At 43.2% G+C, this 72,089-nt stretch overlaps 3 protein-coding genes and 2 pseudogenes across 5 annotated transcripts in view; 3 read left to right on the forward strand and 2 right to left on the reverse strand.

Annotated features, from left to right (window-relative positions):
- LOC136529954 (uncharacterized) overlaps positions 1 to 4,085 on the forward strand; it is a 4,655-nt gene extending 570 nt beyond the window's left edge. Inside the window, exons 3-5 of the mRNA XM_066523002.1 lie at positions 10 to 133; positions 3,038 to 3,313; positions 3,398 to 4,085. Coding sequence (XP_066379099.1) covers positions 10 to 133; positions 3,038 to 3,313; positions 3,398 to 3,667 — 670 coding nt within the window. The 3' untranslated portion in view covers positions 3,668 to 4,085. The remainder of the gene's footprint in view (positions 1 to 9; positions 134 to 3,037; positions 3,314 to 3,397) is intronic.
- Positions 4,086 to 6,230: 2,145 nt separating this feature from the next.
- LOC136539674 (uncharacterized) lies at positions 6,231 to 8,820 on the forward strand. The gene is made up of 5 exons (XM_066531639.1): positions 6,231 to 6,390; positions 6,501 to 6,577; positions 6,734 to 6,839; positions 7,911 to 8,174; positions 8,260 to 8,820. The coding sequence occupies exons 1-5, from the start codon at positions 6,283 to 6,285 to the stop codon at positions 8,533 to 8,535; spliced, it is 831 nt and encodes a 276-aa protein (XP_066387736.1). The 5' UTR covers positions 6,231 to 6,282; the 3' UTR covers positions 8,536 to 8,820.
- Positions 8,821 to 9,755: 935 nt separating this feature from the next.
- Positions 9,756 to 10,998, reverse strand: LOC136539675 (protein ALP1-like; annotated as a pseudogene).
- A 122-nt stretch (positions 10,999 to 11,120) lies between these two features.
- On the reverse strand, positions 11,121 to 12,428 carry LOC136537062 (glutathione S-transferase T3-like; annotated as a pseudogene).
- A 1,913-nt stretch (positions 12,429 to 14,341) lies between these two features.
- On the forward strand, positions 14,342 to 22,565 carry LOC136529963 (protein LNK1-like). Of its 3 annotated transcripts, none has more exons than XM_066523018.1 (11): positions 14,342 to 14,626; positions 15,000 to 15,029; positions 15,314 to 15,427; positions 18,743 to 19,212; positions 19,314 to 19,593; positions 19,687 to 19,758; positions 20,286 to 20,496; positions 20,614 to 20,879; positions 21,186 to 21,334; positions 21,861 to 21,996; positions 22,083 to 22,565. In XM_066523018.1, exons 3-11 carry the CDS (start codon positions 15,404 to 15,406, stop codon positions 22,194 to 22,196), a joined length of 1,722 nt encoding a protein of 573 aa, XP_066379115.1. In that variant the 5' UTR covers positions 14,342 to 14,626; positions 15,000 to 15,029; positions 15,314 to 15,403; the 3' UTR covers positions 22,197 to 22,565. The 3 variants fall into 3 exon arrangements, with proteins under 3 accessions (XP_066379115.1, XP_066379122.1, XP_066379111.1); XM_066523014.1 differs by having other exon boundaries at positions 14,343 to 14,626; positions 20,280 to 20,496; XM_066523025.1 differs by lacking the exons at positions 21,186 to 21,334; positions 22,083 to 22,565 and having other exon boundaries at positions 20,280 to 20,496.
- The last annotated feature ends 49,524 nt before the right edge of the window (positions 22,566 to 72,089 follow it).

Raw genomic sequence — 72,089 nt, forward strand, 5'->3', positions numbered from 1 at the left:
CTCCTCAAGGAAGCCGTGCTCCGCGCCCAAGTGGAAGGAGATGACGGGGAGCGGCATATTCGCTGCCGGGAGCAATGGCGACGCTGGGGAGGCAGCTGCTGCCGCGAAGCCCGCCCGAACCGCCTCGCGCCAGGTGCCGAAATCTGTGCAAACATTTTGTTTGGATCGACATTTCTGCTTGATTGTGTGTGGTTGCGTGCTACATTGTTGTTTGGATGCGCTTGGATTCACATGCCATACTGGGTGGCTATGTACGTGGTACTTGTTCTACATATGCTGGCCATATACCCCCTTGTTTCATGCGCCATTTCACGACGAAATTAATGAAGCATATCTGTCACATTGGGTGAACATTTGTTGGGTTCAGTACGCACTTTTCGTCCATGTGCAATAATTCTATAGATCTTAGGTGCATGGTACTAGAACTGCAGTTGTGGGACACTCTTTGCAATGTGCGAATGTTTAATGACTACGACTGCTCTGAGAATGTTTTAACTTTGCTACCATGTTACTGGATTTTCCATGAAACAAATTAGAAATTGAAGTTTAATTGGTGGATGGAGTCTAGAAATTTTAGTGACCCACTGCATAAATATTTGTTTCAATAGGTAATGGGTTTTGCTTCGCTACACCTCTTTTGCAGTAGTAACAAATCTGAAACCATAGTTACCAGGAATTAAGGAAAGTATTCTTGTACCAAAAATTTAAGTTAACTAACTCTGGCTGATACTAACTGAAATGGCTAGATTGCAGATTAAAGTATTTCAGAACATGAATCTCTTTTTAGTCTAAAAATCTATTTTGATCTACTTGATTCATCCATGCAGAATTTGGACAGGAGATGCATGCCATGGCTCCTTACCTATCTCATCTCTGACAAAGTTTGGATCACAAAATGATGCCCATAATAGCAATTTAGTACTCCCTCTATTCCAAATTATAAGACATTTTGCCTTTTCTAATTACATAGATTTTACTATGCACTTAGATATACACTATGTCTAGATACATAGTAAAAGCAATGTATTTAAAAAGGCAAAAGCGTCTTATAGTTTGGAATGGAGGGAGTATATATGTGCAGAAATAAGTCTAGAGGAAAGCAACCAAAACCTATCCTGCCATCTACTGAATATAAATTAATATGGAACAATTGGTTGAGTATAAGAGGTCTGCATTCTTTTATGCTATATATGCATGGCTGAATGGCTCACACATGGGGTGTTCTTCATCTATGACTTTATCAAATCTCACCAAACTTGAATAAGCTGTTTACTGATTTTCCCCAGCATATGTGTGGTGCCAGCAACTTATCACATGGGGGATTCTTTCATCTTTGACCAGATCAAGTCTCACCTAGATTGAATCAAAACTGATTATTTTTTCAACAAATTGAGCAGCAACTTACAGTTCCAAATTTGTAGCAACCATAGTTAACCTATATTTTTTCAATTTGCCCCTGCTCGCAGTGATGGTGGTGTTGTTTTTTTCTTATAAGGTTGTCCAAAGCAAAATCCAAGTTGAAATAGTCATGATTGTGAATCAAAATGCATAAAGCAGAGGTAATGGTTCCAATGATCGTACCATAATTATTTGGCAATCAAATCAATAATAAGCCTTTTCTTTATATTAACAGACCATAGTTCCAAAATCATGGTTCGTCAAGTTAGTGGTAGGGGTTCATGGTTCACCACTTTCAAGAAGTTGCATTCACCAAACGGTTCAACCCAAAAGTTTAAGGTGAGGGGGAGAGTCGGGCAATTCACTTATACTTTGGCACTCCCTCCTCACGTATAGGCTTACTCAGGCCACAAATGTGGAAATATGAGTTAGCTGTAATATATTTTATTTAATTATGCCCGTCAGGATTTGAACTCGAGACCTTTGGCTCTAAATCTCTGATACCATATTAAGTTGCATGCACCGACTAGTTCACCCAAAAGCTTAAGTGATGGGGAAGGTGGGAAATTCAATTGAGGCTTTCTCAGGTCTCAAATGTGGAATAGGAGCAAACAACAATTATTTGCAACTCAAGCTTAAACTAATGGGGAGAGGTGAGCAATTCACTTCTATACTTTAATAAGGGGTATACCTCTTCGGTCTGTGAATCAAAACATGTGTTTGTGAATCACAAGCGGGTTCACGGATTGGATGAAATGTAGTGTCAGTCAGATTGATGAGAATATGGCACAAACCAATAGCTGCAGAATATATGTTTAGAGGAGCCAGAGAAGAAAAGTGAATAAAGAAAAAAATAAATAAAAGAGAAGGAAACATAGATTGTGTTGCCATGTGCTGGCCCATCTAGCCAAATGTCCATCTAAAGGAACCCTTATTCTTGTCTTTTCTCTCAAGTCTCCATTGCATGAGGAGCTGCTGCTTTCTTGTTTCCTCATCCACTTGTCTCTCTGTTACCGAAAAAACCAGAACTGCCACACAGAAATTGATCACTGCCGACCAGCATCGTGCACCAGAGGCTAGCAAAACCTGACGCCCATGGCCTCCTCTCGCTCTCCATTTCTCAGTTTCATTGGAGATGGCCTGAGCTGTGTTCATTGCTGCTTCTCCCCAAGTCATGTGGTGTCTGCTGATTGCGGGTAGCCCTCTTCAATGTGAGATCTGATGAAGAGTGATGGCTGCTCTTGCGTCATGGTTAGGCCACTGCTCTATGCGGAGTGACGGCTTCAGTGCTTGTTTGCTGCCATCAGGACTTTGGTTTGGCCAAGCCCCTGTGAACCACTGCCCTTAGCAATTCAGATTGGGCTCGCGTCTTCTGTATCGTGGTGTGTCCTACATGCACTATTCTGGTAACTATGTAGTCTGTAACAGACTACTGTTATTTAGTGATTCTCTTTTGGCTAATTTTGGTGTAGTGATTCAGTAATTAGCTGTGTGACTTCTTTTCTTTCTTTTGGGGGTGGGGGGGGGGGGGGGGGGGGTCATGACCTAGAGTTTTCTGTCTTGTACTTGAAATGAATCAAGAAAATGAATTGTAAAGCATGATTTACTGGTGACTGATTCAGTTTCATATTGCCTGCAGGCGATCAGTACTGTAAGCCACATCTCGTTCGCTGAGGATGGAACTGATCCTCCCAAAAAGCCCACTTCAGTAGCTGAGGTGGCAAAGCAGCGTGAGCTTAGTGGTACTCTTCAAAGTGAGGCAGATAGTAAGATGAAGAAGCAGATATCAAATGCAAAATCCAAGGAGCTCAGCGGCCACGACATCTTTGCTGATACTCCGGATTCCAGATCTAACAGGGCAAGGAACTCATCAAATGGCAGCACAGCCTCATACACACCTGTCAAAAATACAAACGTATTGCAGCTGCAACATATCTGGTACTCCATTTGCCTTTTGCTGTTCAGAATGTTATTCAACTAATGTTGTCTTAAACAACAGGCGAGCACCTTCTCGTTTGGAGAGGCCAACACTGACAGCGTGACGAAGACAGCAAAGAAGATAACTGGCAAGAAGGTCAACGACCTCACCGGCAATGACATCTTCAAGGGAGATGCGCCACCAGCTTCTTCAGAGAAGCATCTGAGCACCGCAAAGCTGAAGGAGATTACTGGAAGCAACATTTTTGCAGATGGGAAGGAACCAACCCGTGAGCGTGTAGGTGGAAACCGCAAGCCTCCTGGCGGTGAGAGCAGCATCGCGCTGATTTAGCATATCCTGGAATGGTGATGGACCCTGTCTTAGTCCGGGACTCCGTGTCAACCCCTATAGGAGGATTTCGACCAGGCAGGCTGTTGGATCGATCGTCAGTTTGGTGTCTTGTTCTTGATCATGACTCGGCAGTGAAGAGCCCCGTTTTAGTCCTCATGATGATCTAGTTTAACTGTTGGTGTGTGCATGTTTGGTTTGGTTGTGAGATACCCATGGCATTCTCATGTCAGTGTGTAGTGTGTACGGTTGATATGTTTTTACAAATAATAACTTGAGTCTGAACCGAGCTCACGTCTTGCACCATCAAATTACTAGCAACAGTGTATCTACCAAGCGATTGGCTATTTTGCAACCTGAAAAGATGCACGATACACCTTGCGTGCAATCAATTTACAATCGACGGATATATGTTATACATTACCCGATAAATGTTCATATCATCAAGATTATTATTATTATTCTATTTTATGATGTTTTGCTGTAGTTAAATTTACTGAAAAAGCATGACAGTCTTAGTGCTCCATTCTATCAAGGACATAAATTTGTTTCCCAATGACAACAATGAAAGTTTCAGTAGCGAAGTAATGTAACGTTCAAAAGAGAGACCATTTGTCGAAGTGGCTATTTTTAAAGTATTAATTAAACGTTTGTACAATTCAATAGTCCGAGAACTAGTGTTGACATCTAACATTTTCAAAAAGAAGGCGATCCTAGACTGGCTTGCAGAAACCGGGCCTAGCCGGTGTTCTAACTTTGTTAAATGTGGATATTTTTAACCTTTTTTTAAAACAAATTTTAAATCTAACACCATTGCTTTTTTATTTTCGAATCTAACCCGTTTGACCACGCTTAAGTCTCTGGTGCTGCCAAAACATGCTGCCGCGCCACATGCATCGGCATGACACGATCTGCCACCTTGGACAAGGATTTCCACGTGGAAATCCTTGCCATGCCAACCAAACTGGCGCGGCAAGTGCAAACTTAGAAAAATTATATATTTTTTCATATGATCTCGGATGAAGATGATATTTATATAAAAATTGTAGCCCTTACTGAGATCTACAACTTTCTAGTTTTGGGTTTTTTTATTTGAAGTCGCTAAGATACTCAAAAAAATTAAATAAATTTTCAGCAGTATATTAATCGCGTACAAGAGCTTATCGCCTTGGAAAAAATCGATACTTTCTATACTAAAGTTGTAGGTCTCGATGGGATCTACAAACTTTATAGTTTCGAGTTTTTCTATTTGAGGTCATTAAGATGCCCAAAGAAAATAATATAAAGTTTCAACAACATATTAATTGCGTACAAGCTCTTGTCGCCTTAGAAAAATCATATCTTTTTTATACGATGCCAAATAAATATACTTTATATATATATTTATATATATATATATATATATATATATATAATTTGTAGCCCTTGATGAGATATATAACTTTATAGTTTTAAGTTTTTTTTTTCATTTGAGGTCGTTAAGATGTTAAACAATAATAAAAGGTTTCTGCAGAATATTAACGAGAAGAAAATCCCTGCGCGTTGCTACGAGATTCTGCATGTAGCGCGGCAGTGTGTTTTGGCCGCGTCAGGGACTTAGGCACGGCCAAACAGGTTAGGTTCAAAAATAAAAAAGCAACGATGTTAGATTTAAAATTTGTTTTAAAAAAAGTTAAAAATAAAAAAAATGTGTAACAGGCTCTACCACTATATACGTGTATACGTGATATCAGTCAAAAACAATATATAACACTCAATACTGTGGTGATATGATTTTCAATCGAACCATATCGGTTCATCTAATGCCATCCTAACTCTTAAATTTACACAATCCTGCCATGCATGGAAATAATAGTTTTGTACTGGCCTATATGAACCAACTCCGCTCGTTAAGAAAACGGGCTAAAATTCTACATCCACTCGGCTTGTTTAGCTTGCGAGCCAACTCGGCTCTCATTAATAGCTACAACCAATGATCATGCAAGAGCTACTAATTAGTTCCATGTAAAAAAAGAGAGATCAATGCAAGCATTAAGCCCAAAAAATAAATACAATGCTTATCGTATATCAGTTTCTAGACATCAATTCATGCATATAACATACTCAAGTTCCATTATTGGCGGTTTAAGGTGTTGGACTACAAAGTACTTAGCCCTTTTTACCAAGCTAGCTTGTGAACCAATTCAGACTAATCCATAAACTTAATGAACTAAAATGCAGTTGCTTATAGAGAATGTCCAATGTTCTACATAACCTCTACGATCCTAGTGGGAATGCATGTGCCATTTTCTACCGGTTCCTGGATTCTAAATTGTGTCGTGTTGGTTTGTATAAATATATATAGTTTTTATTATTATCAATCTAAAAAATATATATCTAGATACACAACAAAGACTATATATCGATAAAAAATAAACCGAATTATAATATGTAACAGATGGAGTACTAATTATTATCATATAATATTAAGAAGATGATGCTGAGTTAGGCGAGATATTTGCAATGCCAGCATGATTTACCTGGGACCCACTTCTTCAATTTGATGAGAGAGCTTACCGACATTCCGCCCCCACTTCCTTTGGAGAGAGAGAGAGAGAAGGAAGGAGAGGGGCAGGGAGATGGAGAGGGCGGCCCCCGTGAGGAGTTCCCACACCTCGACGGCCGGCCTGCTCGCGTGGCCTCACCCCGATGGCGCCGGGTCGCTGCCAGCACGCCGGCCTAACCAGGTGACCCCGCTCTTCTGTTCTCCTTCTCCCTGTTCCTCCACCATTCTCCCCGCGCGGCGCGCTGCTTGTGATCGGCGTTGATCTCTTATTGTTCCTCGCTCGCCCTGCAGCCGACGGAGGAATTCAGGAAGGTGGTGTTTGGGGGTCAGGTCACCGAGGAGGCCGACGGCCACAACAAGACCAAGATGTGAGATAGCTTCCGCGCCTTCATGGCCGGATTCCTCTCTCCGCTCCTGTGATTCGGATCTCAAGTCGTTCAATGCGATTGGTATCCGCATGCATGATCCCGACCCCAAGTGTGCCTGCTTACTAATTTCGGCTGCTCCTGCTCTGATTATTACAGGAGGACGACGGGCTCCGCGCCCAAGTCGAAGGAGATAACAGGGATCGGCATATTCAAGGCCGAGAGCGCCGCCGCCGCCGTCGCAACTGCCTCCCGTGATCGTCAGGTGCACAACTTTGGATCTGCATTCTATGTGGGGTGGGACATTGTTTGGCATTGATCTTCTGCACAGAGTACTCGTTGTGTATGCTGGGGATAGTTCCTTTTGTTTCACGTGGCATGTCGACAGGATCAATGAAGAATGCCTATGAGATTTTTTTTTGAAGGTTAATGCCTATCAGATTTGTTGCATAAAGTGCCGGGATTGATTTCTGGTTTTGTCAATGTTCAATAATGCTATAGATCTTAGCCTCATGTTACTAGAAGTAGAGTTTTCAGTGTTCTCAAGCCTTGTTGGCAGATTTTTATTCAACAAAGTGGAAGTGCAAATCTGATCGATTAAAAAAAGATCTAGAGATTCTGCATTGTCACGACATTACTGATCTGATTGATTGAGATTCAGTTAACCTCTTATGCTGTTCTGTGTTGTTCTTAATTACTCTTCGTGAACCAAAATTGGCGTAAAGCAGAAGTCTTATGTTGTTCTTAATTCTTATAATAAATAGTAGAAGGGCGGGCTTGGTGCAAGCGGTAGAGTCTTACCGCCTGTGACCGGAAGGTCCCGGGTTCGAGTCGCGGTCTCCTCACATTGCATAGGCGGGGGTAAGGCTTGCCACTGGCACCCTTCCCCAGACCCCGCACAGAGCGGGAGCTCTCTGCACTGGGTACGCCCTTATAATAAATAGTACAGTAAAAAATATCTATGTATCGTGATTGAGGGGGGAAACGTAGGTCTGATCGTGATTGCAGTTCCAACCATCATATTATCGTGATCAACTACGGTTATTGTTTTTCATTAAAGGATGATCAACTTTATAATTAGCCACTTCATGTAACAGACTACAAACTCTTTGTCAGCACTTCACATCTGGATATCTTTTGTTACCTATATGCCATAATTTGGTGGATCCATATAGTTAATTATGCATTTTATATTGTCTGCTGATGAGAGAACAGGAAAATGAACAAACGTTTCCCTTCTAAATGGCATACATATTACTTGAAAGAGATGAAGAAAAATTGATCATACCATTCCGTGTGATATTGTGAGACAATCAGCTTTTATAATAATCTGCAGGCTAGCCAGATCACCTTTTCTCAGGACGGGACCATTCCTCCCAGGAAGCCAACTTCAGTTGCAGGGGTGGCGAGACAGCGTGAGCTTAGCCATACCTTTGAGAGTGAGGGGGACAGTAAGATGAAGTGGCAGGTGTCCAGTGCGAAATCCAAGGAGCTCAGTGGTCATGACATCTTTGCTGATCATGAAGATCCCAAGCCCAACAGGTCAAGGAGATCAGACTATGGCAGCTCTGCTGCTCTGTCACCTGTAAAAAATGCAAATGTACTGCCCGAGCCATTTTGGTAGCTTATTCACCTTGTGGTGGTTCCAAACTCTACTGAACAGCTGTCGTTATCTTTGTTAACAGGTGAGCTCCTTCTCGTTTGGAGAGGCCGACACGGACAGCACAGTGAAAACAGCAAAGAAGAAAGGGACCAGCAACAAGTCTACTGATCTGAATGGCAAGGCCATCTCCGAGAGGGATTCAGCGCCTGCAGAGAAACAGCCTCTGAACCGCGCGAAGCCGAAAGGAATGAGCGGTAGCAGCATTTTTGCAGACGGGAAGGCCCCAACAACCGGAGATCATGCAGGCCGTCGGACCCGGCAGCCTCCTGGCGGCGACAGCAGCATCTTGCTGGGCTAGCGTGCATTGTCCTATGCCGCCGCACGGGTGGTTGGTCCGTCAGTCTGCGGCCTTGTTTTCGTGATCAGGCGATAGAGTCCCATCTCCAGTCCTTCAGATGATCTGGTTCACTTCTGGCTGGCGAGTGTATGGGTTTGGTCTGTGTTGGTTGTGACATGCCCGATGGAACAACCCTCTATCCCTACGGCGTTTGGTGCCGTTTTGTTGTGTACAATGGATGGCGTGTGGTGCCGTTTTGTTGTGGATATGCGTTTGTTTGGTTAAATAAGGAATTGGTGTATGGTACCAGTAGTCCGATCGAGCTCACGTGCAAAGTGGGCGAAGTCGCAAACCCATTGCGCTGACCTCATCGAAGGTTGCATGAGAGCATGGTTAATAACCCAGCCAGCAGCGGGCGGTATGCCACTGCCATGTCATATACAGCCAGCTATATAGCCAACTTATATAGTAGATGAGCTCTTTAGCTAGCTGCTGCTCAGATTGTAATCATTTATTGCTCAAATGTGCAAACAAGCTACAAACCATCAGCTGTGATCACATCTTTGTGGCTGTATATATGTGCTCATTCAACTAGAAAACAAATATGCTCATCCATACGATTTTACCAAACAAAATCTGAGATGAACCATTTTACCAAACAACATAATAAAATGGAAGGCCATTGGCAGATAGATGGCAAATTTCAAGCAACAATACAAATTTCAAGCAACAATACCAGATAGATGACAAATTTCAAGCAACAGTTCGCTGGCACATAGACCATTAACTAAAAACAATACTAAATAAGTTCGTTGGCACACAAGCCATTAACTAAAAACAGTACTAAACAAGTTCACTGGCACACAAGCCATTATTTATTGATCTAGACGACGGTGCTAGAAGCATGAAGCCATAGTTGATAGCTGAACTTCGGTAGAATGCAGCAGCCAGCCCATTTGCATCAAAAGTGAAAACACCGCAAGCATAATAATGCGAAAGTCAAACATATGGGTCCTGAAAATTAGCTAGAAAAGTTTCTGTTTGTGGATAAGTGTGGATCAAATATGTTGAAGAGAACATGTTCAGAATTTTAGAGTGGATACCTGCAAGTAGCATCTGTAGCATTCAGCACGTCATGCTCAGTCCTGATTCATGAAAAGATACATGTAAGACATCATGTTAGTTCTCACTGTGAAGGGAAAAAATAACAGAAACATGTAGATTTCATAATTCTACCATGACTAGTTCTGATGGCTATTTCCAAACCTACGCCAAATGTGCTCGACCAAATCATTTTTAAGCTGGGTATGCTGTGGACGAGCACGGATAGCAGCTTTTCTACGCAACACATCAGCGAAGCACAGATTACCACCAGTGTTCACTTCAGGAGGTAGAGCAATGGATGCCCCTGGATTCTCATTCAAATCAATATGAATAGTAGCATCCTCTCTCTCATCTTCCACTTTCATATTGTGGAGAATCACACAAGCTAGCATGATCCTTCCAACACTCTTCCTCTTCCATAGGCGTGCAAGACGGCGAACAATGGAAAAACGGGACTGCAGTACCCCAAAAGCACGCTCCACATCTTTCCTTGCCCCTTCCTGGTGCTTGGCAAACAACTTATGCTTCTCTATTTGAGGAAGTGTAATAGTCTTCATGAAGGCTGCCCATTCTAGGTATATACCATCAGCAAGGTAATAACCTATGTTATACTCATTCCCATTAACTGAAAACTGAATTTGAGTGGCTTCTCCTTTTAAAGCATCAAAAAATAGTGGGGACTAGTTGAGCACGTTAAGGTCATTGTTTGACCCAGCAACTCCAAAGAAAGCATGCCAAATATGAAGGTCCTGAGAAGCAACAGCTTCTAGGACTATAGTTGGAACTCCATAATCACCACGGGTGAATTGACCCCTCCATGCTAAAGGACACTTCTCCCAACGCCAGTGCATGCAATCTATGCTACCTAGCATTCCAGGGAAACCACGAGACTCATTAACCTGGAGTAAACGCTCAACATCCTCACGTGTGGGGCGTCGCATGTACTCCCCACCAAACACCTCAATCACCCCTCGTGCAAACTTGTCCAAGCACTGTAATGCAGTGCACTTTCCAATCTTCAAGTACTCATCAAGAGCATCTGCAGGAGTGCCATAAAGCCAGCATGCGCATGGCTGCTGTACACTTCTGCAGTGGTGACAGCCCTATTCGACCAGCACAATCTGCCCTATAAGTGAAATAGGGAGACCACTGACCAAGGGCATCCACAATGCGTAAGAATAAACGCCTATTCATACGGAATCTAGTACGGAACATACTCTCGGGGTAGAGTGGTTCTGCAGCAACGTAGTCCTCTACAAGACGCTCATGAGCACCTCCATGATCCCTCCGGATGCTCTTTCTAGGACCATATTGTCGCTGAGAAACCCCACCCGAGAAGGCAGCCTTGATCTTCATTGTGAGCGTGCTAGCAAAGGAGTCGAGGATGAGCAAGCCTCCGAGATTCAAGCTTCTCACTGGATACACGCCTTTGTGTTTCTAACATCTCTGCACGCCCTTCATTTGCTGCTTTTTGAGCATCTAAAAAGTTGTTAAGCTCATCTTCAAGATCTATTATACAAGGCTGCTCTTTTTTTTTTCTTCATCTGCTCCTTAGCTTTCTTGCCCCCTATGAGCCGTTCATCATCATCTAGAGAGAAATGTTGCCCCACATCCTCCTCAACAAACTTTCTCTTGCCTGGTTCAAGATCCTCGAGGCGTTCCAGATAGGCGTCCCATTTTGGCTCCTTGCTAAGAACTTCCCAACAATGCCTAAACATGAATGGCCCATCTTTTTTGTGGTCTTCTTCGTAACTTTGTAGTGCCTTGTTCATTACATCCTCATCAGATTCACCACTAGCCCACATAGCATTGGCCTCCTTCCAGTTACCACCAAACCAAGCAACCCTTTTCTTAATTCTTCCAAAGTGATCCTTTATTTGCTTGGCTGTCCTAACTCGGTCTTTTGGGGTGGTGCTATTAAATACATCAGCAACACCTTTCCAGTACTGATCATTCTTCTTAAAATTGGCTTGGATTGGATCATTTGAATTATTCACCCAAGCAGCGACCTAAAACATTGTCAAATTGTCAAAAGATGTTAACTGATGTGCTAACAATGTAACACATGGAGCCCATTAACCAAAAAAAGAAGATCTTACCAATCTAAGATCCTCCTTTTTTGTCCATGTCAAGCGTTTTTCAGTCCTAGTATTGTTGTCAACATCAATATGTATTGCTTGTGATGAACTCCCATTGCTCGCAGCTTGTGGTGTGCTCTTCAAAATATTTAGGAAACCACTAGGAGGGTGAGAATCTAATCCCCTGGCAAAAAAAATGTACCCTAAATCAAAATTTGCATTAAAGAACTAGACATAAATAAATAGCAGCTTAGAACTAGAGATCTACAGTTAAAAAAATTCATGTCTAACTAGATAAGAAGCATTACAAAAACTGCAGAAGTCTCTCGCATACAAGACATCTAATTTCATAGCTACAGAGATGAAATACTTGCACATAAATATTAATCGTCATCGGTACAGAGATAACATACCATTCTTGCACATCGGACTCCTCAAGATTAGGCCCAGACCAAGGATATGCTGAAGCACCAACGCAGGAGGTGCCCACCAAGGGCCTTGAGCCAATGAGCTTGCCATGCCCGGTTGCTGTACGCCGGTTAGCCAGCATGGTGCGGAGGAGGGAGGCATGGACTGTGGCGGGCGAGGCGGGCACCAGACACCAGGTCCAAACATGGAAGGGATGGACGGCGGGGGAGCGGGCTGAGTCGTCGCGGGCTGACCAGACTGAGCCACCGGCGGCGGAATCTCTATGGGCGTTGGCGCAGATGTTCTCTTGTACTTCCGACTCATCTCGCCCAAGTGATGGCTGCTGGGTATGGCAGCTAGGGTTTGGGAGAGGTGGCGATTGGGGAAGATTTGGGGCTTAAATCCTTGGATTTGGCACGCGAGGAATCGATTTGGCGCGCGAGGAATCGATTTGGCGGGAAGAGCATGATCTATTTGGCACTGGGGAAGGGGAAGCGGAGCACGGGATCGAGAAGGAGAGAGACGGGAGGATGAGGCGCCAGCTTCTTGCTCGCATCAGGCTGAAAGACGACGTTTTTTTCTCGTACGCTGCGCTACAGCCGGGCGAAGAGAATAACGCTCGCTGCGTGATCTCTCTCTTCCGTGGCTGTTTTTGTGATGGCGTGGACTCCTCTCCGTCGGCTTGCAGTCGATTATAATACTTGCTCTGATAGCGCCACATAACCAATGTGTCTTTTCATTGTTTTTTTTATTTCTTGATTGACATAGAGCAATATATCATCCACCAAGTGTCAGAAAATTAGGAATATTAGTTCATTTACCATGGTCTACTAAAAGTTTGAAACAAGACGCGGAAAATAAACTTTTTACCACTAATAGTAATTCTATCAGAATCTAAATTCATTAACAAAGTGGATTTAACTTTAGCATGCCCTCTCCTTTTCGCTTTGTAAGAAGTCAACAAATTTTCGATCTAACCAAATCTGTAGAAAAACACTAACATTTATGATACCGAATAATGATCATTAGCTTAATCATGTGATAAATTTTCATAGTGCATCTATTTGGAGAGATAAATGTTTTTTAAAAACTTAGTCAGGGTTTATATTGGTTGACCCCTTAGAAATGACAAAATGCACTCGTTTCGTGTTGGAGGGAGTATTTTGAGAAACAGAGACATATATGGTTTCTGAGTTCGTAGTGGACATCTGGATGAGTGAAAAAACAAAATCAAAATGTATACAGTACTTGTTTTCCCATCACAATGCAAACCTCAGCACTGCTTGTATCAGCATTTATACAGGTTGGTTTATCCATATATAATATTAAATGAAAATGAAAACATGTTAAAATCGCTCTGACTGTGAGACTGAGGCCCTGTTTGGCAGGGTTTCTCCACCGGCTTCAGGAGTCGTTTGGAGCCGTTTTTTGCCAAACAGGGTAAAGTAAAATAGCTTCACTGGTGAAGCCCCTAAAAACATGCTCTCACAGTGATTTGAGGTGGGATGGAGCTAAAAAAATGGCTTCTCCCGACTTCTCCTCCAGGCCTCCAAAACATGCTCTCACAGGGAAGCCATTTTGCCAAATGGTTTACCAAAACCGCTTCAGCGCTCCACTGGTGAAGCTGTTCGTGGAGCTTGGAAAAAAAAATAGCTTCACTGGTAAAGGAAAGCTCTGCCAAACAGGGTCTGAGTGTAAACAGAGCGGAGCGGATATGCTCTCTCTGGGCCTCTGACCTTCCACGCGGCCTTTTGGCCCAAACAATAACAAACCAGGCCGGGCTGCCACTTGCCAGATACGACGGCGCCACCCAAACCGCGGCGCAGGTCCGGCCGTCCGGGAAACCCGCTCGGTTTGCACGGTTTCCCACGTCGGCCATCCGAATCCGAACCGAAAAGCCAAGCGGCGTCGCTGTTGCTTCGGCTGGGAAGTGGGAATGGGAATGGATGAGTGCAAGCGGAGCACGGCAAGTCGGCAGGCAACTTGCCCCGCGAGTCAGTCACGTGCCGAGCGCCACCTCCACCCTCCGGAGTCCAGAAGCCTCTGCCGCCCTCCCACTGGCCGGCGGGCCCCGCGGATGCGGACGGGTCCAGCCAATGGGGCGTCGGCAACTGATCGGATCGCACCGGCGCGTCGTGTCCACTACCTCCGCGCCGCCCCGGGGCCCACCACGCCCGCTCCCAGCCGCTAGTTAGTAACCAACCCCGCCGCGGATACGCGCCAAAGCCAAACAATTTCTTTCCTTTTTTTTTTCTCCTCCTTCTTCTCTGAAAAAAATTCCTTCTGGTAATTTCGGTGCTCAAGACGCCCATCTCTCCTCTCATCGTCTCTCTCATCCATCCTGTGCCAAAACAAAACGAAAAAATACTCCTCCTCCTGCTGCTGCTAGAGCGATAAGAAAACAAAGAAAAGAAAAAGAAAGGAGGGTAATCTCAGGAACCATCTAGAGACAGCGAGCGGCCCGTGGAGCGGAGCGAGCAAGCCTACTGCGCCGGCGGCGGCGTCCTCCCGAAGCAGAAGCGGTTAAGATCCATCCATCCCGTTCTTGAGTTCTTCTCTCCCCCTTTATTTGCTCGTTTCCTGGACGCGAATTCGGGCGTCGGCTTTGAGGTGGCCCCCGGTGCTGTTCTTGCGCCTTTTGTGTGGTGGGGCTGCGAGTTTTTGAGTTCCCCTCTGTTCTTGGGTCTTAAGAGGCGTTTTCTTTTTTTCCCCTTTCTTTTCTGGTGGTTCTGTGTTCGCTACCTTCTGTTTGATTGGTGTTTGGTGTCCTTGTGGCGATTCTTCATTCTCTCTGTGTCTGAAGGGTGGGGGGGGGGGGGGGGATTGGATCTTTGGTGAAGTTGCTACTACTGTCTGCTGACTTTTTCCTACTGGTGATTTTCTTTGCTTTTGCAGGTTCTGATCCACAGCTCTCGATTCCGGAAGGTGAGAACATGTCCATTCAACTCCCCTGTTTCTTTGTTCTTTCTTGTATAGTTCTACTAGGTCCTTTTGGTGAGATGTATGCATCACTAGTTTTCCATCTTTTCTTGCACTGTTTGATCTGACCCCAAGGCAGGCAGGCAGGCAACTGAACATGGCTGTAGTAGTTTTGTTTAGAATAATTACTGTTGTAGCGACCTGTCTCGGAATATGATTGTTTGTTTAGTTTACAGTTTCTTTCATTTTTTCGGGTAATTCATCTCATTTTCTCTCCTTCTGGTTTGTAGGAGTTGGTCAAGAACTGGGGATCCTGAGTTGAATATGATATCAAATCCGGTGGACTGGTATAGTTTCGGACCCGGATAGAATTTGCAGGGATGCCAGATTGGAGGGTGCGTGAGGTAATCTCTGTTTCATGAATTCCTCCTCTTTTTCTGCCAAAAGTTTCATGAATTTCTTGTTGGACAATTGGACATAGCATCTGCATTTGATACAAGAGATTCTTGACGGACAACTGGACATAGCAATCTCACTACTTTTTTTAGCCACTGCATTTGATACATTAGGTTATAACCAATGATGTGGAATGTATTTGTTTGCAACTTAGGAAAAAAAGAAACAATTTAGAAATACCAGTGTCCTTAGATTTAGTGGATGATACCCAAGTTTTTCTAGGCGCTAGGTGAAATCTAGGCGATGACCCCTAGCCTAGCGACTAGTCCAGCCTAGGCTAGCCTAGGCGTTTTGCTAGGCGTTTTGCCAATTTAGTATAATATATAATATATATAGCATAATATATATATTTATATAGCAGAAATCATGAATAATTTAGATAGACATACCTTAGGTCCTTAGTCCTCACTTGTAGTTGATACAGAATAACAGAAGTGATGTTCCTTACTTGTAGTTGATGCAACAATCAACAAATTACAAACATACACATGCAATCAAAGCAATCAGCCAATCAGTATATGCAATCAGATTTCAGATTTCAGAAATCAAAGCAATCAGTATGCCTGTAGGCTGTAGCAATAAACCACGTTTTCCTAGACGGTAAACGGTAAACGGGCGGTGACCCTCCGTTTAGCGTTTAGACTGTGTAGACGCCGTTTAGACGGCGTCTAAACGGATTAAACGGTTTTGTTACTGTAGCAAGGTTTCAACAGTTTTGTATATATAATTATATATAGATGTCAATTTTACATGTAAGATACCTTGCATAATTCCATAAGTCACAGAACATGTACAAAACATGAGAAGGGAAAAGAACATGAGTCACAGAACTGCACATACCTTGCATAATTTGAGTTTCTGAACTTGCATAACTCCATGTCCACTCCTTTGACTCGATATAATCTATGCACATATAGGAGAAAATAAGTACTGTGACATGCAAACTAATTCGAAGTAAATGGAATCAGAGCAAGATTGATGCAATTCATGGTGCTAATTCGAAGTAAATGGAATCAGAGCAAGATTGATGCAATTCATGGTGCTAATTCGAAGTAAATGGAATCAGAGCAAGATTGAATCATAACAGAGCAAGATTGATGCATAACAGAGCATAACAGAGCATAACAGAGCAAGATTGATGCATAACAGGGAATCAGAGCATAAGCATAACAGAGCAAGATTGAGAGCAAGATTGAAGTACTTAATCGAGCTAATCAGGAACAACAAGTAAATGGAAGAACGGACAGAGCAGTACCTGGGATTGGGAGGCAGTTCGGTCGGAGGAGGCGTCAAGGCTGGAGCTGCTGCTGCTCGGAGGCGGCGTCAAGGCTGGAGCTGTTGCTGCTCTGAGGAGGCGTCACGGCTGGAGGAGCTGCTGCTCGGAGGCGGCGTCACGTGCGCAGGACGGAGGCGCGACGCGCGCAGGACGGAGCCGCGACGCCCGCGCAGCTGGAAGTTGGCCTCGTCGCCGGGCGCTGGTCGACGCGCGTGCAGAGGAGGGAGCCGCGACGCGAGCGCAGCTGCAGGTCGGCCTCGTCGCCGGCGCGCTGGGACGCGCGTGCGCGAGAGCTGGCGGCGGCGTGCGTACGAGCTGAGCAGAACGGGGAAATTTCCTCTCAACCCTAGCCTCCGGTACTTGTACCCGGTCCAAAACTTGTCGAGGAGCCCGCCAAGGCGCCAACTCTTCCCGCCTGCTGCTCCCGCCCCGTTCCTCTTCCCGCCTCCCGCTGCTGCTCCCGCGCATCGATTTGGGCCGCGGCCATCACCTAAATGCCCGTTTATTCCCGTTCCAGGCGTCCATTCCCGTTTCCCTGCCGTCCGTTTAGCCCGTCTTCAACGTTTATTCCTGTTTTTGACCGTCTAAACGGGAAAGCCGTTTAACTGTCCGCCCAGGCCCTAAACTTCACGGCACCCTGTCGTTTACCATCTAAACGCGTTTAGACGGCCGTTTAAAACCGTTTAGGAAAACGTGGGCAATAAACCAATCTGAGTTTCAGAACATGCAATCAGATTTCAGAACAAGCAATCAGATATAATGATATATACATGCACTACTACAGCAATTCACAGATTCATACTTCAGATTTCAGAAACAGAGGAGAGGAGAGCAGCAGGGAAACAGAGCAGAGCAGTTCAAGGGAGCAGAGCAGAGCAGGGGAGGACATACCTTCGGCTTCGGGCGTCGGCCTTGGGGGCTGGGGTCCGCCTGAGGGAGATGACCGCCGGGGAGGGTACTGGGCGGCGGGGAGTTGGCCGGCGGGGAGGCCCTTCGAGGCTTCGATGCGGGGAGGAGGACGAGCTGGGCGGAGACCGGGGAGGAGTGGAGGAGGACGAGGTCGGAGCGGACTGGCGGGCGGGGAGGAGCGTCGGCGCCGGCGGAAGCTGCTTCCCGGCGGAGAGGAGCGTCGCCTGGCAGCGGATTAGCGTCGCGCGCGGCTTCGGTACCCATACGCGGCCTTATCCGTCGCGCGCGCGCAGCAATTTCCCCCCGGCGCCAACCTTTCCCGCGCGCGCGCTCGCCGGCCGCCGCGTAATATTTTGCGCGCGCTGGGAAACCCGGGCCGACTCGAGTCGATTCCGCGCCGCCTAGGGCTTCTGGGCGCCGCCGAGTCGCGCGGAGGCACCGCCTAGGCGCTCCCGTCGACTTGAGGGGCGACTACCCCCCTAGTCCAGGCGCCGGGCTGTAGCCTAGCGACTAGGCGCGACTAGGCGCGTCGTAGTCGTCGACTTTCAAAACTTGGGATGATACGATGTGGAAAAATCTGGAAGAACAATAGGTCAGTGTGTGTGAGGATAATTTTATTCAATTCCATATAACCTGCATAGGTGTACAGGTTAATAAATCAGCCCGCCAGGATTTGGGACTCTGTATATAAGGTTCTTGGTACAATATACATGTTTATTCTCATTGATGAATTGCGCTTGCCACCCATAATAGATCCACAATTGTTTTTGCTCCGGATATATGAGTGGGGGTTTAGTGGGCTAGCCCCTCATACGTGAAAGTGCCTAGTGTCTGCTTTGGTGAAGTTGACCAGTGTTTTAAATTTCAATGTTTGATTGACACGCTACAACTGTAGCATTAAATAACTTGATGTTGAACTCTGTAATGGATCATACCCTGGTCACAGTCAGCTGTTGTGTTGGACCTTGTCCACTAACAGTGCTTTGTTATGTTCTCTGGACCCTCGTTTATCTTGGCATTCCATTAGAGATGGCTAAATTTTTCTGCTCTAGGCCTATGGCTAATAATGCTTTTACAGTTTGAAGGTAAATTCACTGATGAGTTTGCCCACAGTAATAGCAACGAACATGAAGGTGGAGTTGAGGCTCCTGGTGTCACTAGTAGTAAGAAGTTGAAGCATGCAGTTGCCAGTGAGAAAGTCCAAGGTCCCATCCCCAGAACAAATAGCTCAGATTCACCGAGATTTAATTCAGAGGACATCCAACGTGAGAACAGGATAGTATCCCAGAATATAAACAGTGCCGGTGACTGCATAGGAGACAGCAAAAATGGTTCCAATGCCTTTCCTTCAAGAGAAGAAAATACAGTCGCTGAAACCAGATGTCCAACAGATAACTGGAACTTCTGTCAGTTTGCACTGAGCAATGGTTCTTCCATTCTCAATAACCACAGTGCTCCGCAGGATAGCCTCACTTATGGAGATAATGATCTAAACTACATCGATTGGCCTGGCATTGATAATTTTGAGGATGTCGACACATTATTCAGGTATTCAGAACTTCTAGCTTACTCGTTAAGATCTTAATTTGTATAAACAGGTGATAACTCTATTTATTTTTTCCCTCTCTCTTTTTTTTTTAAAAAAAAAGGTCGTCTGATTCCACATATGATCAGCAGCAGCTGGAGAATGCAGATGGGTTGTCTTGGATTCCTTCTTCAGATGCTGTTTACTCTTCTGATGTTGCTATGCAGCAAGGGTTTGACTCGTCTTATTCAGATTATGGTATTCTGGATGATCTCTCAGCATTCCAATGCGCAGAAGATAAATCACTACTCTCAGTTGATCCTTCATCAGCTTTATGTGATAATCAATTCAATGATACCTACCTGTTCAATGAGCAAAAGAATGTGAATGGATATGGCGAACAGGCAAGTCAACTGTTCCATTTTCCTTCTGTATTAGTTGACTCAGTATTTATCTTCTACCTTCTTTAATTCTTGTATCTCTTTTGTCCACAATAGATATACCAAGGGGATGTGATGGAGTTGTTGCCCACTGACCAGATATGCAGTGGACATGAAAACATTGATATGGTAATTTCCTAGGGCTATTTAATCATTGAAACAACACTGAATCATTGTAATCGATGCCTCAGGGGCTTTTTATTAGTTTGGGTTTAGTTTATGGTCTAAGCCCCTTAAATGGACATATAGTTGATTTAATGTTCTATTACAACTGACTGTGATGTGAAAACAGAAATGAAAAGGTAGTTAAGTACAATCACGCTACTTGCTTTGCTATTGCTGTTACTCCCTCCGTTCCAAATTCTAAGTCATTTTAGCTTTTCTGGATGCAGCTATGCACCTAGATATATGCCATGTCTAGATATATAGTAAAAACTATTATCTGGAAAATCTGAAACGACTTATAATTTGGAATGGAGTGAGTATATTTCTATATTTTTGTGCTCCAAGGCCTTTGCTTGTGTAGTTTTGTATTGGGTTTATCACTGGAATGCTTGTTTTTGAGGATGGTTAGTGCATAAGAGGTAGTGCCATAAGGATGGTAGATCATTATGCACATGTTCTTCATTGATTTAATGTCATGGTCCCAGTTGCAGGATGGAAACCAGTATTCATCTGAAAATGCAATTCAAGGTATTGAAGACAAGAAATTCTCTATAGTGTCAACTTCTCAGCTGAGCTCCTCTCAGAATTTACTGAATCAAAGGCACCACTTAGATTCCAGTTCACCAAGCAACATTACTTCTGAGTCCTATCCAGAAAAGTTCGGTCCACCTAGTGGTTCTTTTGCACAAAGGAATTCAAAAGGTAATGTTACAAGCGAAACGTCAGATGGGGTATTTTCTAGTTGTTCTGAACATGTTTGTTTATCTTGTACTCTTCTGGTGTGATTAGCTGATGTGACATTTAACTCTACAAATGCAGCGCAGAAGAAAACTGTGAACATGCAACCAAGACAGCCAACAAATGATAATGTCATGAACAGACATCCTCAAACATTGACAAGAAGAGCTTATCCTTGTGAGAACTATGAAACTGAAAGAAGAGGATTAGGGAAAAGAACTCTGGGGGATCCTCAAGTTACAATGGGTACTTCAATGGTAGTTGATGGCTCATTTGTATCATCTATATCCTCTGATAACTCAGTTGAAGAAAGCAGCTTTCGACAACTGCAGGATGCTGTTAGTCAGGTATCATGGGTTACTAGCTTCCTTTTCTTTTCTTTTAATGTCCCATGAATCAGAAACTCCAGCCTACAGCAGTACAGCCCCTTCATTTTGTTACTGCAAATTCATGCTGCGTTTGCAGTTTTTTTTTTAACTTTTTTTGGCCTTGCCTTTCTGATTTCTCTAAATGACCATAAATTTGATCAAAGGAGGGACCTTGGTTTTGGTAGAACCAAAGTTCCTGTTTTCATCCTTCCTCTTAGAGGAACTAAACTAGTTCTAATAAACTATGTACCGCAGTATTAAAGTTACTTTGCATGTCTGCTTCAGCTGGATGTGCAAACCAAATTGTGCATTAGAGATGGTTTATACCGATTGGCACGAAGTGTGCAACATAGGCAAGTTTTTCCAAATATGATGAACAGCAATGGAGATAGCCAGGATGTAAAGGATTTGCAGAATGCAGAAACTTCGCGCAAGTATGTCGTTTCTAACAAAGATCTTATCTATACTTACACAAGCATGAATCAGTATCTATGGCTTTGAAAACTGTAATCGTTGGCATTCTCCTTATTGTTTAATTAGAAACTTCACAGTGTTGTCTAAAGGCTCCTAATGCAATGTCTTTCGCACAGCCTGTTATCTCTAAAATATCATTTTGAGATGTCGAACCATGTACCAGAAGAACAATTCCTGACATCTTGGTCCCTAAGATGCTAGTTGATTGAGGTTTAAATATAGCTCTTAATTTGAGTCATGGATTAACCCGTTTGTTGACTGTTTACATGTGTTATTTGTGATGCTATAGTATCTAGTCCGTTATATGTAGTTGCCTGCTTTAAAACAGTAAGTAAGAAATATAAGAAAGGAGGCAGTTGATTATCCTTCCATGGCATGGCACAATGTCTGAAGTTGATACTCATTACAGTACTCACAATGCAAAGGAGGCGAGAAAATGGCTTTGCCTAAGTGTAGCCTTTCCTTTTTGATGTTTCTGTTTGGCAGGTTCGTCGATCCTCGGAGCATCGAGACGCAGACAAACCCGATCGATCGGTCTATAGCTCTGCTACTTTTCCACCAGTCATCGGACCATGCGGCTGTGGCTGTTGACGATGCCTCATCACTAAAATCCCCTGCTGGTGTATGATTTCCTCCCTTCTGCATTGTATAAATCCATCTGCGGCTATAGCCCTTCGTAAGTATGACGAGGCTTTTTCCACCTTGCAGAACAAACAACACCAGGGCCTTGCTGCTAACCAAGCCCTTATGCCAACTTCATCGGTGTATTCCTTAGGAGGTCAGGGGATCCCCAAGGATGTACAATCCCTGGACAAGTACTGAATTTATGGCGCTGCCCTCCATGACCTTGTTAAAGCGCCATGATGTGGAGCTTTCAACGTCCGTGATTTTTCAATGCAATATTGTTACAGACGTATGGGTTCTAGGCTTATATGTAAAAACAAGCATATTGTGTACCCAGTAGTCTGTAGTCGGTTCCAATCACATTGGTTTTGACATGCTTGTACCCTATTGTTAGACGGCCGCTGTGCTCCCTAGTGAGTGTTGACTCACATTTCTTGTGTAATCTTAAAAAAAATCCTTCTTTCCGTGCATCTCTAGCTGTACCTTTGAACTGATGCACAGGAGTGGATGGATTCGCCCAACAATCATTATACATTTGTTCCATGTTGCTAAGAAATGATTGCATGAGCTAGCAGGCCCTCACTACACCTCGTGTAGTGGTACCTTCTTTTTTCCGTTGCTGCAAGCCTGTGATCCATCAGCGTGGGTGATGGAGACAGGTGGCCCTGAGCAAACCTTTGCTTGATTATGAGCAAGCAGACTGTGGGTCCAACAAACCATTAGCGTTTGACATTTGCTTGATTAGATGGTAGACTGTGGGCCTAACAATGCATTAGCGGTTGACATTTGCTTGATTAGCTAGTTAGCAGAAGATGGCAGGTATCTCAATCCGATGACTACTGATACCTCGATCCGTGCCATTAATCGCTGGATTGCTTATTCAAAACGTAAATACATTGCTCATTCAAAAGGAAAATACAAAACGATGCTTCCTTCCAGAGTTACAAGGGAAACGAGCTGATTTTTCTTTAATCATCAAATCAACTGGAAGCAAGCATAAACAGACAAGTGGGCTAGGTAGACAACAACTTTATTAGACAACAACTTCATTAGATAACAACACAACGGATTACAAATCAGGAAGCGAGCACGTGGCCAGTGGCGGACGCACTAGGAAATTTAATTTAGGAGACTCGTCTTCAACCTACAATAAAGAGGAACGCCTCTAGTTCTCTAGTCTGTTCTTTCTCTTCATTTCTCAAAGTTTGATTTAGGCTCACGGGAACTTGAATGAACTACCAGACTTTAGGAAGAATTGAGCACTTGAACCCGTTGTGCTGCCACGTTAAATCTAACCCTACGCTTGGGATCTTTTTTAACTTTTAAATTTTTAATCAATATTTTGAAAATAATCTACTTCATTTATTTTAGATCTAACTTTTTTGGTTGCACTATTCCATGCGATGAAAAAATAACATCGTGTGATAATCTGCCACGTTAGTGAATCATAGGGCCGCGACCACCTCTTCAAGTTACATTTTATCTCCTCAAAAGAAAAGTAAATGGATTAAAATATCACAGAGCTTGACATGTGCGCTACATATATTGCAAACATTCCATTTATGGGCTGTTTGTTTAGTGGAATGATGCGATCCATCACCATCTCACTCTCTAGTTTTTTTTTTGTTTGGTTTGGATGGCTCCACGATTCTTCTGGGATGGCCTTTTGGAGAAGGTCAGGGGGTCCTTTTATAGGAGAAGATGGAGTAGGGGATAAGACATTGCAAGTCATCAATCCGCGTCAACTCCCTCAACTACCGTTGGATGAAACGACCTTAAACCGCCTTAAAATCAATGGTGTAGATGTTAGAAATGTGCACGAGGCGACTGACACCGTGGGGGCCACCAGAGCAGGTCGACCGACCTACACATGGGGTCGGCCGACCCCCTCTCATGTCGTGTGGGCCTCCCATTCTATCATGTAGGTCTATACTCTGTCCTGGGTGAGTTTTCGCGTGATTGCACATTTGTTGACGTCGGTTCGTTTGCTTGATGTGTATGATGATGGGCCCTTTGACATGTTTTCTGGATAAATCAACCTGCATACAAATATTCAACACGTGGGGAGTTAGGTAGTTTAAACCTCTACACCTATGTTTGATGTTTGATTTCAAGGATAAATGCAGGTGAAGTTGAGGACTTATTCTTGTGGTAGACACCATCAAAAGCGGGCACCAGCTCCCGCGGCACGGTAGCGGTACTTCGCGGGGTACCCTGGCACGGTCGCGAGCTACTTGGACAGAGGCGGGAAGGGATAAGGAGAGTTAGAAGAAAAGGGAAAAAAAATAAAAAAACGGACAAGTGGACCCCACCTATCAGTGGTCCCACTTTTGATGTTCCTAGACCAAACAGAAAATGGACTGGTTCTATCCCTTTTCAACCAAATAGAAATTTCCCATCCCCTCCCCAAAATCAGAGATGGAGTGACTTAGCTTTAAAAAAATTAGAAACATTTTCAAACCAATAAACAAATTAGAAAAACCACTCAAATCTGGCAAAAAGAAAAAAAAACATACAAACACAGACACACCTGATCGATCGGCCTTCGGTCACAGTACCTCTTATATTAACCATAAGACTGCATGAATGTGAAAAGCTAACTGAAATATGTCACTAAAATACATATATCATAAAGTCTAAGCAAGATATAATCAGGTCGTACTTCTAAAATCCAGTTTCCAGTGTACAAGTAAAAACAGATATGGCTTTTACTCCCTAACTTCCTATTTTTTATTCTAGGTAATGTGGTGATAGGCAAACATCACAAGTAAACTAGCACAAAACAACATCACAGGGGTTTGACAGATTGGATATTAGCACACAAGTGCAGAATATTTCTGAACATTTCCATTCACATTGGATATTGGCACACAAGTGCAGAATATTTCTGCACATTTCCATTATAAATAGAACAATATTCTCCGGCATAAGAAGATCATCAAGACAAGCATAGGCAGAACCAAAGACAGTAGTAGCTCTCCAACATAACCAAAACCAAATAGTAGACTCAGCATAAGAAAAATGGAGACAACATCATAGTACCCTGTCCAGCATAGTAGCTAAACTACCTAGTTGAACACAAACATATCTCCCATAGTGACTGGGTCATCTTACGAGACATCTCTCTCATCGCCTTCTTCTCAGAGGAGTGTGGGGATGAACAAGAGGAATGGGGGAGTCGGGACGCTAGGGGGAGCGGGGGGAGTCTGGACGCGAGGGGAGTAGGAGGAGTTGGGACGTCGGGGCAGTAGGGAGAGCCAGGGGACTTGGGGCTCATCCTCTTGCTTGTGCCCTTCTTAGAGAAGTTGCAGAGGAAGTGAACAGGCTTAGTGCATATAAAGAAACAGAAGCCATGCATCATGTCAGCAATTAGTGGTTGATTACATTACAAATAACAAGAAACCTGCAATATTCATCAACTAAAATAGTATGATGTACTGCATGTTACTAGTATAGATACAAATAAAGGACTATGCCTAAACAACACATTGAGCAATCCTGCTTTCTGATTTATACAACACATGTCATGAAGATGATTTGGAAATCAGCAAAAAAACAATATTTTTTAGTCAAATTTGTCTAATTTGTAAGCTCAATCCAATTACCTTGAAGTTGGGGTGGTGGTGGATGTCTTTGGGGCTGGATGTCTTGGGGCACTGAGAAGAGGTCCTCAATTCCGCATGACTCATCATTAGATTGGATACTACACACATTTACACATTATTGCTAAAGGATCTAAAGGGCGACAAAGAGAACCATGCAACAGACATCGAAGGTTAGGTTTAATAACTCAAAGCGACGAAGGTTAAGTATAGAGATTTGAGGACACCATACCTAGAGAAAGATCCCGTCTTCTTCGATTCGGTTGGAGGGGTGGCCATCGCGTTGCAGAAAGGAAGGTTAGGTTTAAGAACTCAAAGCGGCAAAGGTTAGGTCTACCTTTTGGAAATATCTATGTCAAATCATTAAGGCTATTCAGTTCCTTAATTACATATTGCAATATCAATGAATTGCAAAAATGCAATGTTCAATATGACTTTTCTCGTTCATGGTTTGATATTCTGGTGTTCTAGGCTCCTAATTAAAGAGGATTGGTTGATAAATATCAACTAATTAATAGACACTTACCAAATTTATGTAACTATTTAATACAAAACTATTTTCTTTAGTCCTCTAAAAATTAATTACATTTTAGTACAATTCTTTAACGCTAGAATACACAATATTACAGGACGGAGGGAGTACATAACATAAAACATCACCAAACAGAGAGGAAGGGAGACGGGAGAGGGAGGCATGGAGAGAGAGCAAGTGACTTATGTCCCCTTCACCTAGCCCTTCCCCTTCTTTTATGGGGGAGGCGGGAGGTGGAGCACCCCTTCCATCTAGTGCTTTCCACACTTTTTAGGGAGGGAGGTGGTCGATTTCACATATTCCCTCAATGGGGCTTAAATTATAAATAAGCTCCTATATTTTATAGGCATGCCCCTACATGATTACAATGATGCCCTTGGGCTAGTGGTCGATTTCGCATAGTTGGGCTTAAATTACAAACAAACTCCTATTTTACAAATAGGTCTATATGATTACAGTGTTGCCCTTGGGTTGGTTCTATTTATACACTACGGGCACCCTCGATGGTATTAGCTAGTTACTAGATCTAAGATAACATCTCCAATGCCATTAACTTTTAACACATATCTCATAATATGAGTATCCCTCACATGATCATGAAGTGTTTGTATGAGACTAGCCCTTGATCAAGAGATGGTTTTCTCTCTCTTCTATTAAAATCACTACTACAGCAGACATATATCACAGTCAGCTTAGAACCCCCCATTGCAGTAGTTTTTGGCCTCGACAGTAAACACTCGATGGTGATAGTTGAAGTCATCACGGTCTATTCAGAACGGACTATGATGGCTCATCGACACCGCTGCATTAGTCAATGATCTAACTATAATCGTGATAATTGTCGTCGCCTTGCACCATGACCTGATTGTGTGCAGTGCAGGTTTACCCTCGCCTTCACGTCCGATACATCTGTGACGAGGTGAAAAGCACCATCGTTTGGGCATCCGAACTGCTTGGGTAATGGTCATGGTCACCATCACATTGCATGACCCGACTATGTTTAGTGCACATTCACCATCGCTTTGACGTCCGACACGTCTATGTCGAGGTGAACATCACCATCGCTTGGTTGTATGAACCATCTGTTCAAAGGTCATGATCACTTGTCGCCTTGTAGTATGATTTGGCTAGGATGATTGTCTAGTCCGTGTCGGGTTACTAAACGATTCAACAGTGATTCACTTTTCACCAACGGGTATGCAGCGACGGTGATGACAAAACAGCCAACGACGCTTACAACCGACAGTGACAAAAAATGTATTTGTTAATTCAGCTAGGCCTTAATAGCTTACTGAACACAGATATAATCATTACATCCATACATCATGTCCACAAACAAGAACACTTTCTACAATAATAATCCATACTAACATAACAATTGTGTGAACTGATGTACTAACACAAGTGGTACATAGATTGCAGAATAGAGGGACTGCTCCCTATAACTTGTAATTTTCTTTTCTTGTTTTGAACTCTCTTTTGTTTTTTGTTTGTAACTCTTGGCTAACATCTTGTTAGTCCTTGAACTCTTTTTTGGGTTCTTCCTTTCTTTAATATAATGCCGTCGGAGGGTTAATACCCCATGGTTCCTATTCAAAAAACCACTATTTGTTAGTCACTGGATTGCCGACAACATAGCAAAACCCAACGCACCAGCAGAGGATGAGACTGCAGCAGCAATATGAGATCACAACATCCTAAATGGGGAAGGGCAAGAAGGACGAGGAGGGGTATTCATCGGTGACGCTGGTGAAGTTGTGTTTGCCTTTCTAGCTACTATAGAAGAATCTGACAATAATCTGGGGTAGCTTCTTATGGTACTCAGATTCCAAGATGAGGCAGTTCTAGGAGCGATAGACACACTTGCAGCTGCACATGGACCGGGCGGTGAGGTGGAGGAGGATGAGAACCAAGACATGGTCTATGAGGACAGCCACTTCATTCCTCTTGTTGGGGGCCTTCTCCATCTCAACAAGGATCTACTGGTATCGACACAGAATTTCATCCCGTGCTGAGGACACCGCAGCAAGCTGGAAGGGTCCGCTCGATGGAGTAGATCTGCCTAGCTTTAGCGTAGGGGTGGTCGATCCTGCGCAATCCTCCCAAGGCGTGCCAGTTAATTTGACTCTATAATTGACAAGGAGAGAAAGTTCATTAGTAATTAAGGGTGGAACTTGCCGGTGCTGCCAGACAGTCCCGAATGTACGGATGTGAGAGCCAATATGAAAGGAAATTAGCTAAATAGCCGATTCTAGTATATTCATGAGAATAAGTCAGTTAGAGCTCATGGGGTCGTGTGAAGAGAATCAGTTATCATTCAGGATAAACATCATTTAAATGAATATTAGTCAATAGTAATAAGATATTAATGATGATCGATCCATACTGAGCCAATGATTATGAGTAACCGAACTCCTTTTTGTATAAAGAAACAATTCAACATCACTTAATCATTTAATAAAGATAAATCTAATGAACATATTAGATCTCATCTATCGCCATGACTAGTGGGGCATAAGGCAGAATCATGTAGGCCGTAGAAACAACAATAGACTCGACGACCCTAACTTATTACTAATATCAATGGGGCATGAGGCAGAATCATGCATGCCATAATACAATAACAAGATCATGGGGCTAACACAACTTTCAACTTATCTCTACTTCAACGATCTCGTGATGTGAACTATTTGTGAAAGCATTCAATATTGGCTAAACAGCCGATTCATGCATAGCGCACAGTTAAGGTCATGTCTTCTTAGGAACGGATCTATCAACTAGCGATCCCCACTCCACGGTGCCAACAGTGGGGTGAAAGGTAGAATCCCATAGGCCATGATGACGGGCCATAAAACGGTTCTCGGTAACCGATAGATCTACTCAAGATCGAACATGCCTTAATCGCACGCTATGCACGATTAAGATTGATGCAAAACAGCCGATAAAAACATAACTGATCGCTTAATGAATCTACCAAAGACTGCCACTCTAAGATAGAGCCGATAACTTGACCCTGATCTAATTCAAGCAGTGGGGTGTGAGGCAGAATCACACAGGCCATACTTGAATTAGGCAAGAGTCGATAACTAGCTTATACCAGAGCCGCAGTGGTGGTCGACCAGATCGATGCAGCCATACGAACAGAGGTATAAACCATGACGGTACTTACAACAAGCAGTGGACGTTGACAGGATCGATGCAGCTGTACTTGCCGAAGAACTCGCCAAGATCTACTCTACTCCTACTCCTAAGGGGTGGCCAGAGCCAAAAAAAAGTAATTGACTTGTATTTGATTGATTGATTCTCTACAATAGCCTGGGTTTGGTATTTATACCCGGAGCCTAAAACAAACCCTACTCGAGTACGACTTAATATAATCTTTAGCATAATGAAAACATTCCTAATTTAAGATAACTTGGACTCTAATCTTTCCCTTTTTATAGAGTCCAACACGTTTTCATCCTGGCGTCGAGCGTAGCCTCCATCGTTATCTGCTGGTGCTGTCCGAAGAAAGCCGATTCCTAGATTTTGCATCTGAATCAACTGTTTCTGATCCACCCACAACTGATCCCTTGATTATATGATCCTGGGAGCTTCTGGGTCCCTGTGACTCTCCTTCCAAATTTTGGTGTAAACACATGCCCCCTAATTTTGGGACAAAAGAAATTTTGTCCCAAAATTACCATGTCCGTGCTCCTGATAGGCCTGTAGTCACGGGTAAGGAATCTTGATCTGGGGTCTACTATTCATCACCATCCATATCAACTCATGAGCCCATGCTTCAAAACTTTTTCAGAGCATTATTGCTTCACTGGTGTTTTGGATTCATCCTTCCAAGCCGGCTATAAAAATGGCTATCCGACCTTGGTGAGAGCAAACTCAATGATTCAGCCATGTTCTACTTCTATCTGTCTCCTCGGGTGTTTCCGATCCCACTGGATCCTTCGTGGTTTATCATTTTGCTATGTAGATCTTGAGCAGTTAGGAGAATTCTTGTGCATAGGGTGATTGTGTCGCTCATTCTAGCGCCTTATCGAGCAAGAGAATCAGCTACTACGGCTAGAAGAAGTCTTGTGATATCACATGTGTCTTCTCACCATGCTCGTAGAGCTGTTCTAGTGTTTACAAGGGCTAAAATACGTGGACACCTTTCCCTTGTCCGTTCCGCTAAACGCCCATCGAGAAAGCTACCGGCTTCTTCCCCATAGTTTCCCGATTTACCAAGAAATCGGCTGATCACATGCTAGGCGAGCGGTTTTCCCTCTTCTTGGGTACAACGGGTCGATGTCGATTCATGTCATGATGACCTTCAGCCTGACAGGGTTTAGGCTCCCTTTAATCCAAAGAAGCCTTGATAGGTTGATCTCTGGTCAATCTTTGAATCTATTTCTGATATTTCACAATTTTGGGGGAGCAATGGGCCTGAGTCTGCTATCTCTTCGTCATCCGTCCCCTGAATTCCTGGGGGTGCCATTCCGCTTTTGTCTCCGATTTCCATTCCACAACTTCGGTGAGAGCTATCCCCTCACCTTCCTGGGCCATATATATACGTGCCATGATTATAGATCTAACAACAACCCACTTCGCCTCAAATCTTTGGTATCCCTTAGTATAGCTCCTGCTTTTCCATAGATTCGAGATCATGGAGAACATTAAGAGATCTACTGAGGAGGCTCTTAATGAGCCCGCATCATCACGCCAGCGCCTTCATCGCCAAGAAAGTGCATCTTGCAATGCTTCCGTAGTTCCATAGCAGACGATGACTCTGCCTAGCCCCTAGGGTCGTCCTTAGCACCGATTTGTTGCTGGCTCCTAAGAGATAACGATGACCTGATCGCCTCCATTGGCCAGACTGGTGAGAAACTTGCCGACTACCTTTCTATTGTGGAATCGGCTCTGGCCATAATTTAGGGCCGATCACCTCCTGAGGCCAACCCGGTGCGGGAGAGGCTTGCCAAAGCTGAAGTAAGAATTTTTGGTGAGATATTTACCATGAGTTTCTATTTCTCCCTCACTTCACCTCCAGGATTCTTGATCATTCCTTTCTTGAATCTCTTAGATTTAATTGCTTAGTTGGAGTCTCTGGTCAGCTGCAGATCATGCGGTGGGATCCGTTAATGCCAGGGGCACCGCTCCGGTGATTCGCTTGCATGACATTCCAAATTGCGTTAGGGAGGTCACCCTCCATGGCGTTCGTCATGGTGTAGCTACAGCGTTAGCTGCTGCCCAAGTCCGTTTAGGCCAAGATCACCGGCTCCTTCCCCATGACTTTCTGGATGTAGCATATCCTAGGGAACATGAGCGCTTGGTTGAGGATTTTATGAATGTAGCCAATTCTATAGCTTTCAATACTCTGGCTGATGATGTAGTAAGCAAAGTATTCTCTGGCCTGTAGCTTGTAATAGGCGATGTTTAGCAAATAACTTCCCCGTCTTGAGTGATTTTCTTTTGCTTCATGATTTGTATACATCGCTCTGTCTGTGTTTGCCTCACTTCTATAGGCGATACATTGTATCGGCTCTTACCTGCTTGGGTTCATTTTTGTGCTGGAGGTGATATCTTTTCGACATCGGCTATTAAAAGTCATCGACCGAATCAAATCCCTTGTTAAGTATTGATCCAAACGCTAGGATAATATTTCTTCAAACATTTCCCATTGATTGCTCAGCCAAATTCTTCCTTTCCATTCAGTGTTTCCAAAATATAAGCATTACCAGGCGCACAACATTTGATTCGATAAGGTCCTTCCTAGTTGGGCGACCATTTGCCGAATTTATTATCCTTTGACCTGATCAATAATTTCACTTTCTTGACCAAGTCTCCTTTAGAGAATTGCTTAACCTTAACCTTTTTATTGTAATATTTTGCAACCCTCAACTTATTGGCTTTGATGTTTTCGAGAGTGCGCATCCGAAGGCAACTCAAGTCCTCCAAGTTGTCTATCATGAGATTCTTGTATACTTCTATCGACAAATCATTCTGCAGTGTGACGTGCCTTGATCCCGTCTAAACTTCCCAAGGAAGAACTACATTATGGCCATACACAAGTTCGTAGGGTGATGCTTTAATTGACCCATGGCAGGCCATCCTATATGCCCACAACGCCTCACTTAGCGTCAAATGCCACTTCCTTGGCTGTTCCTCAATCTTCTTCTTGATCAACTTGATCATAATCTGGTTGGATGCCTCTTCCTAGCCATTAGCCTGAGCATAGTAAGGAGAGGAATTTAGTAGCTTGATACCCATACTGGCAGCAAAGTCCCCAAATTCTTCTGATGTGAACATTGTTCCTTGATCGGTAGTTATAGTTTGAGGGATCCCAAAACGATATACAATGTGTTCCCTGACAAAATTGATCATGTCCTTTGAGGTTACCGTCTTCAAAGGAATTGCCTCAACCCATTTAGTGAAGTAATCTATTGCTACCAATATAAATTTATGCCCTTTGCTCGAAGGCGGAAAAATCTGGCCGATCAGATCAACTCCCCAACCTCAAAATAGCCATGGCTTAATTATTGGATTCATGGCCGATGCAGGTGATCTCTGGACATTGCCAAAGCATTGACAATCCTAGCATCCCTTATAATATTCAAAACAATCTTCCAGCATCGTTGGCCAAAAATATCCGGCTCTACGGATAATCCATTTCATCTTATAAGCCGATTGATGAGCTCCACATATCCCTTCATGCACTTCTCCCATCAATACCTTAGCTTCTTCTTGGTTTAAGCATTTGAGCAACACTCCGTCGACTGTTTTATAATATAACTGCTCATCCAACAAAACATATTTAGTCGACTTATACCTTAGCTTCCTAGTAACTTTCTGAGATGGATCCCTAAGGTAATTGGCTATTTCAACTCTCCAATCATCAATTGAGGCTTCACTACTCAATATTTCCTGAAATACTCGATACCATGATGCACTCTGAGCCAGATGGTTAGCTTCTTGGTTTTGCGCTCTCAGGATATGTTGGAAAGAGACGTGAAGAAACCCCTTGATTAACTTTTGGCAGCCATCATAGTATTCTTTCAAAGTCTCTTTGCACTCATATAGGCCGATCAACTGATTAATAATTAACTGTGAATCTCCAAATACCTCAATTGCTTTGGCCTTTACTTCATGGAGAAGTTGAAGTCCTTTGAGAATAGCCTCATACTCCGCTTGATTGTTAATAACCATTGGTTCAGTTGGGAAAACAAACTCAAAGCTTGCCCCCCCGAGGCGAAACGATAACAATACCAATGCCACCACCCTGCTTGCATGATGATCCATCAAAGAACAGTGTCCAGGGCATCGACTCTGCATAACTAATGCTTGGCTTGTGATGCTGAGTGATAAAATTGGCCATTACCTGTCCTTTGACTGCTTTAGCCGATTCGTACTTCAAGTCAAATTCCGATAATGCAAGAATCCACTTTCCCATTCTTCCATTTAGTATTAGCATTGATAACATGTGCTTAACCACATCATCCTTGGAAACAACCGTGCACTCGACTGATAATAAGTAGTGTCATAATTTAGTGCAAGAGAAATATAAACATAAGCATAACCTTTCGGTGGGAGAATATCTTGTTTCTAGATCCAGTAGCCTCCTACTTAGATAGAAAACAACCCTTTCTTTTCCTTCGAATTCTTGCATCAAGGCCGATCCAATTGTCTTGTCGTCAGCTAATATGTACAACTTAAATGACTTACCTTGCTGAGGAGGGACCAGCATGGGTGAACACTTCATATATTCTTTTATTTCTTCAAACGCCTTCTGTTGTATGTCACCCCACGTGAATTCTTGATTACTTTTCAATCTCAGTAAGGGAGAAAATGGTAGGATCCTTCCCGACAAATTTGAAATGAATCTTCTGATGAAATTAATCTTTCCCAGCAGAGACTGTAACTCTATTTTGGTGGTTGGGGGAACCGCTTCGTCAATTGCCTTTACACTTTTCTGACCAACTTTGATTCCTCTTTCATGAACCATGAATCCCAAAAATTGTCCGACTGATACTCCAAAAGCACACTTGTTAGGATTCATCTTCAAACCATGCTTCCTCATGCATTCCAAGGTTTCTCACAAGTCAGCTAGGTGTTCTTTGTATCCCTTGGATTTTACCATCACATCATTGATGTAAATCTCAACAATCCTGTCGATCAACTTATGGAAAATGTAATTCATTGCCCTTTGATAAGTTGCACTAGCATTCTTCAAACCAAAGGTCATTATGACCCATTCAAATAGACTGATTGCGTCGGGGCACCTGAAAGCGGTCTTTGCTATGTCTTCCTCAGCCATGAAAATTTGGTTATATCCTGCAGTACTGTCCATGAAGCTAATAACCTTGTGTTCGGCTGCTGCATCCACTAACATATCAGCTATCGGCATTGGATAACCATCCATAGGTGTGGCTCTTTTCAGATCCCTAAAATCAATGCAAACCCTCAATTTCCCATTCTTCTTATATACAGGGACAATATTCGATATCCACTCCGCATATCGACACGGTCGATTAAATCTTGCTTCCAGCAACCTTTCAGTCTCCTTTTTGATATCATCAAGCATGTTCAGGTTGAATCTCCTTGGAGCTTGTTTAAACGACCAATGTCCAGGTTTGATTGACAATCGATGTTCGATAATCGATCGGTCCAAACCAGGCATCTCATAGTATTCCCAAGCAAAGCAATCTTTGAATTCCTTTAATAAACCAATCAATTCTCGTTTGTACTCGGGATCCAACTTAGCACTTACGTATGTCGGCCTAGGTCTATCTCCAGAACCAATATCTATCTCTTCTAATTCATCGGCCGACGTGAAGCCCTATCCTAGTTTGTCATTTGTGCCATCTATTGGATTATCCAAATTCTCAAAGACGACTACTTGGATTGGCTGTTGGCTTTCACCACTGACTCTGAGTTCTAACGGCAATAGAAAAACCATTTGGATATTAGCTGATGGTTGCTTTCTATCGGCTATTTGCTTGGTATGCCACACTTGAGTTTTACTAGGTGCCTGAGCCTGTTCCATGTCTCTATTCCTTAGGCGCTACACCCTCCTCTTTTGGTTTTTCATCAAATCTCCTGGGCACCACTGGCCTTCCTGCCACGTGTATCTTCTTTCAATGCCTTCCTCTTCATGATCAGCCCAGTCCTGTCCAATGACTCTTTTTTCCAACCGATCATGAACACTTTCGTTTTTAAGCGCCGATCTATGTTGTTATGATGATATGCATCATGAGCATTGATAGATCGACGGTTGGTTCGAGATTGCCTATACTCTTGATATTGATTGCTACATTCTAGACAATCGTGTCTGGTAGGCAACTTCAAACCTTCATTCCAGCAATGCCTAAAGAAGGGACAATTCTAATGTAATTTAGCTTATTCCCTTTCATACCTCTCTTCTTCTAATTGATGCTGGTATGCTTGATCTTTTAACCAATGTTGATAATCCTTTTTCTTCTACCGCTGCCATTTATTCAGTAGAATCTAAGATGTGACCCATGGCTTTGATGTCTCTGCTTTCGACATCTTCCTCTACTCGTATTGGCTCTTTTGTTCAGCACGACGTCTTCTAATCTCTCTGTACTCATTAGCCGATATTTGCATTTTGGGATCAACTGTACCAGCTTCTCTCAATTTGGTCAATGTTAGAACCTTGGTTTTTCCTTTGAATAGCCCAGCATCAATCATGTTCTGATCTCCTGGGAAAGGATTATCATCGACTTTCATCTTTTGAGGTGTATCAAATTTGAGCCTCCCTTGCTGAATAGCTCTCTGTATATGCTTCCTGAAGATTTTGCATTCATTAGTGGAATGAGAAGTAGCATTATGGAACTTGCAGAACTTCTTATTCTTCAACTAATCAGAGGGCAACATGACATGACCATCGGGCAACTTGATCTGCCCCTTCTCAAGCAAGAAATCGAAGAGCTTATCCGATTTGGTAACATCAAAGTCATAACTCTCCTCAACTCCTCTTCCCCAAGGATTTGGCACCATCACTGTCTTCTCGCCCCAATTCCATTCAGCTATAGCAACTTCTTCTTCTTCATCTTCATAGCCGTCATCGACTGAATATGGATCGTAAGCTTCGGCCACTGAGGTACTCTTCTAGAATTGGGTATCTCTGCATATGCTCTAGAATTGGCTATTAAATGCTACCACTCGTTAAACCAATTGACCCAAGTTGTCAAATTCTTGTCCTAGCAGCTTTTCTTTCCATATTGGCAGCATTCCTTAGACGGCTAAAGCAGCTAGTTGATCATCGACCAAGCTCAATGAGAAACACATATTCTTAGTCTCTCAGAATCTCTGAAGAAATTCAGTGCCCGATTCATTAGTCCTCTGTCTCATGGTTGTCAAATCAGTTATTTTCTTCTCTCCAGTCCTAGTGTAAAAATATGTATGAAACTTCTTCTCTAGGTCAGCCCAATTGGCAATGGAGTTGACTGGTAGTGACGAGAACCAAGTGAAGGCTAGCCCTAATAGGGACAAGGAGAAGAAACGAACTCGATGGGAATCCTCAACTGACACTTCGCCCAATTGTGTAAGATACCGACTGACATGTTCTATTATGCTTGTACCGTCTTGACTAGTGAACTTGGCGAATTCCGGGAGCCTGTAATTTGTAGGAAGGGTGATCAAATCATACTATTCTGGATATGGGCGTTTGTATAAAAAAGTCATTCCTTTTGGCTTCAGACCGAACTGATTCTTCATCATCTCGGTCACCTTGAGCAGCAACTCGTCAGCTTGTGGATTTGGATTTCTCAGTACTTGCTGACCCATCTGTGGATTGAAATCCCACGTGCCTTGATATCCTAGATTTGGTATCATGTGGAGGGTGTTATAATCCGTGCCATAATGATAGCCTTGTGGAATCTCAATCTGTTGGGTCCTTTGCTAGCTTGCTGCTTGAAGTCTCTGATTATAGACATAAGGATATATATCTCTACGGATCCTCTGAACGAATGGTGCTATCTTCTGAGCCGATGATGGTATGTGGCCTGATGTGCCAAAATTGATCATCTGGTTTTGACTTTGCCCCGTTGGCTACTGCACATGATGTACTGATGGTCTAGGATTGTATTGTATCTGATTTGTAGCAGTACCCAAAGTTTGTTTAGATGAACCTTGAAGCATCTGAACACCACCAATACTAGTTGGTGCTGCTTCTTGATGACCGGTACCAACTTGATTAGTCCCTTGGGTTAACAGACCTAGAATATTATAACAAGTCGATCCAACCTGACCAACTAGAATTCCATAAATTGCCTCTTTCATGGCGTTGTGAAATGCGTCAATGAAAGCTTCATTGCGGCTTGATAGAGCATCATGAACAGACTTGTCTATGGCTTCCGTAAAGAAACACCTTTCTTCAACTTCGACTGTATCTGTCTGTCTGTGCAGTAGAACTCTTGGTAGTGGAAATTTCCGAATAATTGTGCTGTCACATGTTTTGGTGTAGGACAACAAACACTTCTTCTAAAATTCTTCTGTAGCTTTGTTGATGGTATCCTTATCTTCATCAGGTAGGTCTTCATAATGTACCATAAGGATGTTGTCATTGTTATGAACCACCATGACGATTGTGGTGTCCCATCGGACGTGCCAAAAATGTGTGTCGACATAGAATTTTATCCCATGCCAAGGACACACGTAGCAAGCCGGAAGGGTCCGCTCGATGGAGCAGATCCACCTAGCTTCAGCACAGGGGTGGTCGATCCTGCGCAATGCTTCCGAGGCATGCCAGTCAATTTGACCCTGCAATTGACAAGGAGAGAAAGTTCATCAGTAATTAAGGGCGGAACTTGCCGGTGTTGCTAGACAGCCCCGAATGTACAGCTGTGAGAGCCGATATGAAAGGAAATTAGATAAATAGCCGATTCCAGTATATTCATGAGAATAAGTCAGTTAGAGCTCATGGGGTCATGTGAAGAGAATCGGTTATCATTTAGGATAAACATCATTTAAATGAATATTAGTCAATGGCAATAAGATATCAATGATGATCGATCTATACTGAGCCAATGATTACAAGTAACCGAACTCCTTTTTGTATAAAGAAACAATTCAACATCACTTAATTATTTAATAAAGATAAATCTAATGAACATGTTAGATCTCATCTATCGCCATGACCAGTGGGGCATGAGGCAGAATCATGCAGGCTGTAGAAACAATAATAGACTCGATGACCCTAACTCATTACTAATATCAGTGGGGCATGAGGCAGAATCATACAAGCCATAATACAATAACAAGATCATGGGGCTAACACATCTTTCAACTTATCTCTACTTCAACAATCTCATGATGTGAACTGTTCATGAAAGCATTCGATATCAGCTAAACAGCCGATTCATACATAGCGCACAGTTAAGGTCATGTCTTCTCAGGAACAGATCTATCAACGAACAATCCCCACTCCATGGAGCCAACAGTGAGGTGAGAGGCAGAATCCCACAGGCCATGATGACGGGCCATAAAACGGTTCTCGTTAACCAATAGATCTACTCAAGATCGAACATGCCTTAACCACACGCTATGCACGATTAAGATTGACGCAAAACAGCCGATAAAGCTATAGAAGAATTTTAGAACAAGTGTTTGTTGTCCTACACCAAGACACGTGACAATAAAGTTGTTTAGAAATATCCACTACCAAGAGTTCTATTGCATGGGTAGACAGATATAGATGAAGCTGAAGACTGGCGTTTCTTCATAGGGGCTGTAAACAAATCTATTTATGATGTCATATTGAACCATAATGATGTTTTCTTGAACACGTTCCACAATACCATGAAAGAGGTGTTTTATGGATATCCAATTGATCAGGTTGGATCAACTTATTACAACATTCCACATCTATCGACTCAGGGGACTAATCAAGCTAGTACTAGCCATCAAGAAGCAGCACCAACTGGTAATGGTGATATCTAGGTAGTTCAGAGCTCATCTGAGCAGATTCAAGGTACCACCACCAATCAAAAATAGTATAATCCTAGATCATCAACGCAACATGTGCAATAGCTGATGGGGCAATGTTAGAACCAGATGGTTAGTTTTGGCACATCAGGCCAAATACCGTCGTCGGCTCAAAAAATAGTGCCATAAGTTCAAAGGATTCATAGAGATATAGATCCTAATATCTATAACCAGAGACTTCAAGTAGCAAACTAGCAAAGGACCCAATAAATAGAGATTCCACAAGGGTATCATTATGGCATAGATTACAACACCCTTCACATGATTCTAAATCTAGGGTATCAAGGTACCCAAAATTTTAATCCACAGATGGGTCAGCATTTGCAGAGAAATTCAAATTCAAATGCTGATGAGTTGTTGCTTAGAGTGACCAAGATGATGAAGAATTAGTTCAGTTTGAAGCTAAAAGGATAGACCTTCTCGTACAAACACCCATATCCACAATAGTATGATTTGGTCGCTCTTCCTTCAAATTACAGGCTCCCAGAGTTTGCTAAGTTCACTGGCCAAGATAGCATAAGCACAATAGAACATGTCAGTCGATATCTTACACAGTTGGGTGAAGCATCCATTGAAGAGGCCCATTGAGTTCGTTTCTTCTCCTTATCCCTATCAGGACAAGCCTTCACTTGGTTTCCAGTGTCCGGTCACTTGACCAAAACGCATGTCCTCTGCTGCCACTGACCAGACGCTCCGGTCCAACCAAGTCCAGCGTCCGGTCACTCACAGTAACCTCCGTCTTTTCTGTCTAGGGTGCCGGTGGCACCGTCGGACTGTCCACACTCTACGGGCGGACACTTCGTCGGTGGAGTTTCTTACCCTTGCACCCAAACTTCACCACCCTTGATCAAATGTGCCAAACACCAAGTGTATCACCTTGTGCACATATGTTAGCGTATTTTCACAAATATTTTCAAGGGTGTTAGCACTCCACTAGATCCTAAATGCATATGCAATGAGTTAGAGCATCTAGTGGCACTTTTGATAACCGCATTCCGATATGAGTTTCACTCCTCTTAATAGTACGGCTATCAAACCTAAATGTGATCACACTCTCTAAGTGTCTTGATCACCAAAACAAAACAGCTCCTATGGTTTATACCTTTGCCTTGAGCTTTTGTTTTTCTCTTTCTTCCATTCAAGTTTAAGCCCTTGATCATCACCATGCCATCACCATTGTCATGCTATGATCTTCATTATCTTCTCTACTTGAAGTGTGCTACCTATCTCATGATCACTTGATAAACTAGGTTAGCACTTAGGGTTTCATCAATTCACCAAAACCAAACTAGAGCTTTCAATCCCCCCCTTTTTGGTAATTGATGACAACCCTTATACAAAGATATGAATTGAAATTCAATTGAATCCATGTTGCTTGCCCAAGCATATTTACCATTTGTAAAAGGATATGGACAAGTTTCATGAACCCTAAATGGTAGCAATTGCTCCCCCTATATATGTACTAAGAATTTGGATTGTAGCTTGCACATATGCTTAGATAGGAAATGTAGGAGTCAATGTCTACCATATGATGCTAAGGTATAAAAGATGGACCTTTGAAGCGTGATAACAATCGGAGTGCACCAATATACCATCCTTAGCACCATGGTTAGTTCTAGATCACTTGGAAACATTCTTTGAAAAGATATCACTTGTAAAGACTTACTTGGAAATGAAAGTTATCTAGTGATTTCATTTCACCATTCAATCTTACAACTAACATTCATCACACAAGCATGGATGTGTAAGTTTAATACTTGTGCCATGCAAGCAAACATATGAAATGCACATTCAAATGCACCATACAAGTTCATGAGCTTGCTCCCCCTACTTGTGTGCTCAAAATTTTAGTTGATCCCTTTCCTTTTTCATATCTCTCCCCTATCTTTGTTTCTCTCTCCCCCTTGTTTCTCTTTCCCCCTTATCTTTGTTTCTCTCCCCCTTTGTCATCAATTGACCACAAAGGTTCTAAATGTAGATAGAATTACTTGTAGGATCGAGATGATCAATGTCAATCAATGGGGTGAGGGTTATTTTCCCAAATTTGGTTCAATTCTAGATTATTCCCCAAAGATATTTAACTCGGTTTGATCCAAGGACAAGCTTCTTCACACCTCCAAATAAGGGTTATCTTGTACCATGTTGAGTTAAACACTTATAGCTCATTTTCTAGATTAAACACTAGGTTTACAAGCCCATAAACATGTCATATGCTATCACTAGATCAAATCAAGCATAGAAGCAATAGTGATATCATATAAACATCAAAATCATTTGATTTTCATGAATGAGCCTAATAAAATAGAACCATTTGAAAGGTCCTAATAAGATTGAAAATATGACTATATGCACTAAACATGTCCTTAGCAAGGATGTATGTCATGCCAATCAACTTTTACCTTGGATTGATTGAAGGAGAGGCATGTCATATGAGTGGGAGTGCATCAACACATATTTGAGAAATCCAATATGTTCAACTCATTCCTTAGCTTACAAAACCTTTTCTCATCCAATGGCTTGGTGAATATATCGGCAAGTTGATCTTTGGTGCCTATACTCTCAATGCAAATGTCCCCTTTTTGTTGGTGATCTCTTATGAAATGGTGGCGGACATCAATGTGCTTTGGTCTTGCATGTTGTACCAGATTGTTTGTCAATTTGATTGCACTCTCATTGTCACATAGCAATGGCACTTGCTTAAACTTGATTCCAAAGTCACTCAAGATGGCCTTCATCCAAAGTATTTGTGCACAACAACTACCAGCGGATATGTATTCGGCTTCGGCGGTTGATAATGCAACACTATTTTGTTTCTTTGATGACCATGAAACAAGTGATCTTCCCAACAATTGACATGTGCCCAATGTGCTCTTCCTTTCAACCTTGCATCCCGCATAATCCGAGTTGGAGTAACCAACTAGCTCAAACTTTGCTCCTTTGGGATACCACAAACCAACATTTGGTGTATGCTTCAAGTACCTCAAAATTCTCTTTGTAGCTTTTAAATGACTTTCTCTTGGTGAGGCTTGAAATCTTGCACACATGCATATACTAAACATGACATCCGGCCTTGATGCGGTCACATAGAGTAGGCTTCCAATCATAGACTGATACAACTTTTGATCTACCATATTTCCACTTGCATCACTATCCAAGTTGCCATTGGTTCCCATTGGTGTGCTAATGACTTTGCTATCAATCATGCCAAACTTCTTGATCATGTCCTTGATGTACTTGCCTTGACTCACAAATGTACCATTCTTTAATTGCTTGATTTGAAGACCAAGAAAGTAACTCAATTCTCCAATTATGGATATTTCAAACTCATTAGCTATTATCTTTCCAAACTCATCACAAAATTCTTGATTGGTTGATCCAAATATGATGTCATCTACATAGATTTGCAATACAAATAGATCTTTTCCAATCTTCTTGATGAAAAGAGTGGTGTCAACCTTGCCCATGGTGAACCCTTTAGAGAGGAGGAAGTCCCTCAATCTCTCATACCATGCTCTAGGTGCTTGCTTTAAACCATACAAAGCTTTCTTCAACTTGTATATATGGTTGGGCTTCTTATCATCTTCAAAACCGGGAGATTGCTCAACATATACTTCTTCATTGATATAGCCATTGAGAAATGCACTCTTAACATCCATTTGATAGAGCTTGATGTTGTGGGCACAAGCATAGGCTAGCAAGATTCTTATTGCTTCTAATCTAGCAACCGGGGCATATGTTTCTCCAAAGTCAAGACCTTCAACTTGTGTATAGCCTTGTGCTACCAATCTTGCTTTGTTCCTTACTACTATCCCATCTTGATCTTGCTTATTTCTAAAGACCCATTTGGTTCCAATCACATTGTGTCCCTTTGGTCTTTCTACCAACTCCCATACTTGATTTCTTGTGAAGTTGTTCAATTCTTCATGCATAGCATTCACCCAATCAACATCCCTCAAAGCTTCATCTATCTTCTTCGGTTCAATGGATGACACAAATGAGAAGTGTTCACAAAATGATGCCAATCTTGATCTTGTTTGTACACCTCTTGAAATATCACCAATGATAGTGTCTAATGGATGATCTCTTGCAATACTTGTTGGTTGGAGCAATGGAACTTGATTGCTTGCACTTGCTAGATCATTGGGTTGAGATGATGTACTAGCCACTTGATCTTGATCAATGTCATGAGAGTCACTTGCACTAGCTTGATTTGTATCATCTTGCACATTTGAGTTAGATAGTACTTGCACTTGATCATCTTCATCATCAATCACTTGCCTAGGCCTCAATTCACCATTATCCATGTTCTTCATGGCATTTGAAAGTTGAATGCCTCTAACATCTTCCAAGTTCTCATTCTCTTCTTGTGAACCCTTGGTTTCATTAAATTCAACATCATGAACTTCCTCAAGAGTACCACTATCCAAATTCCAAACTCTATATGCTTTGCTTGTAGTAGAATAACCAAGTAGGAATCCTTCATCACATTTCTTATCAAACTTGCCCAATCTTGTACCTTTCTTCAAGATATAGCATTTGCAACCAAAGACCCGAAAATATGCAATGTTGGGCTTTCTACCATTCAAGAGCTCATATGGTGTCTTCTCTTTCAATCGGTGACAATAGAGGTGGTTGCTACAATAGCAAGCCGTGTTGATAGCTTTTGCCCAAAAGGATTGACTCACATTGTACTCACCAAGCATAGACCTTGCCATATCAATGAGTGTTCTATTCTTTCTCTTAACAAGGCCATTTGATTGTGGAGTGTACTTGGCCGAAAATTGATGTCTAATTCCAAATTCATCACATAACTCATCAATTCTAGTGTTCTTGAACTCACTACCATTGTCACTTCTAACACTCTTGATGGTTGTTTCAAACTCATTGTGAATGCCCTTGACAAATGATTTGAATGTTGCAAATACATCACTTTTGTCTACTAGAAAGAATACCCATGTGTATCTAGTATAGTCATCCACTATCACAAAGCCATATTTATTTCCACTAATACTAGTGTATTGTGTTGGCCCAAACAAGTCCATGTGCAATAACTCAAATGCTTTACTAGTGCTCATCATGCTTTTCTTCGGATGGGTGTTTCCAACTTGTTTGCCAGCTTGACAAGAGCTACAAAGCTTATCCTTTTTAAACACAACATCTTTCAAGCCTTTAACTAAGTCATGCTTAATCAATCTATTCAATTGTTTCATTCCAACATGACCAAGCCTTCTATGCCATAACCAACCCATGCTAGACTTAGTGAACAAGCATGTAGACAATTTAGCTTCACTAGCATTGAAATCAACCAAGTATAGATTCTCATATCTAAAACCTTTGAAGATCAAATTAGAGCCATCTACACTTATGATCTCTACATCATCTACCCCAAATATATATTTGAATCTAAGATCACACAATTGAGCCACGGATAGCAAATTGAAGTTCAAGCTCTCTACTAGCAACACATTGGAAATGCTCATGTCATTGGATATTGCAATCTTACCAAGCCCTTTGACTTTGCCTTTGCCATTGTCACCAAATGTGATACTATCATAGCCATTGGTGTTGATTGAGTTGAACATTCTTGCATCACCGGTCATGTGTTGAGTGCACCCACTATCAAGAACCCAATGCCTTCCTCCGGCTTTGTAATTGACCTACAAAAGAAGATCAATTCTTTTTAGGTACCCAAACTTGCTTGGGTCCTTGAAGGTTAGCAACCAAGCTCTTTGGCACCCAAATGGCTTTCTTCTTTGAGCCCATCCATGGTTTGCCAATGAACTTAGCCTTCACACCATTTGTACCCTTAGTAAGCATATAGCATGAATCAAGCTTAATAAAGGATACATTAGCATTTTTGTTCTTATTTTTGCATTCATGCTCTTTATGACCAACTTGCTTGCAACTAGTGTAAAACCGACCATTGTTCTTCACAAAACTAGTCTTGTGAGGAGCAAAGGCCGCTTTGCCTTTCTTAGGGGTATAGCCTAATCTCTCTTTATTGAGAGAAGCTCTTTGGCTACCCAAGGCCATAAGCAAGCGGTCCTCACCACCATAAGCCTTAGCTAGGTTGTGAGTGAGCTTAGTGACCTCCTTTTTGAGGTTCTCATTCTCAACCACTAGTGAGGTGTCACAAGTGAGACCATCACTACTAGATGAGGTAGAAGTGGAAGTGCTACAAGAAGGGTTAGTAGTAGCAACAATGATAGGCATAGATAGTGATGTATCAATTAAATCACAAGTTACACCTACATCACAAGTTTCAACATGCTTCTTTTTATCTTGTTCATTAAGCAAAGTGGAATGAGCTTTTTCAAGCTTTTTGTGAGCCTTGCCAAGCTTCTCATGGGCTACCTCTAGCTTCTCATGAGTTGCTTTGAGCTCATCAAGGGTTTACTTAAGGGCTTTTACCTCCTTATTCAAGCTCTTGCATTCCCTTCTCTTAATGTCAAAGTGTCCTTTAGCATCCTCTAGCATGTCAAATAATTCGTCCTTAGTAGGTTCATCATCATCACTATCACTATCATTTTCATTTTCATGTTCATTTTCATCAACATGTTCTTCATCACTTTCATCATCACAATATTGTACCTTAGTGGCCTTAGCCATGAAGCATGATGAAGATTTGAAGAGAGAAGGCTTCTCATTGATGGCAATGCTTGCAAGAACCTTCTTCTTGGTGGTCTTGTGATCATCACTATCATCATCATCAGCACTTGAGGAAGCATCACTATCCCAAGTGACTACATATGAACCACCCTTCTTCTTCTTGAAGGCCATCTTCTCCTTCTTCTCTTTCTTTTCCTTCTTGTCCTTCTTCTTGTTCTTCTTATTGTCATCATCATTGTCACTATTGTATGGGCATTGAGCAACAAGATGATCTTTGCTTCCACACTTGAAGCACCTTCTTGACTCTTCTTTGTTCTTGGATGAAGACTTCTTTCTTCTAGCACGGTAGCCTTTCTTCACCATGAACTTGACAAATCTCTTGACAAATAGAGCCATCTTCTCATCATCATCATCATCCCATGATTCATCTTCTTCACTTGATGTTTCTTGCTTAGCTTTGCCCTTGGATGATGTGGCTTTGAATGCCACGCTCTTCTTCTTCTCATCCTTCTTCTCATCTTTCTTCTCCTTCTTTTCTTCCTTCTCATCATCATCTCTATAGGTATCATCGGTCATTATATCTCCCAATACTTGGTTTGGTGTCATGGTGTCCAAACCGCTTCTCACTAGAATGGTGACCAATGTACCAAATCTTGAGGGTAAGCATCTCAAGAACTTGTGGGAGAAGTCCTTGTCCTTCACCTCTTCTCCAAGTGCCTTGAGATCATTGATAAGCACTTGAAGCCTATGAAACATCTCCAGCACACTCTCATCCTTCTTCATCTTAAAGCTTGCAAACTTTTCTTTGAGGATATATGCCTTTGCACTCTTCACGGCTTGAGTGCCCTCAAATGATTCTTCCAACTTCTTCTAAGCTTCATGTGCCATCTCAATATTCTTGATTTGCTCAAATGTTCTTTCATCAATTGCATCATGAATGGCACTTAGAGCAATGTCATTGTTTTGGAGAAGCACTTCTTCGGCGGCGGTGGGATTTTCTGGATCACCAATCTCAATTTTGGTTTCTACCACCTTCCACACCTTTCTATTGATTGACTTGATGTGTATTGTCATCTTTGACTTCCAATAAGGATAATTTGTGCCATCAAATTAGGGTGGCTTCTTGGTATTGTTGATTTGAGCCATTTTAACACCGAAGGTTGTTAAGCCTCAAATAACGGTGACCTCAGCTCTGATACCACTTGAAAGGTCCTAATGGCTAGAGGGGGGTGAATAGCCTAATAAAAATTTCTACAACAACACTTAACAAAAGGTTAGACAATTATGAGGTGAAGCAAGTGTTGCGCTAGCCTACTCAAAATGCAAGCCACCTACCATGATTTTAGTTTAGATAATGTCGATTCACACAAGAGGTATGATACTACCCTATGTTAGTGTGCTCTCAAAGGCTAACTAAAGAGCCACACCAACCAAGCAAGCAAGCTCTCACAACTAGTTACACTAAAGAGCTTGTCAACTAGTTTGCGATAATGTAAAGATAGTGATCAAGATAGTTATACCGCCGTGTAGATGAATAACCAATCAATCACAAAGATGAATAACAATGAAGACCAATCACCTTGGAATCAATGATGAACACAATGATTTTTACAAAGGTTCACTTGCTTGCCAGCAAGCTAGTCCTCGTTGTGGCGATTCACTCACTTGGAGGTTCACGCGCTAATTAGCATCACATGCCAAACCCGTAATAGGGTGCCGTACAACCAACACAAGATGAGGATCACACAAGCCACGAGCAATCCACTAGAGTACCTTTTGGTGCTCCATCAGGGAAAGGTCAAGAACCCCTCACAATCACCACGATCGGAGCCGAAGACAATCACCATCCTCCGCTCAATGATCCTTGCTGCTCCAAGCTGTCTAGGTGGTAGCAACCACCAAGAGTAACAAGCGAAATCCACAGCAAAACACAAACACCAAGTGCCTCTAGATGCAATCACTCAAGCAATGCACTTGGATTCACTCCCAATCTCACTATGATGATGAATCAATGATGGAGATGAGTGCGAGGACTTTGGCTAGGCTCACAAGATTGCTATGTCAATGAAAATGGCCAAAGATGTGAGCCACAGCCGCCCATAGGGCATAAATAGAAGCCCCCATAAAATAGAGCCATTGTACCCCTTCACTAGGCACACTACGCTCTGACCAAATGCTCTGGTCCAACTGACCAGACCCTGGACTCAGCATCCGGTCCACTGATGGACGCCACGTGTCACCAGCTTCAAATGCTGTTCGTCAGTTTTTAACGGCTATGAAGTTGACCGGACACTCCGGTAGAACTGACCAGACCCTGGAGCCTCAACGTCCGGTCGAGTACAGTAAGGGTCAAAACCTGGTTTTCCTTGACTGGACATGTCTGGTCCACCTCGACTAGACACAGCCCAGCGTTTGGTGATAAACCCTAGCCACTGTACTGCCAAGTCAGCGTGACTGGACACAGGCAGTTAGTGTCCGGTGCTTTTGGATCCAGCATCCAGTCACTTGACCAAAACGCATGTCCTCTACTACCATTGACTGGACGCTCTAGTCCAACCAAGTCTAGCGTCTGGTCACTCACAGTGACCTCCATCTTTTCTATCTAGGGCGCCGGTGGCACTGTCGGACTGTCTGCACTCTATGGGCGGACACTCCGTCGGTGGAGTTTCTTACCCTTGCACCCAAACTTCACCACCCTTGATCAAATGTGCCAACCACCAAGTGTATCACCTTGTGCACATGTGTTAGCGTATTTTCACAAATATTTTCAAGGGTGTTAGCACTCCACTAGATCCTAAATGCATATGCAATGAGTTAGAGCATCTAGTGGCACTTTTGATAACTGCATTCCGATATGAGTTTCACTCCTCTTAATAGTACGGCTATCAAACCTAAATGTAATCACACTCTCTAAGTGTCTTGATCACCAAAACAAAACAGCTCCTATGGTTTATACCTTTGCCTTGAGCTTTTGTTTTTCTCTTTCTTCCATTCAAGTTTAAGCCCTTGATCATCACCATGCCATCACCATTGTCATGCTATGATCTTCATTATCTTCTCTACTTGAAGTGTGCTACCTATCTCATGATCACTTGATAAACTAGGTTAGCACTTAGGGTTTCATCAATTCACCAAAACCAAACTAGAGCTTTCACATGCCCTACCGGCCACGTTGGGCCTAGCCGTCCTGCCGTCGTGTTTAAGAAGTAACCGAGCCCACACGCATGTCCTTGCTTGTTTGTCTTGAGCTAGTCTACGAATGATCTTCTCCTTCTCCCTTCTTAATTTAATTAGCATGCATACACACTTTATCGCTGATCAGCCCCGTTGGCATGGCAAAGGCACACTCAAGTCCAAGTCCATCATGAATCAACTAGCCTAGTTGACACGTTGAAAGACCAAAGACCACTCAAGTCCATCACCTAAAATCCAAATATGGTTCACTACATCTTGCACGCCCTGCACGCCGGGGTACTGTTCACCACAGAATCACTGTAGCACAAAGGAAACAATGTTCACCGTGGAAAACATTGTTCATCGTAGAAAACACTATTCATTTGAGCATCCCGTCGTGCACCAGCGGCGCTTTATGACCTTTAAGCAAGCTAGTTAGCCACTGACCTTACGACGCATCGCTATCGCGCCTACGCTTCTCTAGTTCATTCACAGTAGCCATGTCTAACCTTCTTGCAGTCCTCCTTATCTTCCTCTTGCTTAATTCTATCCTAGCGTCTCCTGCCTTTAAAAAGGATATGCCGAGTAGCTGAGCCTCTGCTCTCCATAGCTCCAGCTCTCTTTTCACTCTCTCAACTTCCTTGTGCTGTCTGCAAGCTGCATGCGGGTCAAAGTTGACCTTTACTCACCGGGCGAGGTGAGCAGCTCATGAGCATCCCCTCGCTCTCCTCTCTTCCCCTGTGACCTTCTTCTTGCTCCTCTCCTTCCAACCCAAGTTGCCCACAAGCTCCATGAGCTCAGCCATGGCGTTCACGCATGAAGCAAGAAGAACGCTCGTAGCTTTGTCTCTCTCCCATCCCATGCATGTGTATATGACGCATGGGCCCTGAGCAACAACACATGCAAAAGAACCATGCCAACACCCACATGAAGACCAAAGAATATTCCCTAATCACGCATTAGTCTTTTTCCACGTGATTAAATTGCGGCCACCTCACACAACCAAATGCCAAATCCGATTCCATCGATTCTTCTTCTTAAATTCATAAAAAATCAAACTCTATCTCTCATATAAATTTCATGATTTTAGAGCTCATTTGAATTTATGTGAATATTTATTTGTGTTTGTTTGGCTGTTTCGATCGTTGCGTGCTTTTAACTAACGGAGTGAGCGAGCCAGAGAACGAGGGCGTTGGAGGCCAGTACCGTGAGTTTGAGGCCATACCCGAGATCCTAGACTACCAGCAGGAGTTTGCTGAGGATGCCGATGGAGGAACGATGAGGGATCGTGGGATCAGCTGGAGTAGTTGAAAGATGATGCTATGGTGATCATGTCACGGAAATGAAATGCTAACTTTTGGTTATATCTTACCCAGGCAAGCCTCGGTGTATAACCCCTACTTTTCTACAGTTTAAATTATATTTGTGCATTAAGTTTTAAGGAGTTGAATGAAACCCACTTGCATATATATAGCTTTATCCTATGAGTCTTACTAGTATGACAGGATCATGTAGATTGCTATGCTACAGGACTCCGATAGAAGTCGAGTGATTGCTCGTCACTCGCGAGAGATAGGAAATATATTACTAAATTATTATCACTTGAAAATTATAAATGGTGGAAAGGAAAAATGGTGACCGGACAGGGATATGGTTTGGGTATTGGTGGGTGTAAGAGATTGTGTCACCGTGGATGCAGGGCATGGCTTGGTTACACTATTTTCCCTATCTGGTCGGTTAAGGACCGATCGTTGCATAAGGCTCTAAGCAAGTCATAGACTTATTATCCCAAGCACATACTTGGGTATGGGCACTTGGAAGACTTGTTGCTCTCTTGTCGGGGATTCAGCTCTTTCCGGACCGACTGTCAGGGTTTTATTTTGGTGGAGGAGGTCCTTGCACCGCACTGAGTCTGGGACTTAGGAGCGGGGGCTTGGAGTCCTAGTTTGGATGGGGACCTAGACACCTAGGACAGGAGAGTGATGGGTTAGTCCTGCTTGTGCCTGGGGTACAAGCGGGGCGTGTGTTTTTAGGGTACCCAGCTGGGGGCATTGATTCACTAATTGCCAGGAAATCTAGAACGGCTTGTCTATGGTTTAGCATCGTAGTAAGAACTAAAAGATGAAAGATGGAAGATGGAAAAAGGAAATCTGATTGCTTATCACCTGCTTGAAAGTAGCACAGGTGCTTACATAGAATGGTTACTTAATGAACCAATGTGGCTATTAATAAAAATCGAATATAAGGACACGCGTTTAGTAATGCTTCCTATCCTTGGAGTCTTTTATTTTCTCCTATCGGGTAAGTCTTGCTGAGTACACTTGAGTACTCAGGGTTTTATTCCCTCTATTGCAGGTGAAAGGTGGATGCTAAGGCTAACCATTGTGTGTGGATTCCTCCTGGTGGGCTCAGTGAGGATTTCCTTTACGCAACGATCGTAGTTGTTATTTATAACTCTCACCAAAAGCTTTTATAAAGGAAAGTTTCATAATCAGTTGTCATAGTTTATATATATCAATACTTCATTATGTCATGAATATGTACTTATTTTCGCTGTAATTCTGATCACATGTTTATATTCCGCTGTTACATTAAATTATTCATAACTCTGATAATATAATTACATTCCGCTATTATAGTAATAAATATTATACTCTGATGTTGTACTAAAAGTGATGTAAGAAATGGTTAAGAATGATGTAAGCTTTATTCTCTCATTTGTGATCCTGATGGTGAAAATGTGGATTTTTGGGTTCTCCCCTGGGGTGTGCCCGACGGAACTGAGTAATTTAGTGTTCTCCTTTGGGTGCTTAGTGTCTAATGGAAGATGAGCACTCCTGGGAGGCATTAGATTAGGTGGTTCTGCCACAGGTGATATCAGAGCCAGGTTGAGGAAATAAGGCTTCGAAAACCTTTTCTAAACTAAAATTTGACAACAAATTCCTTTCAAAAAGTTAGGACGTTTTTACGTGAAGTTATATAAGTAGCCCTATTACTATGGTTATGTATCCAGGATAGATGGCACTCTGCTGACTTAGGTAGGCTTAATCAATTTTTCTGCAAGTACACTAACTCGAGCATAGTTCGATAGTATCGACTAGTTGCAGGGAGAGAATAATGTGCCAAAAATCTGAGAACGGTTGCCCTATATGTTGGCAACTGTGGAAGGACATATAGGATGTGCATTCATGCATACCTTGTTTGTGCATTGTAGTGTCATATTGCTTGCAGATACACCATCCATAGGTGTCATGCGTGTCATATTGTGCATGACGGCCTCATTTCTGTTCTGGAGTTAGGTCTGCACTATGGCTTCGTGCTCCGTGTTCACCGTGGTTCACGCCGGTCATGACCCACATCTCCCCGTATCCCTTTTCTACACTCTTGTTGGACCCTTGCCCTACAGTCGTACTAGTTAGTAATGGCCTCAAATGTCACTCGCCTTGAACGCGTAGAAATTTGGTCGATACTTCATAGTGATCTCATGCGGGAACCCTGGTGAACCACGCTAGGACCACTGAACACTCTGCCTTTATAAGTAGAGCTTGGCTTAGCCATTGGTACCACCACTCGGTGCACTTTAGCTCGCTTAGCTTTTCCTTGAGCCAGCTTTTCACTCAGCCTTCCTTGCAACCACCGCCAGAGATGGTAGGAGCCTGGGTTAGTACGTATTGCCTGAACATTGAGGGTTTTCCCAAAATCCTACATGCCACCCTACAAAAGCTCAGAGTCAAAGCTCATCCCGAGTATGAGGGCCGTGAGTATGAGGAGCATGGCACCGAGCGGTGTGAGGTTACCGTCTACATCGGAAAGAGTGAAGAGTTCCTCAACCTCACTAAAGCCTAGAGTGTGACCGCAACTGGGTTTAGCTTCACCAACACCTACCAAGTTGTGGCCTGCAAAGCCTTGTGGTACCTCTACCAAATCTATGAGGAGCCCATTGCTCGTACCCCCATGCAGTTCTTTCCACCTTTGGATAGGAATCAGTGGGCATGGAGGGCTCGCATGGAGGCTTTGCAAGGGCGAGATGTGTAAGAGGATAGTCCTACCATGGTGCACTTGACCGTGTACCTGCTCACTCTAGATGAGCAGTATGATTGTCATGCCTTGAAACTGAGGAGCTGCCTCCATCGAGCCAAGGAATCTGAGATCTTCAATCGGATGCTCTAGGTGTAGCTCACTGAAGCGCATGCCAGTGCTGCAGCTGCTGAGAGCCAGGAGACTGCCATGTTGGAAGCCTTAAGGAGGCTGAAGATCGGCATGTCCATCAGCTACGGGTGGCCTATCTTGTCACTAGGGCCGAGCGAAGGACGTTGACTGCTGAAAGGCAGGATGCCCTGATCTTGGAAGGGATCTCTATCCACCCGCCAGAAAGAAGAAGAACTGGTGTTGCAGCACCGCCAGCACCTCCACCGTCGAAAGTGTCAGAAGAAGAGCCTTTGGTTCCCCTCACTCAGCCATTGCCATGAAAAGATGTAGAATAGTTGCCTTGGGATGCTGTACCCGTAGTAGTAGTGTTTTTTGTTGCCGTCCTTTGGTATTGTACTCTTCCCGTTGTTGTCATCCGTAGTTGTCGAGATCGTCCGACCGTAGGCGAATGCTTTGTCGTGAATGGGAGCCTAAATGCCTGTATGTTGTACCTGTATAAGACCATTACAATGTGCATTTTGTTTATTTCGCTGTGTTTATTGCGTTCATCTACCTTAAGTTTCATTAGATGTGCTTAAAGTTTTCAAGGGCGATGTTAGGTGGATTACAAGAGAAGTTGACATTCAGATACCAGCAGATCCGCAGTGGTTGGATGTTTGGACACTATATCGACTAATTGTGGATGTCCTAGTAGAGCACTTGAATCTCTTTAAAACAAATCCGCCATTGGATTTGAATTCCTTGTCCCTTGTTGTGAAGGGAACCTTTGTTGTTTGATTTTTTTTCCTTGCACTACTCCCCTTATTCTGTGGTCTATGACCCCACCGCCTTCATGGCGTGTAAGTTGGTAATAGTTGCCTAATTAAAGGCTTATGGTGCCACGATGAAACCGAGAGCTCCCTGTGGAACAACTGCCACATGGTGACGCTGCTCGACATGCGCTGGTATCGAGGTTTTTTACCAAGTACCTTTACCAAGTTACACCGCCGTACCATTTTGCTACAAAATTTTCTCCTTGGTAATGTTTAGGTGTTCAAATGGGAAATCCACAATGGGTGCTTGTAGGAGTGATGAGGAGGAGGAGGAGTACACCAAGGAGGAGCTCATGGACATGTGTGAGCAAGTGCACATTTGCTTTGAGATGAGGAGAAAGGAGTGCAAAGAATTGCACAAGAAAGTCAAATTTCTTGAGCAATCTCTTAATGAGCAAAATGCCACTAATGAGAGGCTATAGAAGCCCATGAGAAGCTTGTCAAAGCTCACTCTAAGCTCAAAAAGGCTCATTCCTCTCTCATCGAGCAAGTCAAGAAGGAGAAAGCCAAGAAGGAGCAAGTGATTGTGTCTTGTGATGTGGGACTAACATATGATATTATTGATGATTTTTTTATAAGCCCATTGTTGTTGCTCCCACTAACCCTTCTTGTAGCACTACTACCTCTATCTCACCTTTGAGTGATGGTTTCACTTGTGATGCCTCACTAATGGTGGAAAATGAGACCCTCAAGATGGAGGTAAATGAGCTCACTCGTGCCTTAGGCAATGTCTATGGTGGAGATGCTTGCTTGCTAAAGTGCTTGGGTAGCCAAAGGTTTTCTCTCAACAAAGAGGGATTAGGCTATACCCCCAAGAAAGGCAAGGCAGCCTTTGTCACTCCCAAAGCTAGCTTTGTGAAGGGCAATGGTCAATTTTACAATAGATGCAAGCAAGTTGGGCATATAGAGCAATATTGCAAGACTAACAAGAACAAGCAACCTAATGTATCCTCAATTAGATTTGATTCTTGTTACATGCTTGTTAAGGGTGCCAATGGTGTGAAGGCTAAGTTCATTGGTACACCAATTGTGGTCCCAAAGAAGAAGGCCGTTTGGGTGCCAAAGACCTTGGTAACTAACCTTCAAGGACCCAAGCAAGTTTGGGTACCTAAAAAGAATTGATCTTCTTTTGTAGGTCAATTATAAAGCCGGAAGAAGGTATTGGGTGCTTGATAGTGGGTGCACACAACACATGACTGATGATCCAAGAATGTTCAATTCAATCAATGAAAATAAGAGCGATGGGATTGATAGTATTATATTTGGTGACAATGGCAAAGCCAAGGTCAAAGGGCTTTGTAAGATTGCAATATCCAATGACTTGAGCATTTCCAATGTGCTACTAGTAGAGAGCTTGAACTTCAACCTATTGTCGGTAGCTCAATTGTGTGATCTTGGTTTTAAGTGCATATTTGGTGTGGATGATGTAGATATCATAAGTGTAGATGGCTCAAACTTGATATTCAAAGGATTTAGATATGAAAATCTATACTTGGTTGATTTCAATGCTAGAGAAGCTCAATTGTCAACATGTTTGCCCACTAAGTCTAGCATGGGTTGGTTATGGCATAGAAGGCTTGGCCATGTTGGAATAAAACAATTGAACAAGTTGATCAAGCATGACTTAGTTAGAGGCTTGAAATATGTCACATTTAAGAAGGATAAGTTGTGTAGTGCATGTCAAGCCAGAAAGCAAGTGGGTAACACACATCCTAAGAAGAGCATGATGAGCACATCTAAGGCATTTGAGTTGATGCACTTAGACTTGTTTGAACCAACTACATATACTAGCATTGGTGGAAACAAATATGGATTTGTGATGTGGATGATTTCGCTAGATACACATGGGTGTTCTTTCTTGTTGACAAGAGTGATATGTTGGCAACTTTCAAGACATTCATCAAGAGAATTCATAATGAGTTTGAAACAACCATCATGAAAGTGAGAAGTGACAATGGAAGTGAGTTCAAGAACATAAGAGTGGATGATTTGTGTGATCAATTTGGAATTAGGCATCAATTTTCGGCCAAGTATACTCCACAATCAAATGGTCTAGTTGAAAGAAAGAATAGAACTTTGATTGACATGGCAAGATCAATGTTGAGTGAGTATAATGTGAATTATTCTTTTTGGGCTGAAGCAATCAACATGGCTTGCTATTATAGCAACCGACTCTATTGTCACCCCATAATGGAGAAGACACCTAATGAGCTATTGAATGGAAGAAAGCCCAACATAGCATACTTTTGGGTTTTTGGTTGTAAATGCTACATATTGAAGAAAGGCACTAGCTTGAGCAAGTTTAAAAAGAAATATGATGAAGGTTTCTTACTTGGTTACTCCACTACTAGCAAGGCTTATAGAGTTTGGAATTTAGCTAGTGGTACTCTTGAGGAGGTTCATGATGTGGAATTTAATGAAACAAATGGTTTCCAAGAGGAAGATGAGAATCTAGATGATGTGAGAGGCAATCAATTAGTCAATGCAATGAAGAACATGGATATTGGTGATATAAGACCTAGAGAGATGATTCATGTTGAAGATGACAAGAATCAAGTGCTCTCTAACTCAAATGTACAAGCTAGTGGTTCTCAAGATCAAAGTCAAGCAAGTGCTAGTGTTGACAAAGTGCAAGATCAACAACAAATGGCTAGTTCATCATCTCAACCAAATGATCAATCAAATGCAAGTGCTCCAACCAACCAATATTACAAGAGATCATCCATTGGACACTATCATTGGTGATATTTCAAGAGGTGTACAAACAAGATCAAAATTGGCATCATTTTGTGAACATTTCTCATTTGTGTCATCCATTGAACCTAAGAAGATAGATAAAGCTTAGAAGGATATTGATTGGGTCAATGCCATACATGAAGAGCTAAACAACTTCAAGAGAAATCAAGTATGGGAGTTAGTTGAGAGGCCTATGGATCATAATGTAATTGGAACCAAGTGGGTCTTTTGGAATAAGCAAGATCAAGATGGGATAGTAGTAAGGAACAAAGCAAGATTGGTAGCACAAGGCTATACACAAATTGAAGGTCTTGACTTTGGAGAAACATATGCCCTAGTTGCTAGATTGGAAGCAATTAGAGTATTGCTAGCCTATCATCAAACTCTATCAAATGGATGTCAAGAGTGCAATTCTCAATGGTTACATAAATGAAGAAGTATATGTTGAGCAACCTCCTGGTTTTGAAGATGGCAAGAAGCCCGACCATGTGTACAAGTTGAAGAAGGCATTATATGACTTAAAGCAAGCACCTAGAGCATGGTATGAGAGATTGAGGGATTTCATACTCTCTAAGGGATTCAAGATGGAAAAGGTTGACACCACTCTCTTCACCAAGAAGCTTGGAAATGACTTGTTTGTATTGCAAATCTATATTGATGATATCATATTTGGGTGAACAAACCAAGATTTTTGTGAGGGGTTTGGCAAGATGATGGCAAATGAGTTTGAGATGTCCATGATTGGACAGTTAAGTTACTTCCTTGGTCTTCAAATCAAGCAATTGAAGAATGGTACATTTGTGAGTCAAGGCAAGTACATCAAAGATATGCTCAAGAAGTTTGGAATGGATGATGCTAAAGCTATTAGTACACCAATGGGGACAAATGGAAGCTTGGATAGTGATGCTAGTGGCAACATGGTGGACCAAAAGATGTATCGGTCTATGATTGGAAGCCTACTCTATGTGACCGCATCAAGGTCGGATGTCATGTTTAGTGTATGCATGTGTGCAAGATTTGACGCCTCACCAAGAGAAAGTCATGTGAAGGCAACAAAAAGAATATTGAGATACTTGAAGAATACACAAAATGTTGGATTGTAGTATCCCAAAGGAGCAAAGTTTGAGCTAGTTGGTTACTACGACTCAAATTATGCGGGATGCAAGGTTGAAAGGAAGAGCACCTCAGGCATATGTCAATTGTTGGGAAGATCACTTGTTTCATGGTCATCAAAGAAGCAAACTAGTGTTGCATTATCAATCGCCGAAGCCGAATACATATCCGCCGGTAGTTGTTGTGTACAAATACTTTGGATGAAGGCCACTTTGAGTGACTTTGGAATCAAGTTCAAGAAAGTGCCATTGCTATGTGATAATAAGAGTGCAATCAAGTTAGCCAACAATCCACTTCAACATGTAAGAACAAAGCACATTGATATCCGCCATCATTTCATAAGAGATCACCAACAAAAAGGGGACATTTGCATTAAGAGTGTAGGCACCGATGATCAACTTGCCAATATCTTCACAAAGCCACTTGATGAGAAGAGGTTTTGCAAGCTAAGGAATGAATTGAACATACTTGACTTCTCAAATATGTGTTGATGCACCCCCCCATTATATGACATGCCTATCCTTCAAGCAAAGCAAGGTAAAGTTGATTGACATGTCATTCATCCATTGCTAAGGACGTTTTTAGTGCATCTAGTCATTCCTATCATGTCCTAGGCTCATTCATGAAAATCAAATGAATTAGATGTTTTGTATGGTACCACTATTGCTTCTATGCTTAATTTGGTCTAGTGGTAGCATATGACATGTTTGTGGGCTTGTAAACCTAGTGTTTGATCTAGAAAATGAACTCTAAGTGTTTAACTCAACATGGTACAAGATAACCTTTATTTGGAGGTGTGAAGAAGCTTGTCCTTGGATCAAATTGAGTTAAATATCTTTTGCAAGCGATCTAGATTGAACCAAATTGAGAAAATGATTTTCACTTCACATGGTTTCACTCCAACCTATCTAAAATTTCAGCTCACCTTTTGTGCTAATTATTGAGAAAGGGGGAGATAAATTCACAAAGATCATATGATAGGGGGAGCAAGCTCATAAACTTGTATGGTGCATTTAAATGTGCAATTTCATATATTTGCTTGCATAGCACAAGTTTTAAATTTCAATATCCATGCTTGTGTGGTGTATGCTAGTTATAGGCTTGAATGATGAAATGAAAAACTAGCATGCGTAGGCTAAAGTAACTAGACTTATGTTCATTTTATGGGAACTAGACCCTGGCTTCTAATATTGATCTCATGGGGTATTCTAGTTTTTGTGTATGTCTAGTTACTAATGGTGCTAAGGATGGTATATTGGTGCACTCTGATTAGTATCACACTTCAAAGGTCCATCTCTTATACCTTAGCATCAATTGGTAGACATTGACTCCTATATTTCCTATCTAAGCATATGTGCAAGCTGCAATCCAAACTCTTAGCATATATGTAGGGGGAGCAATTGCTACCATTTGGGGTTCATGAAACTTGTCCATATCCTTTTACACATGGTAAATATGCTTGGGCAAGCAACATGGATTGAACTAAATTTCAATTCATATCTTTGTGTAAGGGTTGTCATCAATTACCAAAAAGGGAGAGATTGAAAGCTCTAGTTTGGTTTTGATGAATTGATGAAACCCTAAGTGCTAACCTAGTTTATCAAAGTGATTATGAGATAGGTAGCACTACTCCAAGTGATTAAGCATATGAAGATCATGACATGATGATGGTGATGGCATGGGGATGATCAAATGATTGGACTTGGAAAAGGAGAAAGAAAAACAAAAAGCTCAAGGCAAAGGTGAAATTGATAGGAGTTTTTTGTTTTAGTGATCAAGACACTTAGAGAGTGTGATCACATTTAGGATCGATATTCGTACTATTAAGAGGGGTGAAACTCGTATCAAAATGCGGTTATCAAAGTGCCACTAGATGCTCTAACTCATTACATATGCATTTAGGATCTAGTGGAAAGCTAACACCCTTGAAAATGTTTGTGAAAATATGCTAACACACGTGCATAAGGTGATACACTTGGTGGTTATCATATTTGAGCAAGGGTGGAGAAGTCACTGAGATACAGTGACCAAATGTTGGTTACGCAGTGACCGGACTCTGACCCTACATCCGGTTAGTGGCGCGCAGTGAAGGCCTCCCTCAGTCCCTTAACTGGACACAGGTGACCAGACTCTGGCTGAACACTGTTCAACATCCAATCATGCTGATGTGGCAGCGCATAGAGAAGAGGGTGAGTGATTGGATGCTGGGCGAGTCCAGTCAGGTATGACCAGACATGTCTGATCGCAAGTGGAACCTTACTGGAGGTGACCGAATGCTAGGGTCCAGTGTCCAGTCCTACACTGTAGAGCGTTCGGTCATAACTTAAATGTACTAATGATCGTTGAGATTGGGCGATCAGCATTTGAAGCAGGGGCCACATGGCGTGTATCGCATAACTAGACGCTGGGGTCCTTTGTCTGGTCAATCTGACCGATGCTTCTTGTCTCCCCAACTTTTCCTAGAACAGAGAGCCAATGGCTCTATTCATGGGGGCTCTCTATTTAAGCCCCATGGCCGGCTCAAGCTCACTCTATTGGCCATTTACATTGACCAAGCAACCTTGTGAGCTTAGTCAAAGCCCTCCCACTCATCTCCATCATTGATTCATCATCTTTGTGAGATTGGGAGAGAATCCAAGTGCATTGCTTGAGTGATTGCATTAGAGGCACTTGGTGTTTGTGTTTCGCTGCGGGATTTGCTTGTTGCTCTTGGTGGCTACCACCACCTAGATGGCTTGGAGTAGCAGAGGAGGATTGGCATGAGTTGGTGATTGTTCATGGCCATCTCCTAGTGATTGTGAGGGGACTTGTGCCTTCCCCGGCAGAGCATCAAAAGGTAACCCTAGTGGATTGCTCATGTCATTGAGTTACCTCACTTGTGGGTAGGTTCTTACGGTGTCCAATTGTGTGGACGAGGTTAGTGCAACACCTCTTAGCTGCCAAACCACCAAGTGTTGGTTGACACAACAGGGACGTAGTGTGTTGGCAAGGACGTGAACCTCAGGAGAAAATTGGTTGTCTCTTGCCCTTTGGTATTCTCCTGGTGATTGAGTTAGTATTAATCTTGTGATTGGTTCACTCCTCTATGCGGCGGTATAATCACCTTACTTTCTCATTCACATACCCGCAAAATAGTTGTATTAAGCTCTTTAGTGTAGCTAGAATTTAGAGCTTGCTTTGTAGCTTAAGTTCATCTAGTGGAGCTCTTTAGTGTAACATGTGTGAGAGCTCTTAGTGAGTAACGACTTTGTAAATTGTGTGTCTAGTGATTATAGTAACTAGAATTGTTGGATAGGTGGCTTGCAACCCTTGTAGAGCTAGAAAAGTTTGTTTTTCGCTATTTGTCATACTAATCAAATTGCTCTAGTTGGTTTGTAGATTTTTAAATAGGCTATTCATCCCCCTCTAGCTATATTAGGTCCTTTCAGGCACATCGACTGTTTCAGAAAGGGTGTATGTATACCCTTATCAGCCCCCAAGTGAGACCCAACCCTATGCTGTTGTTGGGGTTGGGTGTCACTAAAGATTGACGAAAGGATAGCGAAATTAGTAAGAGAAATTGTCTCTTATTTTCATGCATACCCCATCCCTAGGTTCTAAGCCATCATTCTATGACCGAGCATTCGGTCTCCTTGTGAGTCCAATCTTTCCTTGAGCCCCCACGTGTAGCAGGGATCCGAACAAGGGTCAGCTCGTCTTTGTGCTTGTTGCCCCGTCCACGGTTTCCACAATCGGAAGGGTTGAGCTAATGTCACTTGCCTCGATGGCTCAAGTGACGTGCTCGGTGAGCTCACTAACGGGCATATTCAAGTGGAATCTAGGTCCATCATTTATGATGGGGTTGGCATAGCCCTCATGTGTCATTCCACTACTCCTTAACTCACCTCTCGGCAGATGCCTAAGTCGCTCTAGAGAGCATCTCAGGTGGCCTATTGACCTCTCCTTGATGGAGATTCTGTGCACTTGGCTCGAGATTAGGATCAAACAAGAAGGTCAAGATGACCCTATCCGCCTCTAAGTGGGTCAGGTGAAGGCCGCTGAGGCTCATCTATGTTTTCTCCCCTGGCTCTATTCGATGCGAGGCAGCCTTGGCCCTTCATGGGCCGACCTTCGAACCCCGGTCTCTCAATTTTGGGTCGAGCAGCTCGAGCCCCTGAGCCCCGTGGGGTCATTAGGGGTCGACCAAATTTCATGCGTCACCCTGGCCTTGGTTTTTGCAATGAGAGGGGCTGAGCTAATGACACTTGCCTCGATGGCTCAAGTGTCACGCTCGGTGAGCTCACTAACGGGCATGTTCGAGTGGAATCTAGGTCCATCATCCGCTGATGGGGTCAGCATAGCCCTCATGTGGTATTCCACTGCTCCTTAACCCACCTCCCAGCAGATGCCCGTGTTGCTTTGGAGCAACTCAGGTGGCCCACTGGCCTCTCCTCAATGGAGATTCTGTGGGCTTGGCTTGAGGTTAGAATCAAATGAGAAAGGTCTAGATGTCCCTATCTGCTTCTGAGTAGGGTCAATCAAAGCCATTGGGGCTCATCTAAGTTTTTCTCCCCTAGCTCTGTTTGACGTGAGATGGCCTCGAGCCCTTCGTGGGCTAGCCTTCGAACCTTGATCGATTGCCGCTCATGTCGAAAGAGACGACTACCACTTCGTGACGTGACACAAAGTGTTCTGATGCAGCAATTGCATATGCAATGCTTGGATGTATGGGATGAATGTATGATGAATGGATGAATGAATGAATGAATGTTCATGCACTGGAAAAGAAAAGTGGGGGTTGGTAAAGTTACCTCCATAGCTTGAGTGACGGGTTCGGGGAGCTCTTACCAGATATGTCCATGTGGGGTCTATGTCTATCATTCGTGATGGAGTTGGCATAACCTACATGAGGTATGCCACTGCCCTTTGCCCATATCTTGGCCACAACCCAAGCCATCTGATCGGCCTCGGGCGACCTATCGACCTCTCCTCGATGGAGACTCTACAGGTGGGCCTCTCTAGATCCATCTAGGGAAGGTGGAGACTAAAGCTTAGGATGTAGGGATAAAAAACCCTGATCACGCTGAGCAGAAACACCATAGCCACTAGGGCGTAGGTTTCTAGCAGTCTGACTAGTTTTTCTTAGAGTTCGTTTCCTCACACCTTGCTTCTAGTTTTTTAATGTGAGAAGGGGTCAAGCATAAAGAATGTCTAGCGAACAGATATTCTTGCCAACCCCCGACCGAGGCCTGACCCCTTGCCATTACTGGGTTCGGTGGCTCGATTAGCTAAATAAGTGCACATTAAAGTAAGGGTGACCCATCTCTCGGCAGTGGCCCAAATCATTCGATCGACTTGGATGACCCACTGGCATAGGGCTTACCTCGATGGCACGAGTGACAGGTTCGGAGAGTTCTTACTAGATATGTTTGAGCAGAATCCGGGTCCATCGTTCATGACAGGATCGACATAACCCCCGTGGGGCATCCTACTGCTCCCTACCCTTCCCTCGATAGCGGCTAACCATTTAATCGGCTTGTATGACCCACTGGGATAGGACTTACCTACGGAGACAGAGGATGAGAACATCTCGCCCAAGAATTTAGTTAGGCAGATAAGCCCAGCGGTGAACTTGTAATAAATGGACAAGCTCTTAAATCTCATTATGGCCAAACTGCTTTTTAGCCTTTCTCTTCTTTTTCGTATAAAAAGATTAGTGTGTTCTGACCCTTTCCGTCGTTGGGGATGTAAAGCTTGGGGTGTGGGTGAACGAACTCTGATCACACTGATGAGCAAAGGTGCCATAGCCGCTAGGGCATAGATTTCTCGCAGTCTGACCAGTTATACTTAGAGTCTATTACCGTAACCCTAGCTCCTAGGTCTTAATGTGAGAGGGGGTCCAACATAGAGAAACATTTGCTAGGTGGATATACTCTTAGATGCGCACCAACTCTTGCCGTAGCTAAGGCCAAAAAGCCCGGGGTGCAGAGAAAAACTCTGATCACGCTGGTGACCAAAGGCGTCGTAGCCGTCGAGGGCATAGATTTCTCATAGTCTGACCAGTTATACTCAGGGTTTGTTTCCACAAACCTCGCTTCTGGGTCTTAATGTGAGAGAGGGTCGGGAGTAGTGAATGTCTACTAGATAGGTACACTCTTATTAGCCCCCGAGTGAGACCTGACCCCCTCGCTATTGCTAGGGTCAGGCATCACTAAAGATCGGGGAGTTTGATAGTGAAACTAATAAGAGAAAGTGTGCATTTATGAAGGGTAAAAGCAAAGTAGTTGCTCGATGTTCCAAGCATTGACAAAGACCTCGCCGTCGATGGTTTTGAACTTGTAGGCACCTGGTTGGAGCACCTCTGCGACAACGTATGGTCCTTCCCATGATGGAGAGAGCTTGTGGTAGTCCTTGTTGCTCTAGATGAGGTGGAGCACTAGGTCTCCAGCGTTGAAGGCCCGGCCCTACACTCGACTATTGTGGTACTAGCGCAACGCTTGCTGGTACTTGGTTGAGCATAAGAGGGTGATGTCACGCACTTCATCTAGCTGATCCATGGTGTTCTTGAGGGATGCCTCAGCTCCCTGTTTGTCATACCCCTGACCCTCTATGCTCCATAGTCAAGGTTGGTCAGGAGGATAGCCTTGGAATCATAGACCATAAAGAATGGTGTGCACTGTGGGAAGCTCTATAACCCATCGTGCACCAAATTTGTTCAACTGGTTGAAGATCCTAGGCTTGAGGCCTTGTAGGACCATGTTGTTCGCACACTTGACCTACCCGTTCATGTAGGGGTGCACCATGGTGGCCCAATTGACATAGATGTGGTATTCATCACAGAATCGGAGGAACTTCTTTCCGATGAACTGCGTGCCATTATTCGTGATGATGGAGTTCAGGACCCCAAAGCGATGGATGATGTCGAGGAAGAATAGCACGGCTTGCTTGGACTTGATCGTGGAGATCGGCTGAACCTCTATCCACTTTGTAAACTTGTCTACGGTGACAAGCAAGTGGGTGTAGCCCCCGAGGGCTCTTTTTGGAGGACCAACTAGATTGAGCCCCCAAACCACAAACGATCATGTGATGGGGATTGTCTATAGTGCTTGGGTCGGTAGGTGGGTCTACTAAGTGTAGTACTGACACCCTTCATAGGTGCGCACGATATGCTTAGTGTTGGTCACCATGGTCAGCCAGTAGAAGCCCTATCAGAATGTGTTTCTAACCAGGGTTCTGGGCACGACATGATGACCACAAAACCCACTGTGGATATCGCTCAGCAACCGCTTCCCTAGTTCGGTGGGGATGTAGCGCTATAGGATCCTGGTGTGCCTTCACTTATAGAGTTCACCCTCAATAAGGACAAAGGACTTGGCACGACACGCGAGCCGCCAAGCCTTTGTCTTTTCTATCGATAGTGCCTCATAGAGGAGGTAGTCGATGTAAGGTAACCTCTAGTCGACTAGAGGGTCGGGCTCTATCGCTGGATCCTCGTTGAGCTCCATGACTTTGGCATTGGTGGAGCCAATGGCTGGTTAGCTCCTGAGCCTAGGGTAGGCGGTCCACCACTAGCTTATTTTGGCTCCTTGTAGTAGACCGAGAGCTAGTGCTGATCGCTAGCAAAGATGCCAGCTAGCACCGACTCTTGGCTAGATGCTGCTTTCGCCGGCGCATCGGCCACCTCATTGAGATGCCTCAAGATGTGGTTGAGCTCAAGGCCAGTGAACTTGTCTTCCAGCTGGTGGACTTCTTGGCAGTATGCAGCCATCTTGGCATTGTGGTAGCTTGACTCCTTCATGACTTGGTCGATGAACAGCTAGGAGTCACCCTAGACGTTGAGGTGTTGGATTCCAAGCTCAATGGTGATGCATAGATCATTGATGAGTGCCTCGTATTTGGCAACATTGTTGGAGGAGGGAAAATGGATGCGTACCATGTACCTCATGCGTACTCTAAGAGGCAAAATGAAGACCAGCCCTGTGTTAGTGCCTTTCTTCATTAGTGATCCATCAAAGTACATCATCTAGTACTCTAGGTCGACAACTGCTGGAGGCATTTGCACCTTGGTCCACTCCGCAATGAAATTAGCTAGCACCTAGGATTTGATGGTTGTTCGAGAGGCATACGAAATGCACTAACCCATCAGCTTGAGTGCCCACTTTGCAATCCTTCCCGTGGCATCCTGGTTTTGGACGACCTCGCCGAGGGAGAAGGATGTCATGACTATCACTGAATGTGACTCAAAGTAGTGGTGCAGCTTCCTCTTAGCGATGAGGATGGCGTACGGGAGCTTCTAGATTTGGTGGTAGTAGGTCTTAGAATCGAACAAGACCTCGCTAATGAAGTACATGGGACATTGTACTTTGAGGGTGTGGCCCTCTTCCTCTCGCTCCACTACTAGGGTGGCGCTGACCACCTATGTGGTGGCCATAATGTAGAGCAGAAGTGATTCTCTATCGGTCAAAGGGACCAAGATCAGGGCCCTCGTCAAGAGCTGCTTGACCGTGTCAAGTGCCTCCTAGGCCTCGGGCGTCCATTCGAAGCAGTTGGCTTTCTTTAGAAGCCGATAAAGGGGGAGACCTCATTCACCGAGGCGCGAGATAAAGTGGCGGAGTGTGGCGAGGCACCCTGTAACTCGTTGTACCCCCTTTATGTTCTGAATTGGGCCCATCCTTGTGATGTCTAAGATCTTCTCTAGGTTGGTTTTGATAACATGCTCAGAGATGATGAAACCCAGTAGCCTACCCCTCGGGACCCCAAAAATGCACTTCTTGGGGTTGAGCTTAATGTCGTTTGCTCATATTTTGGAGAAGGTTTTGCTCAAGGTCGGCTATGACCTGGTCAGCCCGTTTGGACATGACCATGATGTCATCTATGTAGGCCTCAATGGTTCACCCGATGAGGTCACTAAAACACTTATGCATACAATGCTGGTACGTAGCCCTAGCATTCTTTAGACCGAACAGCATTGTGACATAGTAGAACGATCTGATTAGGGTGATGAAAGATGTCATGAGCTGGTCGGACTCTTTCATCATGATTTGATGGTATCCGGAGTATGCATCAAGGAAGCAAAGGGTTTCGCACCCTGAGGTAGATTCGACTACTTGGTCTATGCATGGCAAAGGACATGGGTCCTTCGAACATACTTTGTTGAGACCAGTGTAGTCAACACACATTCTCCATTTCCCACTCTTCTTTCGCACAAGAACGGGATTGGCTAACCACTCGGGTGGTATACTTCCATGATGAACCCGGCCAACAAAAGTTTTGTGATCTCCTCACCAATGGCTCTGCTTTCCCCTCGTCGAAGCAACATAGGTATTGCTTTACTGGCTTGGAGCCTGGCTTAATCTTCAAGGTATGCTTGGTGACTTCCCTTGGAATGCCTAGCATGTCTAAGGGATTCCACGCAAAGATGTCTTTGTTGGCATGGAGGAAGTCAACGAGCGTGCTTTCCTATTCAGATGAAAGCACAGTGCCAATGCGCACCACCTTGCTTTTGGAGCCGCTGGGGTCTACGAGGACCTCCTTAGCACCCTCTACCAGCTCGAAAAACCTAGCCGACCTCTGGTGGTTGGGTGTCTCTTCAGCAACCTCCTTCCTAATGGCCACAAGCTCCTTGGAGGCAATGATTGTTGTGGCATGATCATAGCATTCAACCTTGCATTCGTAGGTGCGCTGAAACGAGGCGATGACCCCACCTAGGCCCAGCATCTTTAGCTTTAGATAGGTGTAGTTGGGGATGGCCATGAACTTCGCGTAGCATGGTCATCCCAGGATGGCGTGGGGGGTTCCATGGAAACCAACCACCTCGAAGGTGAGGGTCTCTGTCCTATAATTGGATGGATCCCCGAAGGTGGTGGGTAGATGATCTGCCCAAGTGGCATGGCCTGCTTTCTAGGCACGATGCCATGGAAAGGTGCTCTAGTTGGTAAGATGTTGTTAGAGAAACATCCAATTTATAAGAGCACAAGTACAATAGCAACCACCAAGGCAGTCATACCATCACACTTGAGCCCATATAAATCTGGTAGTCCATCGAGTATCATGAAGGATCTCGATTCAACCAACATACAAGCCAAGATCATACATGATTCAGCATAACCAGTCACATGTTACATCAAAGCTCACAAACACCTCACATACATCAGAGTTCCCAAAGTTATTACAAACCAAGTTTAAATAGCGGAAGCAAAGTAGTTTAACATCAACATCACACGTAGTTTAATACATAGCCAGTTTGATAGTCATCTCCAACCAAAAGCATAAGGGTGAGATGATATACAGAATGACCATGCCCATGGTCCTATTCCTCATCCATAGCAGGAGCAAAGCAGTTCTTACAGTAGCCATGGTACATAACATTATCTGCAACAATGAGAATAAAACCCTAAGTATGAGAAGGTACTCAGCTAGACTTACCCGTCATCAACTAAAATACTAAGACACCAAGAAGTATACAAGGCTTTATAAGTACAGCTGCTACACGTTATTTGCATAAAAAGCATTAGTTGTCCAATATCTCTTAAATTGTGAATCACCAGTTATTAATCCTATCTCATACTAGATTAGCCACTATCCTATGCCAAACATGTTGGTACCATTAAGTCAACACAATAATAACCATATCTAGTTGAGTTCTTTCTTAATCTCATAACCAGCATTTCCATTAATCACTATGATGAAGCGTACTCCTGTCAAGTTCTCACTATCCGAGAGAAACGGCGATTCGAATCGATTCCTACCCAGCTAGGGAATTATTCCTAACACACATCCATACTTCCCCCATTGGGGTCGCATTAGGTCACCTTTGGTACAACTCAAGTTCAATTACAGGTAAGACCAACGCCGCACCCTCAAAGATACAACCAATCTGCCAGGAGGCTTAGGACTCTAACCCACCCTTGGGCTTACGCCATTGGCTCTCTGCACATCCTTACTACCTCTAGGGTGCACACTTTAACTTCTCATGTCCTCGGCTTGAGTTGAGCTACTTGGCTTTGCGGTCAGAATGACTTATTTGGCCAACTATGTGAGAGGCATGCATTCAACATGATAAGATGACCTCTAAAGACTGGTCCAGGCTACATGCTTTAACTGCTCATGTCCTCGGCTTGAGTTGAGCTACTCAGCTTTGCGGTCGGAATGACTTATCCGGCCAACTATGTGAGAGGCATGCATTCAACATGATAAGATGACCTCTAAAGACTGGTCCCTAAATGACATAGATAGAATCACTATGATAACCACAACTTAAGACTCCGCCCAGTCTCCAATTATTCATCATCACCAGGTTATGTTCACGATAGCATAATATAGCCAACCGTGATCAAGTTATCGCCTATAGCTCGCAGGTGACAGGAAATCACCCGACTTCTACCGGTCTAAGCATAGCTAAGCATAAGGAGTGTTCCTGGACTTGAATAGGATTCAAGGTAGATATTTTTGGATGAGGAAAAGTAATATGCAGCAAGTGTTTACAAACAACTCCTATCACGTAATGCATCAATATGAGTAACTTAGGTGACATTAATAAAATAGGGAGACTTATAATGCTTCGAGGCTTGCCTTTCACGAATGTGGCAGGTTGATGATCTGGGCACTCGGGAAGATGATCAACTTTAGGCTCTCCTTCTAGAATCTCCTAGTGCAGCACTTCTTGGCTCTCCTCTTGTGGATCAACGTCGAGTTCCACCAACGTGATCTCCTCGGTTACACCTATTGTATGCATATGCATAAGTAAGTTCCATGAATGCATAAGAAGGATCATGGATGATGTGATAGGGGAATGTACAGGCTATAATAATGATGTTAAGTTACACAATGATAACAATGCTAACTCCTTGTTTATTGAGTAGGTGCATATTTCTTCTCTATCCATTTTCAATATTCTTCACAAGACAATTTTAGAGCTACACAAAGCAGTTAAAAGTTTACATCATAACTATAGTTCTACTTATCCAAATACTGTGATCTTGGACTTTCTAGAAATCTTATAAAATTACCTACAACTGTTATTTAATCACCAAAAGCTAATTCAAACTCTATCCTAACCAAAACAGGCAATCTATCCAGCTCTATCTAGAAATTCCACAGAATAAGTATTCCGGAAGACTAACTTTAAATAGCTATAACTCCTAAACCATTTTGCCTATTGCCCTAAAATTTTGACACCAGATAGATGAAGAAGTTCTTTACAACTTTGTTATTAACCATTTCTATAGTGCGTCGGCCACTACTGGCCACGGCAAGGACCGGCGATGTAACACCCCAGGTGTTTGGCTTCCATATTTGCACTTGCATTTCATAAACAAGAGCATCATTCATCCATTAATAAGCTTATATCACATGAAACATGTTTTCGAAACATTGCAACATATTGTATATTTCATGTGTGTTGTTTTTATGAAATGAATAGTGTGCAACACTCAAGTTCAACATGTGCAACTCACTTTAGTGAAACATGGTTAGTTAGTACTATGCAACAAGATCATGAAACATGTGAAACATGACTAGGAAACAAATGTAACATTTCATTGGTTTTTCATTGTTTCAGTACATACAATGCTTGATTCTTGTGTGACCAATGTGTGGTGTGGCTAAAAATTCTCTTAAACAACTTAGTGACACTTAGAATGTCATTTGGAACATTGTTCATATTGATCATGTTGCCTAATTATGATTTCAAATACTGGTTTGACTTGTTTTGACTCCTGAACCCTTTCGTTTGACTATTTAAAAAATGTAGCTTAGAGGGTTTGCATGTCTAAGCAACCTAAAACAAAGTTGTAGCAAATTTTATAAGGAACAAACTTTGTTTAGAAGCCAAGTCATGAAAATGTGCACAACATGCTCAAAAAGGTCCCACAAGTCAGTGTTGAGGGCTGATTCAACACTTGGAAAAGTTTCTAAGTCTTAAGTTGCAATTTCAGTTTGTTTGAGCTGACTTTGGCTTGATGTAACTCCTGATTCATGGTGAATTAGACTATGATCCTTTAATAGAAGTTGAAGATGAAAGGTAGGGCTACAACTTTCATATACACAATTTTCGCTAATGATCAATAGCTTAGTCGTTTCAACACCATGAAGATGCACTGTCAGGCGTCGAAGGTTAACTGAATGGCGAGCTACAGTGCACCGGCCGGTTCAAAACTTGATGGTCGCATGGCGCCACTCGTCGCCGACCACCTAACCATGCAGGCCACGTGCCATGGCTGTCCTAGCGCTGCTGGCCATGACTTGAACCCACACCCGCCTGCCCGACCAGCTCGCCAGTCCATTTTTCATTTTCAGTCACCTTCCCCGCTCGCCGCAACAGCGCAGCACCGCTCCGCTGTCGCCTAGCTTGCTTGTCGCCGCAAAAACATGACCTCTAGCTCGACCACAGCTCCGCCATGTCCTCCTCTACCTCATTGACCTTCTAGCCACACCATCCGAGCCCTTGGTGAGGGCCATTGGCCATTTTTCCGCCGCCGTCTCCATGGCTGCATCTCACCGGAGCGGAGCTCACTGCGGCCAACCACCACTGAGACCTTCTCGTCCTCCTTTCTCTGCTTGGATAGCTCCATAGTGACCTCATGGAGCTCATACCGAGCTCAGATGAGGTAGCAGGGGCTCGCCATCGTCGTCACCTCATGACGAAACTCTGTCGTGCCACCTTCACCGGTGACGAGCCACCTCCGATGAGCCTTAGGTCTTGCGGTAGCACCAATCGACTCGTCTCATCACATAGATCACATAGGTGCCCTCGGTGTCGCCGGAATCCTCATCGTCAGCGAGCTAGACCACCGCCACGCCGTCGCATGCCATCTCCCCTGTTCTGGTGTCGCTGACCAGCGGGCCCGGCTGACACGCGGGTCCCACGCGTCAATGACTACATATTCAAAAGCGAGTTCAATTAATTCTAGTTTGTATGCTGTTTTGTGAATTTTGTATCTCCAAATTGGTAGATCCAAATGGTGTGATTCAAATTTTTGTAGAATCACAGTGAAGTCTAGTATTTAAGAAAAATATGACATGAGCACTTGAAGTGGAAATTTTGGATGAATAAAATAGGAACTTGAAAAGTGTTTTTAAATGCATGCAAACTTGTTTAAATTATATCTTGAGTTTCTGTGATCCAAAAATTATGCAATTTTGTGAGTAAGCTATTTGTGCTTAGTAGAAGCTCTGGTAAAAATTTAAGAGTCATTGCATGTATGATTTTTGAGTTATAGATTTTTCCTTTTATCATTGATTAATACTTATGTGAATTTTTGTAAATTATCTAGTGATCCTATGACCGTGAAACTTTGTGGGGAGTATCCTAGTACCTTATGGATGCTAGGAAAAATATGAAATCTATTGGTTGACACTTTTCACTAAGGTTTCCTAATTATGTCATTTTAAGCCATTATGTCTT

This window comes from Miscanthus floridulus, chromosome 2 (genome assembly GCF_019320115.1).
Source record: "Miscanthus floridulus cultivar M001 chromosome 2, ASM1932011v1, whole genome shotgun sequence".
NCBI classification, from domain to species: Eukaryota; Viridiplantae; Streptophyta; class Magnoliopsida; order Poales; family Poaceae; genus Miscanthus; species Miscanthus floridulus.

Excerpts from the sequence above, each read along its gene's own strand:
- LOC136539674 (XM_066531639.1), top strand. The coding sequence starts at position 6,283 with ATGGAGAGGGCGGCCCCCGTGAGGAGTTCCCACACCTCGACGGCCGGC. Across the intron at positions 6,578-6,733 it reads GGCCACAACAAGACCAAGAT|GAGGACGACGGGCTCCGCGC; the intron begins GTGAGATAGCTT and ends TGATTATTACAG. Across the intron at positions 8,175-8,259 it reads CACCTGTAAAAAATGCAAAT|GTGAGCTCCTTCTCGTTTGG; the intron begins GTACTGCCCGAG and ends CTTTGTTAACAG.
- LOC136529963 (XM_066523014.1), top strand. The coding sequence starts at position 15,404 with ATGCCAGATTGGAGGGTGCGTGAG. Across the intron at positions 19,213-19,313 it reads GATGTCGACACATTATTCAG|GTCGTCTGATTCCACATATG; the intron begins GTATTCAGAACT and ends TTAAAAAAAAAG. Across the intron at positions 20,497-20,613 it reads TGCACAAAGGAATTCAAAAG|CGCAGAAGAAAACTGTGAAC; the intron begins GTAATGTTACAA and ends CTACAAATGCAG.